Source organism: Arvicanthis niloticus, chromosome X (assembly GCF_011762505.2).
Source record: "Arvicanthis niloticus isolate mArvNil1 chromosome X, mArvNil1.pat.X, whole genome shotgun sequence".
Lineage (NCBI taxonomy): Eukaryota > Metazoa > Chordata > Mammalia > Rodentia > Muridae > Arvicanthis > Arvicanthis niloticus.
Genome location: NC_047679.1, coordinates 46,253,238 through 46,314,185, shown reverse-complemented (window position 1 = coordinate 46,314,185; position 60,948 = coordinate 46,253,238). Strand labels below are relative to the sequence as shown.

Sequence of the window (60,948 nt, the reverse complement as noted above, 5' to 3'; positions counted from 1 at the left end):
CATTTTAATATACTATAGGAAGCATTAACATTCTTGCAGGTAAAGGAATACAAGAAAAAGTCAAAAATAATATTTATATAATAATGGTCTATTTAAAGTGTTTTGTGAAGATGGATAAGGATATCATTAGGCCTCTAGGGATCAAATAGTAATACCTAAAATATTTAATCCTTCAAGAAATCTTTAAATAGAGGGTTTAGGGTTTGAGGGGAATAAAAGAGGACTGGAGCTTTTTAGTTTCTTCACAACATTCTATATAGTTTCATTAGAAAACATATCAGACCTGGAAATAAGGCTCAGTAGTTAAGAGCATTTGCTATTCTTGCAGAGTATAATTCCCAGTACCCAACAGGACAGCTCACAACAATGGTAACTTCAGACCCGGGGGGTTATAATGTCCTCTTTTTTGTCTTCATTGGGTACCCACATGCACAGGCACATATACATGCTCATGTGAACACACACACAATTATATACACACACAAATATTGTGCGTACACTATGTATTACATACATAGTGTATATAAATTTATATATATTACATATACAATATATGTAATACATACATAGCATATATTATATACATATATATTATAGTCTTTATAGTATATTCAAGTGGTTTTTTTTAGATAGTAATCTTTCCTTGGCAATTAAGGCTTTTTTACCTTTAATAATTTATTCATTTCTTTTTCATTAATTTATGTATTTATTTTAGATCCTGACCATAGCTTCCTATCTCTCCTCCCCGTCCAGTTCCTTTCTGTATCTCCATGTTCCCTATCTCCTCCTCCCTCTGTCCTCACAAAAATGGAGTATTCCCATGTATATCAACCCACCTTGGCATATCAAGTTGCAATAAGACTAAGTGTATATTATTCTACTGAGGCTAGACATGCAGCCTGGTTAGGTGAAAGAGATCCAAAGGCAGGCAATGTAGTCAGAGAGAACTCCAGCTTCTGCTCTTAGGGGTCACACATAAAGACCAAGTTATACATATGTGTAAGGGGCCTAGGCCCATTCTTTGCATGGATATGCAAATCAAAATGACTCTGAGATTCCATCTTACATCCATCACAGTAGCTAAGATCAAAACCTCATGTGACAGCTCATGCTGTCAAGGATGTGGAATTGTGGGACTACTCCTGGTTGAAGTGCAAACTTGTACAACCCCTTTGGCAATCAATTTGGCAGTTTCTCATGAAATTGGAGATAGTTCTAACTCAAAACCCAGGTGTACCACTGGTGTGCATATACCAAAAAGATGTTCTACCATACCAAAGGACAATTGCTCAACTGTGTTCATAGCAGCTTTATTCATAACAGCCAGAAACTGGAAGCAACACAGATGTTCCTCAATCTAAAAATGGATAACAGAATGGGTAAACAGAATTCTTAGTGAGGCAACCCAGATCCAGAAAGGCAAACATGGTATGTACTTATTTATAAGTGGATATTAGCCATAGAATAAAGGAAAATCATGCTACAATTCACAGACAGAAGTAACAAAGCAACAAGGAGGACACAAAGGAAGATATTTTAATTTTACTGAGAAGGCAAAATAAATAGTAATTGGGGGTGGATTGGGGGAGGGATCTTGGTGGGAGAGGGACTGGGAGGGGAATAGGAGGGTTCAAGTACAGGGAGGAAAGAGGGAGAAAGAATTATGAAAGAGTATTGGTATCTGTAGGAAGTGCATCTCTGGGATGAGCAAAAAACCTAGGACAATGAAACTCCCAGGAATCTAAAGGGGTAAGCTTAGCTAAGAGTCCAAGCAATAGGAGATAATGAAACCTGGAATGGCTATATTCTGTAACCAGGGAAGATTTCTAATGGAGGGATGAGGACAACAACCTAGCCACAAAACCTTCAACCCACATTTTTTTCTGCCTACAAGTTGTGCAGGGATAAAGATGGAGAGGAGATTGAGGGAGTGGCCAATCAATGAGGGGCCCAACTTGTGACCCATCCCATGGGGAGAGCCAACTTTGACACTATTAATGATACTCTAGTATCCTTGCAGACAGGAGCCTAGCACTACTGTCATCTGAGAGGCTCCACCCAGCACCTGATGAAAACAGATGTAGACACCCACAGCCAAATATTAGTTGCAGCTAAAGAAATTTTGTGGGAGATGAGGAAGGATTGAAGGAGCCAGAATGGTCAAGGACACTATTAAAAAAATTACACAGAATCAACTAATTTGAACCCATAGGTGATCACTGAGATGGAAGCAGCAACTAGAAAGCAAGCCTTTTGGGATGGGGGGGATGAGGACATTCAAGACGGGGATTCTTCATTTAGTCATGGCTGTCCTGGAACTAACTCTCTTTGTTGAACAAGCTGGCCTGAGCTCACAGAGATTAGCCTAATCATCCCCAGTATCCATAGCTTTGGGTAGAGAATAAGAAAAAAGCAAAAACCAAACAAAAATTGCTTTATTCCAAAAGTAGAGAAAATAAAATAATAAACAGAGTCTCTAAATAATTTTGGTTCCAAGTAAATATGGTATCAACATATAAGTCAGAGAGTTGGAGATGGTTCACTTATAGCTCTTGCAGAATATATAGGTTTGATTCCCAGAACCCATATGGCATTTCACAACTCTCTGTTAACTCCAGTTCCAGAACAGCCAAAGATCTCTTCTGGACACCCTGGGTACTGCGTGCATGTGGTATACAGATGTATATGCAGGCATGACACTCACACATAAAACAAAAAATATATACATCTATTTTTATTAAGTTTAGAAAATTTTATCAATGTAAGTAATGAGCTCTATATACTCATAAAATTTAAAAAATAGAGTTAAAAACAAAATATCTATAAAGACAACTTTGTTAAAATAAGATGAAGCTTAAAAAGTAGTGAGTGAGAAAAAAGTTTCTGTACTCTATATAGAATTTTAAGTTTTTCCTGCTATAACTCTGAAATATAAGTTTAAAAACAAGGTAGGATCTGAAGTAAAGCAATCCCATGGGAACGCACCCACAGAAAGACTTATTTTCTATTGATAAGCACACACCACATTTCTTTTTCATCTATTTTATTCTTCCTTTCTCGTTTTGACTACACGGAATGAGTGCTGTCCCCCACCCCCAAATAATGCATACTGCTAGAAACTATGTGTAGAAAATGATTTATTTATTTGCATCAAATGTGTTCACAAAAACTTCTAAAAGACAAATAACTATAAAAATGACTTACCATCTTCTCACAAGAAATTCTGTATCTTAACACTTTAGTATACCTGCTGGTGTCTGTTTGCAGTTTATATTTAGCTGCCCCTCCACCAAGATGCTTTGGATCTGCTAACATTGGTAATTATCTTTAATTATAGGAAGAGTTCTCTGTGTGTATGTCAAACAACACACAATTTTTATTTCTGTTGATAGCATAAATTAACTTGTGCTGTGCTTCCAAGCATCTGCTGGGTTTAAATCATTAACATTTCTACCAATATAGTAATCAACAAGACCACAAGTCACAAGTGTGTCTGCTTGCTGATAGCCATGAGGAAAAATACAAAGGACAACTGAATACAAAAAACTGTTTGTTTTACCATTTTCACTTAGAGGCTTATGGGTGAATCTAAGCTAAATGTCCAGCCACAGAGTATTCAGTTATAAAGCAAATGCAAAAGCAGGTTTCAGGATGAATCCCTGTGTATTCTGGATGTGTTGTTTCAAACTATCCTCCTCTGAACATCACAGAAGAATTATTTGTGTTACAAATTTGTTCATCAGGTGTACATTTTATTGAAACCTGACTGACAGGAGCCTGATATAGCTGTCCCTTGAAAGGCTCTTCCAGAGCCTGACCAATACAGATGTGGATACTCACAGGCAATATATATATATAGGCTGACTACTTCTTATTGAATAACCAATAATTAGCTTATTTTATCTTTAAAAGCACTTTTCAAGTGTTGTGCTAACTTCTTATAATATTGTTTTATACAGACCTACCACATTATAAGCAAGTGAAATTCATGAAACAGATACTAAATTGTGCTTTTTCATTATTTTATTTCATTTCTAGGTATTCTTACCATGTAATTATTGCATTAGTTATTAATTTATTTCATTCCACCATAAGCCTTTGATTAAGTTTATTGTCACATTTTACATAAAAGTAAGCTAGAAACTGTGCTTATTCTAAGACAAAGGAGGTTAATGCAGCTTCTGTCATTAGCTTTAGAATCAAAGGAGTACAAAACTTGGGGCATAGATTCACAAAAAATTTAATGTACTTTTGCTTTATGAAAAACAAATCATTTTTACCTGGGTGACTTACCATTGGCAATACTAAGTCAAGTTCTTTCTGAAATGCACACCATTTAACCTAGAATGTATCAAACACAAATTATTTTATTTGTACATGTATTGTGAGGAAATTGGGAGACTTTCAAAGTATAAACAAGTAGATTAAATAAATCATATATTAAAAATTTACAATAAAAATCCTTCCTATATTAGCTATATTATCTAAAGTCATATTTCTATATTTTCTTATCAAAGTCTTCCAGTACTATTGCTCTGAAGCAAATGCATGTTTTAGGATTATTCTGCCCACATATTTGTGTGATGTACTGAAGAAACTGAGAGGATTTACATTTAATTTTGTAATCAGAATATACAGATGTATACACATGCACACAAATATGTGTGTCATATCTAGAATACCAAAGAAAAAACATTTAAATGAGAAAATAATGTGATCAAATACATAAAAATTTTGTTTATGATTGGTTCCTATTTAACCTTTTAATAATGGTTGTCATTTGTTCATCTGACCAGGACTAGTATATCACTCTTTTTTCTATTTTCTCTTATTTTATTTATTTACAATCCAGCCATTGCCCACCTTCTGGTCTCCTCTCCCACAGTTCATCTTATTCCTACTCCTACCATCCCATCTCTGAGAAGGTGCTTCTCCTTACCAAGCCTTCCCCCTCCTTGAGGCCTCCACTCTTAATATTCACCAAAACTGTAGATTTCTAAAACTTTAACTGTTTGACCATTGCCTACCTTAGCATTTTCCACGATTGCTTTTTCATTTTTTATTTCCAAGTACAAAAAAGCAAAATATGAAGGAAAGATTATTTAAAAATATAAATCATTATTTTGAAAGATAAGGTAATAATTTATTTTCACAATTTTCATGTGCTTAACTTTACAAATGTCCTACATTCTAATGTACTGTAATCAAATCTGTTTGTTTTCATATAATAGTAGGTTTACATTACCAAAAAAAAAAGTTCTGGTACTGATTGTTGCAGGATATTTATTGTATTTTGAACCCCAAGATTGTGTTACTTACTGAGAAGGAAAAAAATAAACTGTTTCTAGTTGTGATGAGACTCAGTCCTTAGCACATACCTTTATATATCTCTTGGTGAAGTATAGACATGCCTGTAGTACCTTTAATCCCAAACAATGAAGGTAAAGGTATTTTATAGAAGGAAGCAGCCCTGTTTAAATATGATGTCTAATTGAGTGGCTGACAAAGTAATGGATCAAAGAAAGGTTTGACAGAATAGGATTTCCCCAACTCTCATGAGAAGAGAGAGGAAAGGGAAGCTACTTCAGGGATCAGTGCAAAGAAAGGGGGAGAGGAAGCAGTTTTATCAGGGCAGTGATATATGGTTTGCAGAGAGAGAACAAGCTAGACACAGGTGAAGTCCGAACAAGCCAGAGAATAAGAAGGCATCAAATTATAAGAGATTGCTAAAGTTATATGAAGCCAAACAAAGCAATTTAGTCAGAAGCAGAGAAAGAAGCCAGATTAAATCTGTTAGCTTGGAGAGGAGTTTGAGCTGGTAGAGCTGAGTTGAACTATTCAGTAAGAGCTCAGAAAGAACCAGGAAGGGTGATCTTATTCATCAGTCTCACAGGCTGAAAAATTCTAAACCTAGATTAGATGGTATGGAATCAGGAAGTTTCCAGGACTAAGCCTAGGTTAGTAAACAGAGGCAGTAAGCTATGGAGAGGACAATAATATAGGGAAATGAAGGTAAAGGCACTTAACAATGCAAAATGTTTCTAGGAACACACTTGGTTTTCCTATCCTACTTTACATTTTTTTTTTTTTGAGCAAAGTATAGGCACTTTCTCCCACAATAAAGTTTCTACATGTTTACAGAGTTCCATGGACTGTAAGTAGTTCCAGAATTCTTATCTTCTATGTCAATTGGAAACAAAAAAAAAAAAAAGCATAATGTGAAAGATGACATTTGTTTTTGATTTTATTATTCAGTCTTTCCCTTAAAAATTTCTCAGTGATAAGTGGTGAATCATCGCCACTGAAAGGTGGGAAATCTTGAATGTATTCTATGGCAGCAGATGGTACATTTTATATTCTGAGTTGGGTAGTTAACTCCCCTACCAACTGTATATCAAATAGTTTAAATCGTGATGGTGTACATAGAGAAAAAATATTTCATTTTCATACCTAAACATGAAGGAGAAACCAGGCAACCATAAGTAGTAAGCAGATTTTAAAGAAAATAAACTTATGAAGTTGAAGTCACTTGCAAATTCTTTTAAGAATATTTCCTGAAATACTGCCTCCCCATTGTAGTTTCATACACCAAGATAGGACAGAAAAAGTGTCAGAAGGGATAAAGAAAAGAGTGTTCAGAATAAAAAAGGGAAATGCTTTGTAAGATATATGAAATATAAGTCATTTCTATCAAATCTTCTAAAACTTGTGTTTAGGACAAGGAATTTTTCGTCTTGCTGTCTTGAAAGAGTTGGAAACATTTTAATTCTTCCCACCCAGTAAAACCTTTGTTTATTCAAATGCTCTCTTTTCTATATTAGAAATTTTATGTCATGGACCAGTTACCATTTTCTTCTGTGAACAGATTTCTTCTCTTTTCTTCCTTAATTTCATTTGACCTAGTTCTTTTTACATTAGCCAACTGGATAAGATTGTAAGGTTGGGCTCTAGCCAATGGGGAAAAGATACAGTCACCACATTTCTTAGTATACAAACTAAATGCAAAAAGTAATTAGTGGGATATTCCAAAGTATTAGTAAAGAAAAACACTGTCAGAGCTGAGATTTACATCAGCTTTTTATGATGCATATTTTTCTAGTCTTGCTTTTTAAAATAAATGCATTTAATTATCATTTACTCACAATTTTAATAAACCATAGCTAACTTTTTATAACTATCCCTTTTATATTAAATTATATACTTCTCAATAGATTCCAAGTTTTGTATCTTTTATTTGGAAATGAAGAACTTCCTCTTGCATTCCATGATTTTAAAATAATCTAACTATAGATTATTTGTGATGAAAGATAGTTTACTGCTATTTGAGCATAATGACTGAAATTTTAATTTCTTGTTCTCTTAGCCTTCAAATACCACTATTGTAGTCTTTATTCTGTAGTTCTTGTTATATTGTAATGGACAGTAAATTCATAAGCATTATGACATTATATATAAGCACAAAGATATCATATTATGATAGATTTTGTTGGAAGTAAAATAGAAAGAATATTATGGACCTGTAGTTCATAAGAGAAATCAATATTGAACAATATGTTTCATTTGCACCCTCAAGGTATTGGCAGCTGCTTAGTTTTATATTTGAAATGTTTATACAGTCTGACACACACACACACACACACACACACACACACACACACATTACAGATGTTAGCAATGAAATGAAGTCAAAAGACCATTTTTCAGAGACAAACAAATATAAATACAAATGTGACAGTTTTTAAAATATGTATTGCAGGAAAATATTTTTCTTTGATATAAATTATCAACAAATACATTTCCAGAATCAATGAAAATGCATCATTTATTGATGAACTGATTATATAAAGTAATTTGTGACAATACAATTTTTGTCAAAATTTGATCATATAAAACAATTTTGTGACAATAGTAGTAGGCCAGAAATAACGTTTATTCAATTGTGATGCCACATATTTAATTTCCATATTTAGTTCAGCATGAGTGTCTTTATAATTAAGGTTATCTTTGGCTAGAGAGATGGCTGAGGAGTTAAGAGCATTGTTCTTGAAGAGGCTTTTGTTTTGGTTCACAGCTGATGTTCAGCAGTAACTCCATCTCTTGTGTACATAGTGCCACCTTCTGGCCCTCACTGGAACTGCATGCACATGAAACAGACATTGGCAGGCAAAACACACATACTCATAAAATAAACATTTTAATTAAGTTTATCTTCGATGTATAATCTCATTCCTATTTTAAAATAGATTTGGAAATTGGCCATAACTACAATTGAACTAAATAAGTAACAAAACAAGCAAAACATAGATTAGACCAGACATACTAGCCTGATTCTTGTTTTCTTTGATGTATATATATGTATAAGAAGTAATAAATAGGTGAAATATGAGATTTTATAATGATATGTTTGAATATTTGTTCTAGTTTATGCCTTGCCTTTAATTTACAAAATGTTTTCCATTAAAAATATTTATTATTTTCCTGACTAGAATCAAGCATTTTATAAAAGCATCATTACCTCTGCATAGTTTCTAACTCCCACAGACACTGAAAATATATAATGAAAAAATAAATCATATGATTATGAAACAAGTAGCTTAATTGAAATACATTTATTTTGTTCTGCCTCCACAAAGAAATGTTATTTCAGTTAACAGATGGAGAAAAGTCTGGAGGTCTTAAACCTAATACTACTCTAATAAACTTAACATAAGGTTCTTATTACTCTAACATAAAGCAACTTAATGCAAATGAGGATATACAGTAACTATTACTTAGCACTCATTATAAAGCATTAAATCTATCACCACAGCATATGGTTCAAGACCTAGAAGTCTCATCTATATAGCATGGGTGTATATGTGGTCCCTCAGAATCTAAAATATATTTCACTTGTTAAAACTGGTCATTTCTAAGTACTCTTTAAGTAGAATTTTATAAATAGATTAAGATTATTTACAATTTTTTGTCATTAAACAGACATATTTCCTTATTCCTAGTAGTAGTAAGACTGAAAGACCACAAGACCACATCAAATTACCAGCCATCAATAGAAAGGAGACTAAAAATTATAACACACATTATCTATCTAAATTTATCTTCATCTTGAAAGCAGCAAATATACTATCAATTTATACATCATTTGCCTATTCTATTTCGACTTTGAAGATATAAGTTTATAAATATTTCTAAATATATTTATTGATAAATAATCAGCATCATGATATATGATTTTGAAGTTGATACTTTCAAAAACATTTGGATGATAATTGCTACTATCATATCTAAATGATCATCTGTGATTTGGGACATTAATCTGATATCAATTAATGAGTATGTGTGGGAGCAGATAAATTATTTAGAACAGACTTGTAAGTAGGCTCAGATATTTTCGTCATCGTGATAAGCCTGTAAAATAGTGATAACAGGAGTGATCATGGGACTCTGTTTATTGCCTTGCTTGTTCTTTGACTGGGCTTATTATCTTGCTTGTTCCTTGACTATTTGCATCTATTGTATTTCTAGTTCCTCAAACTAGCACTGACCTTAATACTTGCAAATAATTTAAATGGTATATATAAAAGCAAAATGGAGGAGGAGGGATGGAATAGGGGGTTTATGGCTGGAAATGGGGAAGGGGGATAACATCTGAAATGTAAATAAATAAAATATCCAATAAAGAAAAATAAAAAAAATAAAAAATGAACAGGCTTGTCACACTCCAACACATATAAAATATTAGAAACAAACACATAGTAGCTTTTCCTCACACAAGCTGCTCACTGAAATAGAAAATATTTCAAATGTGTGTGTGTATATATACACATTATATATAAATATATTATATATATTTGTATATAAATATATATGTATGTATACATTATATATAATGTATAACTATATAATTACTTATATACATACACCTATGAGTATACACCTGTATTAGCCCCAGAAACTTTTCTTAGTGAGAATTTTTTTAGAATAAATTACATTTCTCCTTTGCTTGTATAAGTGAAATTAACCATGCTTTAATGAAGAGTATGAAAAACTGAACTAGGTCCATTTTTCATTTGTAATTTTATAAGAATTGAGAACATTTTGATAATGAAAAAATGAGTAAAATTTCTATTATCTACATATTAACATTAGAAGTTATCCATGATACAAATATTACTTGAATTTGATAAATTCAAATATGCAAATAAGAAACCAATCAAACCAGAGTAAAATAAAACAGAAAAAAGAAAAAGCCTAAGAAACATTCACACACACGCACACGCACAGAGAGAGAGAGAGAGAGAGAGAGAGAGAGAGAGAGAGAGAGAGAGAGAGAGAAATAAAACATAAAATCCCCAAATTAGAAACCATAATATTTAAGCAAAATACTGGTAAGTTTTTTTAATGCCCAAATAAAACATTAAGAAATGAATTAAAATATCCAAAAATACCATTGAGTTTGTTTTGTATTGGCCATCTACTACTGGATATAGGCATGAACGTAATTGTGGTTTGTATACCTAGTAAGACTCTGTTAGAGAAATGATCTTTTCCTTTGAGAGTGGTTGATACTTACATAGTCCCTTTGATAGGGATAGGAGTTTGACCAAGTAAGAGACTGTGTCTTCTTTCCTTCTCAGTTCTGGGACCCCATCTGGCTTAGACTCTGTACATTCTGACACAGCCTCTATGACTTCATATTCTAGTTCTGTTATATCTGGAAGGTGCCATTTCCTGTTTCCTTGGTGTTGTTGATCCCCACTGGGTTTTGCAATTTTTCTACCTCCCTCTTCCACATGGTTCTCTGAAACTTGAGAGAAGGGGTTTTATGAAGACATCTCATTTAGTACTCAATGATCTAAGGTCTCTCAATTTCTTCACATTGTCCATTTGTGGATCACTGTATTAGTTCCTATCTTTTGCAGGAGGAAGCTTTTCTGATACTGACTGGTTAAGACACTGATCTATGGGTATAGCTGAATGTAGTGAAGAGTCATTTTATAGTGCTTCTTTTGCAGAAGAATACATAGTATTTGGTTTTCCCTAGGTTCATGTCCTGTCTAGTCTCGGGTTCTTGGCCACTAGAAGAATGTCAAGCATTTTTCATCTCATGGAACTTAATCCTACTTAAATCTAATCAGCTAATAGTTGGTTATCCTAACAACATTTTTGCCGCTGTTGTACCAGAATACCATGCAGACAGTTTGTATTGTGTATTTAAGGGTTTATACCTGGGTTAGTGTTTACTGTTCCCCTCCAGTAGCATACATAGTAACTTCCAGTACCACAAACAGTAGTTAGTAGCAGTGAAGGCACTAATTCAAATACTGGCACAGTTGCTCTCTGTTCAATGGGATGTGTAGGTGTTGTCTTCAGCGGTAGGACCTTACTTTCATGTTTTTTAAGCCTTTAAAAGAAACGTTAGTTTATTTTTTAATATATGTGCATTACAGGCAAGAACAAAGTTACCCAGGCACAAGCATCTTAACTCAATGTGTCGTTCTAGATCTTGCATGTATACATACACTTAGGTAATTGAGGTCATATAGTATGTATCATGGTACATTCCCCACACTGTGAATATTCACCAACTAAACACCCCACACTACACAGGTATTTTGATAATCAATAATATACCATCTCATCTCAATCTATCAGAAAAATTCTAATCCTGTTTTCCTTGGAAAAAATCCATAGAAGACAAAAATGCCAACAGGCCTCTAGATAAATCTACTGGCAAAATTACAATTAAATTCTGCATTTGCTCAGAGCTTAGCTCACAAGAAAACACAAAGCAACAGACAACACTAAGTATAGCATTCCTAAGCTTGTCATCAGATCTATATACTAGTATATGTAGAAGAAGGGTGTTCTTGCTTGACAAATGTATACCCTTGGAGCCACTGGGAGATGTACCCATGGCAAGAGCGCTTAGGATGTCAGTCTCAACACAGCTGCAGATCTTGCCCTACGAACCTCTCTCTGCCCCTCCAGTTAGCTTAGCAGGATGAATTTTCTCACACTGTCCAGACATGGCTTAACAATTCCATGTTCAAGAGGAACCCTCTTTGTCAATTCTACCATATCCACTTTTAACCATGTGCTCTCCTTAAGGGCATAATGTTCAGATGAGGAGGAATGAACTCTGTGCACAATGAGCACTAGTATTTTACCAAAATGCACATATAGAACCCTGGGTACAGCTGTGAACTGCCTTCTGGATGTAGTGGTACTAGCACATGCTTTCCTTCATCCATACTCTTCCCTGCACAACTCCTAAATCCTGATGATGCTAGTGAGAGGATTAACAAAGGCCACACCCAGAAGACAGTCCTCCCAAAAGACTAGCAGGACCTTTAGTGATGCTTTTGCTAATTTTAACATCCTTTAGGCACTGGGCCTTACCTCTACTACCTGACAACATTAGCTTAAATGTACACCTAATCAATGACTAGAAAACCTGAAACACTATCAGTGTTTCACTGAGTACTAACAGTGCTCACTAACAGTGTCCTTTTCTGAGCACTAATTTTTGTCCTAGCCCACTTCCATCACCTGGGAACAGCATCTGCTCAAAGGCCAAATTTAACCTCCATTTTTCCCAGTGTGATCATTCCTATGAAATAAGAAAACAATCCTAAAAAGTGGTGTCATCCCTCTATTTTTATCATGTTGTACATTTATGCACTAGTCTATGCATGTGCACACATGTGTGCCACTGCATTTGTGTGGAGGCTAAAAGACAAGTTGTGAATTATTTTGCTCCTATCAAGTGGATCCTAGATATCAAAATCAAGTCACCAGCTTGGTGGCAAGCACCTCTACATGCTGAGCCCCCTTACCAGTCCATTATGCACACCTTGTTACTGTTTTGAGATAAAGTCTATATAACTCTGGCTGCCCCAGAACACAGAGGTCCACCTGCCTCAGTCTAGAGTTAAAGGCATGCATTACTATTCTAAAGTCTATCATGTACTTAAAAGTCTAGAGACAAGATGTTCCCAATCAGCACTTCAGTTTCCCCAGCATGTGTGTGTACACTGCAGTGAATACACTGCACACCTAACAAAGGCTGTGGTCAGAAACTGCCTTCTAAACAGCAATGTTCTGGTCTAGACCCTCTTCCAGTTCTCTCTAACCAGGGGCCACATATATGTAACTGTCACATTTTGGAGGGATATTAACAATTTCATGTCATAAGTGTTTTTAAGAAGAGAGTTTTCCTACAAAATTTAACGTAATTTACAAACATGTCTTTTCACTAACTCTACTTTGTCACATACTGGCACCTCTTTATTTTCTAGGAAGACTGGGTGCTGCAAATTTGGACATGTAGCTTCTATACATTTGCAAAATAAGATGCATAGATAAAAGAAACAGTGGCCATTCTTGCATTACCAAACTTACATTATTAGCATTAGGCTCTTCATTCATTTTCATTCTTCTTCCCTCTGAAACCTTCATAAGCAAGGCTGCACTGCTCAGAAGTGGTTTTCTCTTTCTAGTTCCAAAAAAAAAAAAAAAAAAAAAAAAAAAAATAGCATTTCACCATTAGTTTAAACGGAAGAATCTATAACATGTATCATTTACTATGTTTGCTTTTAACAAACTTTTTTCACATCTAAATACCTAGAAGGACTATATATGTTTTAGATGACGAGATAAATTTGTCCCCTATATACACAGTAGTTTTGAAACCACGCATATGTAACACATAACAATGGTTAGATCTCAAAGTATTTTCTGGTGAGAACATTCTGGTCTCTGACCTTTGTTCCCTCCAGCCTCTCTCCTGTATTTGTGACACAGACTCCTGTCACTTTGATGATACACTTTCACAACTCTTCAGAAGACACCCTTGCTATATACACAGAGTATATAGAATGTATGAGTTTACTAACTCTATTTTGTCATACATTGGTAACCTCTTTAATACCTAGAGACTAGATATTATAGGACTCCTTTGTCCAGTATGTACAGTATATACAGTATAGCAAAGTTAAATAAGATGCACACAACATACAGGGAGGTGGGTAAACTAGAAATGTCTATCATGCTAATGGAATCCTTTTGAAGATAAGCTGGTATATTTCCCCTCCCTAAAACTCCCTATTCCATCCCCCCTCGTTCTTTTTTGATTTTATACCATTTTAATTACATGCATGTATTAAGGTCAGTTCTAGGTTGAAGGTCTAACAATACAATAGATGTAAATAGTTAAGGAACAAGCAAGACAATAAACACAATAGTCAAATAAGCAAGGCATTAAAAACTATTTATGCAATATTATTCTACTACTTGTACCTTTAAATTTATCAAACACTTTCAAATATCTACAAAGATTAGATGTTTCATGTAAGAACTTATTTGCTATTCACATGGCATGGGTAAATAAACCTATATGCAAAGTAATGGTTATTATCTGAGGTATCTTCTAAATATAACCATTTGAGTTTAAACCCACTTTCTTCTCCCATCTCTCTGCCTTCAAACCAGTAGACAAATGTAGGCATATGTAATGCTTAGAATCAGCTGAACAAATTCCTATCCTCAAGTCATTTACAGGACAATCTTTTTTTATAAATTTTAACAGTGTACATCACATGCTAATTTTGCTACTTTGACATATATTGGCAAACTCTTTAACATCTAGAGTCTAGATATTGAAAATTATAGTTATACAGAAAAAATGGAAGTATATAGAAATGGTGTCTGAAAAGGTCCCACATAAACACACTACTACATAATCTTTGTTGCTGCTTCCCCACACCTCCTCCAAACTGCTGAACAAGTACAGATAGTATTGTTCACAAAGGGGCTCATCACTCCACCCCTAAAATTCAGCAATTTATGAATTTCAACAAAAAGATATTTACAAAGTGATATTTCATTACCTCTACATTTAGCATACATTTGCTGCTCCCTAGCAGGGAAGGGTGTGTGTGGTGGTGGTGGTTGGGAGGCTGCACTCCATAGCTCACAGTGCTCTCTGTTGGAACTTTACTGTAATATTTTGAAAAGCCACCAATAACCTTGGCAATCATCTGAGATCTTTAGGGGTATTCATAGGACCCCCAAGACAAGATATTAACCTCCTTACATGTCTGAGATTGTGTTTTGATTCTATAACAGAACATCAGTGGCTGAGTAATTTATAAAGGAAAGAATGCCATTTGGGCCCAGGGTTTAATAGATTAGAAAGTTGAAGACAGTGATACTAGCCTATGATAAAGGCTCTGTGCTAATTTCTTCCATTGTCTATTGATTTATCATCCATAGCTTACAATTACCTTCTAATAAATAATTTTATTATATTAAAGAACATTAAGAGATATGTATATGGTTTAACTGCCTTTTGGCACTCATACGGGAACCTCAAAAAATGCTTCTCAAATAAGAAGGCTGAGCAAGGTCTCTCTTTTGATTTTTTTTGTTGTCATTTAAAATGGTGTTACTTGAAAATTTACTTCAATATACACCCCAATTTTCTTTTCACCACATAATACTATGGGTAGTAACTAAACTTGTTGCATCCTATAATGTTTACAGCCTTGAAATATATATTGTTTTGTGTGAATAATATTTCCAAATGCTATAGTTCTCATGTTTCTTCAATGATTTGTTGTCAATGATTCTATGTACAGCTAATTAATTGTTTTTCAATGTCCCATAGCACTTGTAATGGCTCTTAAACTTTAAAATTAATTTATTACTACTCAGGTGCTACTTATCTAACCATACATATTTTCTCACAGAATATTTTCTGCTCTTTTACTAGTTACTTTTAAAGACACATCATAAATTGATGTGGGGTTGTTGTCTTAGCTCAGCCTTCCATCCACATGCCTCAGCACCACATACTAAGGTGCATTTCTGCACCTCCTCCAGGCAGATAGGCCTCAGATGGCAGTTCAGGGGCACTGGCTGTCCTCTCGTGCTGGGATCTAAACACTGTTCAAATGGCAAGCTGAAATCCCTTCCATATTGACTATGATACCATTAGTGAAATGAAGGTCACAACTAATACGTATTATGGTGCCAAGACCATGAGATCTACAATGAACTTTCAGATTGAGGATGGGACAGATGCCAATTTCAGTCATTAAAGCTGTTGGCATCTTAAAGTGAGCTGCTTTTGCAGTAAATCAGGATTGTGTTCTTGATCCAAAGACTGCTAGTGCAATAATGAAGGCAGCACATGAGGTAAGTGAAGGTAAATTGAGTGATTACTTTCCTTTAGTGGTATGGCAGACTGGAACATGAACCTTAACAATAGACCAATTGAAATCTTAACAGGTGAATGTGGAAGCAAGAAGACAGTATGTGTGCTCCAATGATCACGCAGACTAAATCCAGAACTCCATTTATACTTACCCCACAGCCACATATATTTGTTGTTTTGGGGGAAGTTCACAAGGTCATGTTACCAGAACTACAGAAGCTGCATGATGTGCTTCAGTGCAAATTCTAATCATCAAATTTGGATAAACTCTCACACAGGGTGTTATTCCACTTAATCTTTGACCACCATTACTGGTTATGTGCAACACATCCAATATGCAATGCCAAGAATCAAAGCTGCCATGGCAAGAATCTATGAACTCACAGCTGGAGGCACTGCTATTGGGACTGGCTTAAACATTATTTGCTTTGCAGAAAAAAAGCTGTAAAAGTAGCTGTACTCACAAGCTTGTCTTTTTCACTGCTTCAAATAAATTTAAGGCTCTGGCTGCTCATGATACTCTGGCAGGGCTTAGTAGGGCCAGGGACACTTCTGCCTGTAATCTGACGAAGATATAAAATGATACCAATTTTCTCAGTTCTGATCCTTAAGCAGGTCTGAGAGAGCTGATATCACCTAAAAATTATCCAGGAAGCAGCATCATGCCAGACAAGTTTACCCCTACTCAATGTGAATCAATGACTATGGTTGCACCTCACATCATGTGGAATCACATGGCTATTAGTGTTGGAAACAGCCATGGACATTTTGATTTGAATGTTTAATCATTACCCATGGTGATGAAGAATGTTATATTCAGGAAAGATGATAGGTGATGCTTTACTTTCCTTCACATAATATTGTGTGTTGGGGATCCAGGCTAACACAGAAAGGATCTACAAGCCAAGAAACTAGTCTTTAATGTTGGTGACAGCTCTAAATCTTCTCATAGTGTGTGACAAAACATGAAAGATTGCCAGGATGACCCCTCCACACACACACAAAGGATCAACCTTAAGTAAAATGGCTATCGAACTTGGCTGTCTCATGGCAGGGCAGTTTGATGAAGGGATGAAACCCAAGAACATGCTGTGTTCAATGTCATTTAAATAAATTTATATTAAAATAAATTTGCATATTTTTTATTTAAAACATGACATTGAAAGTAGTTATGATACAAAAGCCAGGAAAGTAATGAAACTGAGTCTGCATGGTGATTCCTCACTATTCCTTATGCATTCTTATACAATAAGGCAGAGATCAAATATATTTAAACTCCAAATTGCTTTAACATAAACACTGATATTTCATTAGTTACTTAATTTCTCTAGAACTTGTTTTGTTCTTTACTAGCACAATTTGCAGTTGTACTATATGATAGCAAATATTCCTTTTGATTCTAAAATTCTAAATATTTCTTTTTATTAGCACTTCAAATAGAATAGTCAGAAAATGAAAATATTATGTAATAGCAGTTTGAACCTGTAGGACAGAGGAAGTGAAGTGTGTTGCAGTTGCTGGCATTAACAGCTTTCTTCAGAGAAATAGTCTTAAATTTCAGACATAATCAAATCAGTTCACTGAGTTTCATTAACTATGCTGAAATGTCAAATGGTAATATAGAGAGGCCTAATCTTTGAACAATGTCTGTTAACATTTAATGCCCTTAAAACCTTGAAACAATTATTTCTGAAAACAATTTATGTAATCTCTACTACATGAAAATTTACAACTGGGTGAAGTAAAATTAAATTTAAATCTCCATATTATCACTTAAAATTATTTTACTTTGGACAAGTTAATAAATTCCTCACATTCTGCCATGTGAAGTTAATAGAACCATTTTTATAAGTAAAAGAAAATGAGATGCAAACATTTGTTATTGAGCAATATACTGTGAATTGCTAAAGACCAAGAACTGTCACTTTCTGTCTCATCCTTTGACTTTAGAATAATATATAACATTATTAATCTAAACTTCTTAATCTATGTATTCTGAAAAATGAGTCTTTTAGCAAAGTGAAATGTTTCTTTTTAATTTACTTGTAAAACAGAATTTTTAAAATGTAATAAATATGTCTACAGTATTATTTGATACCCATGTAAGTCATATTTCTGTTTAATTGAAAGATACTGAATTGCATGATAAGCCATGTACAAATCTTGTATATGTGTTCTACATCACTAGTAAAGGCTATAAAAAAGAGTAACATTCCTCATTAGTGCACTTGACTTTTATTGTGTGACTAGTTTGCATGAAAGACTGTACCACTCAAGTTCTAGAGCTACTGTCTGTTGCTACAAATGCTGATAAAGTAGCTTAGCAGTTAAGTATTTTTCAGTTGGATGTCTTGAAAACATGTAGAAATGGTCTGTGTCTTTTTTTCCAAAATACATGTTTTGGAGGGTAATAAACAGCTGGTAATAATGAGGTACTGTTACTTAAGGCAATTTTAAGATTGACACACATAACAAATTTAATGTATTTGCAAAGTTGGAAACAAAAATATAGAGATATTACATTCCTCTCTATTTTCTCATTCTTCTGACCTAAAAGTAAATATATTGGACTAATTAAACTGCTTTCATGTAGTGAGAATTTTGGAAAATTTCTTTCTAAAAAACTGCAAGCATAAGGATGTGGGCCTGCTATAGACTGTCCACAGCAGCCAACCATGGTTTTCCTCATGCTCAAGCAGAAGCACAGTTTTGCCAGCTGCAGATAGTTTCTGTGATTGTAGGAGATTTGTAATTCTGGGCAACTTTTAGAGGGTATAGATTATTGGTCATTATAAAGAGTTGGCTTCAGTTTGTTGATAGTCATTCTCAAAGAAGAAAGAAGAAGTCAGTTTGATTCAAGGATGTGTATCTTTCTCCCGTCCTTCTTTCTCTCCTTAATCTAGTGATAGAGGGTTAAATCAGGAAGATAAAATGTGTGAAGAAAATTCCACAAAGCAGTAAAGAGCAGCTACATTTATCTGGAGAGAGAAGAAAGCAGAGGGTATGATGTTATATGTGTACATATATATCTATAATTCAACATAGTATATGTGAATATACAGCCATTTTTATTTAAAACTTATCAATCTTCAGTTGCAGTAAACATGTGCTAATAATTTAGTTTTAAATTTTTCTATCTACTCTTAGAATCTGCAGCAATATACACAGAGAGAAAGTATGCACATCTACCCATAGCTCATATAACCACTGTGTACATGTTAGAGCCACAACTCATAAGTGATAGGATAGTACTTTATTGTTCATTTCTTGTGTTTCCATTGTTTCAAATACCCTTCTCCTTCTCCACACTGTCTTAAATACCTTTCAACTCATATACACTCCTTTCCCTTCCCTGGACTTTGTTATATTCACTCCTTCTCAACAGACTCTTGATCTATCATTGACTTTAGTTTTTGTTTATAGAAAATTCTTGGGTTAAAGAAATGCAGTAGGGCTGATTCACACACAACTACTTGTTTAGAGAAAGCACTTGGGTTAAAGATATTTGATAGGTCTGAGCCATACCACAATAAGAAACAGGATCCTTTTCAGTTCACAATCTTGGGGTTCACAATGTGATCAAATATCCTGCAACAATAGCCTTTTAAAGCTACATGGAAGCCAGGCAGTGGTGGTGCACTCCTTTAATCCCAGAACTTGGGAGGCAGAAGCAGGAGGATTTCTGAGTTCGAAGCCAGCCTGGTCTACAGAGTGAGTTCCAGGACAGCCAGGGATACACAGAGAAACCCCATCTTGAAAAAAAAAAAAACCAAAAAATCCAAAAAATAAAAAATAAAAAAACAAAGCTACCTGTGCCCCCATTACTAGGAGGCTTAGTTAGGGTCACAGTCATGGATTCCATGATTTCCATTGCAATAGGTCTCTACCTCATCTCCAAAATATGCCCCCATGCACAAATTCCAGTTGCCTTTCTAACTATTCTCTTTCTCCATCTTTCCCAAACACAGTCACTCCTGTTCCCATCTCTCTCCACCCTCAATCTACCCACAATATCTATTCTTTTTCCTCTTCCCAGGAAGATGCATGTGTTTGTTCACACCTTGATCCCTCCTAAACTTGACTTAGGCTCTCTGAGCCTTTGTAACATTAATATCTTTTACTTGACAGTTAATATCAATGTATAAGTGAGTACATGCCATGCTTGTGTTTCTGAGTCTGAGATACCTCACTTGGGATATTTTTTCTAGTTCCATACATTTGCCTGCAAATTTCATGATTTTTTAATTTATTTTTATTGGATATTTTCTTTATGTACATTTCAAATGTTATCCCCTTTCCTGGTTTCCCCCCAGAAGCCTCCTATCCCAAGCCCCCTCCTGCTGCCTCTATGGGGGTGTTTCCCCACCCACCCTCTCCTGCCACCCCACCCTCAAATTCCCCTACACTGGGGTATCGAGCCTTCACAGGATCAAGGGCCTCTCCTCCCATTGATGCCAGACAAGACCATCCTCTGCTACATATGCAGCTGGAGCCATGGGTCGCTTCACGTGTACTCTTTGGTTGGTGGTTTAGTCCCTGGTAGGTCTGGGAGGCCTGGTTGGTTGATATTGTTGTTCTTCCTATGGGTTTGCAAACCCCTTCAGCTCCTTCAGTCCTTTCCCTAACTCCTCCATTGGAGTCCCCAGACACAGTCTGATGGTTGGCTGTAAGCATCCATATCTCTATTGGTCAGGCTCTGGCACAGCCTCTCTGGAGACATACATATCAGGTTTTTGACATTTTTGGCATCAGCAGTAGTTACTGGGTTTAGTGAGATGGATCCCCAGGTAGAGCAGTCTCTGGATGTCCTTTCCTTCAGTCTCTGTCCCACTCTGTCCCTGTATTTCCTTTAGACAGGAGCAATTCTGGGTTAAAATTTTGAGAAGGATGTATGGCCCCATCCCTTAACCGGGGTCTGTGCCTAACCTCTGGATATGGTCCCTACACGTTCTTTCTCCCATTTCTTGGCTATTTCAGCTAATGTCATCCTCTTGAGTACTGGAAGCCTCCTGCTTTCCAGGCATCTGGGTCTTTCTGTTGGCTGTCCCTAATTTCCCATCCCCCTTTACTATAACTTCTGTTTATTTTTCTGACCCTCTGTACATCTCCCCCTCCCCCATCTTCTCCCACACCTGATCCTCTCCCCCTTTTCTCTCCCCCTCTTCTTTTCCTCCCAAGTCCCTCCCACCCTCTATATCCTGTGATTGTTCCTCCTTCTAAGTAGGACTGAAGCATCTGCAATTTGGTCTTCTTTCTTCTTGAGCTTCATATTATCTCTAAGTTTTACCATGTATATTCTAATCTTTTTTTCTAACATCCATTTATCAGTAAGTAAATACCATGTGTGTTCTTTTGTGATTGGGTTACCTCACTCTGGATGATATTTTCTAGTTTCATTCATTTGCCTAAGCATTTCATGAATTCATTGTTTTTAATAGCTGACTAATACTCCATTGTGTAAATGTACCACATTTTCTGTATCCAGTCTTCTGTTGAGGGACATCTGGGTGTTTTGGCCTTCTGGCTATTATAAATAAGGCTGCTATGAACATAGTGGAACATGTGTCCTTGTTATATGTTGGAGGATTTTTTGGGTTTATGCCCAGGAGTGGTATAGCTGGGTCCTCAGGTAATACTAGCTAAAATTTTCTGAGGAACTGCGAGATTGATTTCCAGAGTGGTTATCCTTGCTTGCAATCCCACAAGCAATGGAGGAGTGTTCTTTCTCCACATTCTCACCAGCATCTGCTGTCACCTGAGATTTTGAACTTAGTCATTCTGATGTGAGGTGGACTCCTAGGGTCATTTTGATTTGCATTTTCCTAATAACTAAGAATGTTGAATGTCCTTTTAGGTGTTTCTTGGTCATTTGAGATCCCTCAGTTGAGAATTCTTTGTTTAACTCTGCACCTCATATTTAAATAGGGTTATTTGGTTCTCTGTAGTCTAACTTCTTGAGTTCTTTATATATATATTGTATGTTAGACTTCCATCAGATGTACGATTGGTTAAGATCTTTTCCCAATCTATTGGTTGCCATTTTGTCCTGAAGATGGTGTTCTCCTTTGGAGAAGCTTTTCAATGTTATGAGATCCCATTTGTCTATAGTGGATTGTAGAGCCTGGACCATTGGTATTCTGTTCAGGAAATTTCCCCCTGTGCTGATGTGTTCTAGGCTCATTCCCAATTTCTCTTCTAATAGATTCAGTGTATCTGGTTTTATGTGGAGGTCTCCGATCCACTTGGACTTGAGGTTTGTACACTGAGGTAAAAACGGTTCTATTTGCATTCTTCTACATGCCAACCACTATTTAAGCCAGCACCATATGTTGAATATGAGCTGCCTGTCTTTGTACCAATACAATGCAGTTTATATTACTATTGCTCTGTAGTACAGCTTGAGGTCAGGGATAGTGATTCCCCCAGAAGTTCTTTTATGGATGTGGATTTGTTTTTGCTACATGTTTTTTTTTTTTTTTTTTTTTTAATTTCAGATGAATTTGAGAATTGCTTTATCTGTCACAAATTGCATTAGAATTTTGATGGTGATTGCATTGAATCTGTAGATTGCTTTTGGTAAGTTGGAGGACATTTTTACTTTGTTAATCCTACGGATCCATGAGCACAGATCTTTGAATCTTCTGAGGTATTCTTTGATTTCTTTCTTCAGAGACTTGAAGTTTCTTCACACAGACTTTTCACTTGTTTGGTTAGAGTTACACTAAGATATTTTATATTATTGGTGACTGATGTGAAGTGTATTGTTTCTCTAATTTTTTTCTCAGCCCAGTTATCCTTTGTGAAGAAGAAGGCTACTGATTTATTTGAGTTAATTTTATATCCAGTCACTTTGCTGAAGTTGTTTGTCAGGTGTAGGAGTTTCCTGGAAGAATTTTTGGGGTCACTTATGTATACTGTCATATCATTCGCAAGTAGTGATAACTTTACTTTCTTTTCCATCTGTATCCGTTTGATCTCCTTTTCTTGTCTAATCGTTCTAGCTACAACTTCTAGTACTGTATTGAATAAAGAGGGAGAAAGTGGGCAGACTTGTCTTGTCCCTGATTTTAGTGGGATTACTTCAAATTTCTCTTTATTTAATTTGATATTGGCTGTTGGTTTCTGGTACATTGCTTTTACATAAGCACCTTGAATTCCTGATCTTTCCAAGACTTTTAACATGAAGAGGTGTTATATTTTGTCAATGGCTTTTTCAGCATCTAATGAGATGATCATGTCATTTTCTTTGAGTTTGTTTACATAATAAATCACATTGATAGATTTCCATATATTGAACCATCTTTGCATCCCTGGGATGAATTCTACCTGATAGTGGTGAATAATCATGTTGATGTGTTCTTGGATTCAGTTTGGGATAATTTAATTGAGTACTTTTGCATTGATGTTCTTAAGTAAAATTGTTCTGAAGTTCTTTTTCTTGGTTGGCTCTTTGTGTGGTTTTGGTAACAGTGTAACTGTGGCTTCATAGAATGAATTAGGCTATGTTCCTTCTGTTTCTAGTTTCTAGTTTGTGGAATACTTTGAGAAGTATCGGTTTTAGGTCTTCTTGCAAAGTCTGATAGAATTCTGCACTAAAGCCATCTGGCCCTGGCCTTTTTTGGTGGGGGAGGGGTTGGGAGACTATTAATGACTGCTGCAATTTATTTAGAGGTTATGGTACTATTTAGATGGCTTATCTGGTCCTAATTTAGCTTTAGTACCTGGTATCTGTCTAGAGAATCATCTATTTCTTCTAGATTTTCCAGGTTCTTTTGAATATGAGCTTTTGTAGTAGGATCTGATGTTTTTTTTTTAAAGTTTTCTCAGTTTCTATTGCTATGTCATAGTTTTCATTTCTGATTTTAATTTGGATACACATTCTGTGGCCTTTACTTAGTTTGGCTAAGGGTTTATCTATCTTGTTGATTTTCACAATGAACCAGCTTCTGGTTTTGTTGATCTTTGTATAGTTCCCTTTGTTTCCAAGTGGTAGGTTTCAACCCTGAGTGTAGTTATTTCCTACTGTCAACTCCTCTTGCCTGTCTTTGCTTCTTTTTGTTTTAGAGCTTTCAGATGTTCTGTTAAGTTGATAGTGAAAGGCTCTCACCAATTTATTTTAAAAGGCATCAATGGTATGAATTATCCTTTAAGCACTGCTTTCATTGTTTCCCATAAGTTTGTGTTGCTGTTTCTTCATTTTCACTACATTCTAGAAAGTCTTTAATTTCTTCATTTCTTCCCTGACCAAGTTACTATTTTTTCTTTCTTTTTCCCCCTTTTATTGGATATTTTATTTATTTACATTTCAGATGTCATACCATTTCCCCATTTCCCCATTTCCCCATTTCCCCTCCCTAGCATCCCCTAGCCCATCTTCCCTCCTCCGTTTTGCTTTTATACCACTTTAATTACATGCAAGTATTAAGGTCAGTTCTAGGTTGAGGAACTAGCAATACAATGGATGCAAATAGTTAAGGAACAAGCAAGACAATAAACACAAATATTCAAAGAACAAGCAAGGCAATGAACAAAATTCCATGAATACTCTCGTGATCACTGTTTCTAAGGGCTTATCAGGATGACCAAAATATCCAAGTTATCATTAAGTTGAAAGTTGTTCAGTTTCCATGAGAAAGTGGGCTTTCTGTTGTTTTTGTTGATATAAAAGACTAGCCTTAGTCCCTGATGATCTGGTAGGATGCATGGGGTTATTTCAAACTTCCTGTGTCTGTTGAGGCTTGTTTTGTGTCCAATTGTATGGTCAATTTTGGAGAAGGTACCATGATGTGCTGAGAAGAAGGTATATTATCTTGTTTTAGGGTGAAATGTTCTATAGACATCTGTTAAAACCATTATCATTAGTTTCACTGTGTTTCTGTTTAGCTAGTCTTTCTATCATCTGTGTATGAGTGAGAGTAGGGTGTTGAAGTCTCCTACTATTATTGTGTGAGTTTCAATGTGTGTTTTGAGATTTAGTAATGTTTCTTTTACAAATATGGGTGTCCTGGCATTTGAGTCATACAATTTCAGCATTGAGAGATCATCTTTTTGGATTTTTCCTTTGATGAATGTGAAGTGATTTTTCCCATCTCTTTCAATAACTTTTGTTTGAAAGTCTATTTTATTGGATATTGGAATGGTTATTTCAGCCTTTTCTTGGGACAGTTTGCTTGGAAATTTGTTTTCTAGCCTTTTATTCTAGGGCATTTTCTGTCTTTGTCACGGAGGCATGTTTCCTGCATGCAAAAATGCTAGGTCCTATTTAGATATCCAGCCTGTTAGCCTGTGTTATTTTTTATTAGGGAATTGAGTTAATTGATATTGAGAGATCTTAAAGACCAATGATAGTTGGTTCTTGTCATTTTTGTTGTTAGAGGTGGTATTATGTTTGTGTGGTTCTCTTCTTTTGGGTTGTTGTGAGATGATTTTTTTGTTTGTTTTTCTTGTGTGTAGTTTCCCTCCTTGTGTTGGAATTTTCTTCTATTATCCTCTGTTAAACTGGTTTAGTGGAATTTTTTGTTTAAATTTGGTTTTGTCTTGGAATGTCTTGGTTTCTACATTTATGGTGATGAGTGTTTTGCTGGGTATAGTAGCCTGGGCTGGCATTTGTGTTCTCTTAGGGTCTGCATGGCATCTGTCCAAGATCTTCTCATTTTAGGGTCTCTGTTGAGAAGTCTAGTTTAATTCTGATAGGTCTGCCTTAATATTTTTCTTGGCCTTTTCCCCTTACCATTTTTAATATTCTTTGTTCTGTGCATTTTGGTGTTTTGATTATTATGTGATGTGAGGAGTTTCTTTTCTGGTCCAACCAATTTTTTGTTCTGGAGGTTTCTTGTACATTTATTCCCACCTCTTTTTCTAGGTTAGGGAAGTTTTCTTTTATAATTTTGTTGAAGATGTTTGTTGTCCCTTTGAATTGGGAATTTTCCCTCTCTTCTGTTCCTATAATTGTTAGGTTTGGTTTTTTCATTGTTTCCTGAATTTTCTGGACATTTTAGGTTAGGAACTTTATGTTCTTTTTAATATATATATATATATATATATATATATATATATATATATATATAAAGATATGTCTATATCTTCTTGGTGATGCTTGTGTCTGTACTTCCTGATCTTTTTCCTAGGTTTACCATCTCTAGGATTGCCTCAATTTGTGTTTTCTTTATTTGTTTCTGTATCCATTTTTAGATCCTGGATGGTTTTGTTCAATTCCTTCACTTGTTTGATTGGGTTTTCCTATATTTTTAAAAAGGATTTATGTGTTTACTCTTTAAGGGCATTTTATCTGTTTACCTGTATCATCCTGTGTTGTTTTAAGGGAGTTATTTATATCCTTCTTAAGGTCCTCTATCATCTTTACTAGATGGGATTTTAGATCAGAATCTTTCTTTTCAGATATGTTAGGGTATCTAGGGCTTGCTGTAGTGGAAGAACTGGATTCTTTTGGTGCCAAATGCCATTGTTTTCTGTTGCTTATGTTCTTTGCCTTGCTTCTTACCATCTAGTTATCTCTGGTGTTAACAGGTCTTGCCATCTCTGACTGGATCTTTTATCTCCTGTGAACTTGGTTATGATGGACTTCCTTGTGTCAGGCTGTCTTTTCTTTGGGTGTGGGATGAGGTCTGTAGTGACTGATGTGTGAGACTATGAGCCTTGTTGTGATGGAACTCCTGGGAGTCAAGCTGTCTCTGATTGTGGGAGGCGATCTGGTTGCTGGATCTGCCCCTTGCAGAGTTTTGGGCCCAGAAGGAAGATGTGTTTCTGGCAGGGAAGGATAGTTCCCATGTCTTCTGTGCCCCATGTGCATCACAGTCCAGGTATTTTGGCTAGGTTGTGGGATGTCTTTCCTGTGAGCCTTGTTGTGGTGGACCTCTTGGACTTCAAGCTGTCTCTGGGTGTCTGCTGTGAAATTTTTTGTGAGATTTGAAGTGTCTTACATGCAATTTTTTTATATCAAACTCATTATCAAAACAAATGACTGAAATTGTGTCTAAAGATAGTAGTTATTTATCTTAATGCTGTTGAAGATGTAGTTATACATGAATTTGAAAATAAATTTTTAATAGTTGTTTTGTTAAACAATAGTTTGTTAAACTATGAGAAAATATAAAAAGCCCACAAAATGTGTGTTTGTTTTCAAATCAATAAAATTTGTTTTCATCTTATAAACATAATATGAGATATCTGCTTTGAGATTTGCGAGAGATATATGTAATTGGAAAATAGCAGTAAGTATTAAATGATTATGTATTTTTACTTCACAATGATTTTAAAAATTTAGGTTCAGTATACCTTGATGCATAGTTTGAATATTTCCTTCCAAAAATATTATGCAACATAATATCAAAGCATAACCCATCAGAAGTAGACATATTTAAATTTTGTTTATATAATTAAAGCACAAACATTTTAGTATAGCTACAAGAAATGATACTCATGTAATCATCAACACTCAATATTTATACAATCCATTAAATACAGTAAGGCTTTGTAGCTATTATTTCATTAAATGCTCACAAATATTGATATAGATTATACTATTACCTACAACTTTATTGATGAGAAAATTAAAGTTTATGGAACTTTCATAACTTCATTAAAATATATTCAGCTTGAAAACCAATGAGACAATCATGGTAATCTGTTGTGTGACACTGTGATATATATTCCTATAACTCCATATATATTCGTATATATACATACATATATATGCATATATACATATATGTGTGTATGAATAAATATTTATCATATATGTATATACATTTGGGATATGGCAATGAATACATATGCAGTAACATACATAATAACGCCTTCTACTAATGTCACTAATAGTGCTATTAACTGGTAAATGCCATCTGAGGTAACCATAGGAATGAATCCACAAAATTGTCCATATCTTAATTCCAAGAAGCTATTTAAAGTTAGGTTTTAGTATAGAAGGGTGATAAAGTTGGAAATGCAATTAAGATTGCTTATCAATTAACTGTGTTGTGGGGTGAAAACCTTGGATTAGTTTTGTAGTTTCAGTTTAATTATCATAGTCCTTATAATAAAAGAGGGAAGCAGAAGAAGGAGAATAGGCAAGATCATAGCATAAAATGGAACTGTACAAATGCTCATAGCTTCATAAATGAAGGAAATAAGTCATTAGTTAAGAAACTCAGGTGGCCTTCAAGAGCTTAAAAACCAAGGAAATTAATTTTCCACATATCTCTAAAGGGAAATATGTCTAAGATCATACTGATTATATCCTGGCAACACTCATTGAAGCTTTCTGAACTGCATAAATGCAGTTCACAGATATAAGTGGTGAAGTGTATTTTAACAAATTATTGAAGATTTTTTAATTCAAAACACACATTTTATTAAATTTTTTTGCATTGTTTTATGGGAATTTTATAGAAGAAATAAGAAACTGAAATGATTTTCTGGACCTAGTGCCATAAGCTTATAATTCTATAGCTTTGGACATGGAGATGGGGAGATTAGGAATTTGAGGAATGACATAAATGAGACCCTGTCTCAATTTATTCTGCCCATTTCAAAGGAAACCTAATACACTGGAAATAACAGGGTTTGACTCATTTGGCTAAATGAACAATAGTCCATGGTAACATGCATGACTTTTAAGTACATTCATTCTTTGAACACTGATGTTGATTGTATTTGTGGGCTCTTATGAATAGTGACACATATAGAAAGAAAAATATCAAATAACTTAATTAAATGTAAGGTCTAAAAAAATTGTTTAATAGATGTTGAGAGTAGAGTAGCCAGATTAGATTAGAATACACTCTCTAAATGGAAATGATAACATTTTAGGTAACAGAAAAGATAATTACTCATATTTGATCAAAATATGATTTTGATATATGAATTGAAAAAACACATGAAGTCTATAAAAAGAAAAATAATATATGTCACAAACAAAAGAGCTGGATATGATGATATACATTTTAATGCAAATATTTGAAAGACTGAACAGGATATCAGGAGCTCATGGGTATGTATACAAGGTTCCAATAATGAGACACAATCTAAAATAATAAATGAAAAAAAGAAATACTTTAGAAAGTTTAGTACTTAAAGCAAACTTTTATATTCATTTTCATTATTGTCTTAAAAATAGTGTACTCTGTGTTATGGAACATCTGCTTTTATTTTTTCATAGCTGGCATAGTATTTAGATATTCAGACAATGCTATCATACTTTGACACAATTATATAAGAGATAAGACATGCTCTACTGTTCACATGGTATCGAGCACTTGAGTGACACACAACTGACAGGGTGATTTTTCAGATAGCCTCCTTGTCATCCTTCTCCTCCACCTCTTTTTCTTCCTTTTCCTTCTTTACCTCCTCTTCTTCCTCCTCTTCCTCCTTTACCTCCTCTTCTTTCTTTTCCTCTTACCTGAATATATACAATATCATTAAGTTTTGGTGTTCTGTAAATAACAATTTTAAACTATGTATACCCATTGTTTCAATCAGCAATTACTGTAATGCTACAAAATGATAGGACATCCCAATTTCTTTGTTATTTCAGTACTGCAGATTGAACCCAGGAACTCATTCATACTAGCTAAGTACTCTGTCTTTTGATTATATCCCAGTCCTTATTTTACCTTTTATTTTCCAATAGGTCTCATTAAATGGACAAGACTGTCCTTAAACTTATTTTGTGGGTGAAGCTGGCTTTAATTCTGTTATAGTTAGCTTTTGTCAGTTTCCCAAACATCTGGTGATTACAGGCCTGCATTTATTCCCTTTCTTATACCATACTGGTGCTGTAATTTCATTTGTGTTTCTGTGACTTTTAAAAATACCTTGACAGTAATGAATTAAGGGAAGAAATAGTTTATTTGGTTTAAAAGTGTAGGTGCATTGCTCCAAGAAGTCAAAGTGTGAATTTAAAACTTATCCACAGCTAAATCAGAGACTAAGGCATAGTTTCTTCTTGGTTGCTTGAATCCTTTTTTTACTCTGCTAATTTTCTTCTCTTTTGTACAGGTCATGAAGAGTCCATCCCATGAAATAGTGCTGTTCACATGCACTTTTATCACAATTAACTCAATTAAGACAACTTCTGACAGCCATTCTTACAGTCCTATGCAATGTAGAGAGTCCCCAGGTGTTTTTAGGTTATATAAAATTGACAAGTAATTAGTGACAGCCTACTCATTGTTAACTTGACACATAAATATATCTTTTAAAAACTATAACCTTCTATCCTTTTCTCCCAATTTCAAAATTCAAACACTTAAGTAGATAAAAGTTTCTTAACAATGAGGACCTTTAAAATAAAAACCAGGTCACATACTTTGGCATTCTTATTCCAAAAGAGAAGAACTGGGGCAAAAAACAAACAAACAAACAAACAAACAAACAAAAAACCAACCACATCAAACCAAACCCCAAATCCAGTAGTGTAAATCCAAATATAATCAGTGTCTGGCATCTGGGACTCATTTATAATGTCATCTTCTGGACTCCAAAGGATGTCAGGACTCCACCTTTCAAATTCTGCCATCCAGTTTCATTCTATACCTACAGCCATCTTTGGTGTATTCACCATGGTCCTGACATCTATAATGTTCTATAGTCTCCATTACACCTGAGGCTTCAGCTTCACAGATGGACTCTTGGAGCTTATCAATAGGAACTCCAAGTGTGAATAAAGTGCAAAGCTTAAGTTTTCCTCCATGGCTCACACAATCTTATATTTTTAACACCTTCAAAAATGCTACCATATGGATGATCCACAATTTCTATAGAAGATCAATACATATCTTAGGCCCCTTGAATCATAGGTTTTATATATTAATTATGAGGCAACTCTTTTTTATCATCTCATGATGCACACAATGTTTCAGTTCAGTAGTGCTAATATCTTTGACAATAATAGCTAATTATTCAGGTTCAGACTAATGAGCCAACAGATTCAGACCCGAAACCCTAGGTGGTTTGAACCAGAACGGCCCCCATAGGCTCACACGTTTGAATACTTGGTCCCAAGTTATTAGAACTCTGTGGCAAAGATTAGGTATGTTCTTGTTGAAGATATGCTACTGAGGGTGGGATTTGAGATTTCAAAAGCTCATTACATGCCCAGTCTCTGACTCTTGTCTATGACTCTGCTTCTGTCTACTTATGTCTCCCTGCCCCCTTCTTGTTTCCTTCCAATCAGAATGTAAAGTTCTTTGCTACTCTTATAACAACATGCCTGTCTATTTCTTGCTATGATGACCACAGACTAACTCTCTTAAACTTAAAAAGGCCTCAATTAAATGATTTATTTTATAAGAGTTGTCTTGGTCTTGGTGTCTCTTCATAGCAATGAAACAGTACTTAAAATATTTCTTTATTCTCTATCTGAAACATGATCTGGGTCCCCATTCTCCATGTTATTCTCAATATGTTTGCTTTCCAACACCCCCAAAACAGGCCATTAACTGTGTACTCAATACTTTTTTCAAGCTCAAGCTCTAAAGCTTTCTACATTTCTCCCCAAGAGCAATAGCCATCACAATATCATGAAAGGCCTATCACAATAATGTAACTTCTGGTACAAATTTCTATTGTTTCATTTCTGTGGCTGTGATAAAATACCCTAGCAAAAATCACTTTGGGGAAGAAAGGGTTTCTTTTGCTTACAAGTCCAGGTTATGTTCCATCATTTCAAGAATGTCAAGGTAGGAACTTAAAACATCACATTTACACCAAGAACACAGAGAGAATAAATGCATGAATCCTTGTTTACTTGACTGTTTACTTGCTGGCTCATTTAGTTTTTATATAGTTCAGGAGGGCACAGTTCATCAGTCAGTGCTGTGTACATTCAGGTCACATCTTCTCATGACAATTAACTCATTAAGTCCATCTTCCACACATATACCTGCAGTCCTATATAACATAACCAATCCATCATTGACTGTTTTCCCAGACAATTTGAGTTTGTGTCAAATTGGCAATTAAAGCTATCATAATCAATATGTGTAATTTTATTTCTGGCCACAAGTCAGTGGCTCATCTGGAAGAGTCCATGTCTAGATCTCAGTGGAATTAAAATTTTCACCATGATCATCCCATTTTAAGCTCAAAGTAAATGTATTCTGATTACTGGAGGATTAATCATTTCATAGTATATATTTAATGTCCTTAATAGTTATCAGAAACTTGAGAAGCTCCTTTAGAACAGTATTAAAAACGTACTGTACAGTTCTTCCTATTTTCTGTTTTTGAAAACAAGTGATCTAGCCATGTCATAAATCAATGGGCAATTTGTTCCTTGGAAACAGGTACATAAAAAGGAATTAATATTAGAGGAACAATATTATGATTTATAAGCATTCAAACCCAGTAAATATGGATCAATTAAACCATGAAGTATTTTTGTATTTCTCTAAATATTGGTATTAATTACATTATCACTTAGTTACCTAGTACCAAATATTCGTTCAGTCATAAAGAGGTTGAATGTTATATTGAGTTAAATTGAATTGTTACAATGCATGATTCATATTAAGAATTACTCATAAAGCCCTCAAAAGTATTCCACATGCCTGATTTCCTTAAGGAAATCTTTACAAAAAATTAGTTAAAGCCATATATATTTGTATTATAAGATAGACATTCCTACTTTAAAAGGCAAACAAAAATCACAACCAAAATTAAAGTTGGAAATTCAAAAATGAGAAACTACTCTTGGAAATCTGAAATGATTTTTAAGAAACCACTTTAGAACATAACTTCTTGAGAATTCAACATAATGGCCAGTTACAGTCTTTGAAGGAAGAGGAAGTATTTAATTGTACCTTTGAATTGTCTAGTGTTTTGTTGAAATGTAGCGAATAGTCTCTTTTCTATATAGGTAACAGATCTATTTTAAGAAGTAATGTTTAGTGCTTTAGAATATGTCTTAACTTGGTCAGAAATGTTCTCTGTAGTCTAAAATTGTCTGGTCTGCTGTTTCATAATGCTATCAAGTTAATTAGAAAAAAAACAAGTGTTGCTCATCAGTAATAATAAGTACTAAGTACCATCCTCTGGGATCTTATCCAGTAACTCTCAGTATATAACAATATTCATCTCTTTAAATTGTTGGTGTTCAAGAGTTTTTGTCACAAGAGCTGTAACACTTGGGGAGAGCTCTGCTCTCCTGGAACCTTCCAGGGACACCAAGCTGCCTCTTTGCCAGCTGGCCAGCTTCTTATTGGCCCAGCCCGGGCCTGAACCAGCTCAGCGTGGAGAGACAGGTGCAGCACTTGGGAGTGACCGGTCAGTGACAGAGGCAGTTGAGCAAGCAAGCAGAGGCAGCAGCAGGGGCAGGCAATCTCCCCTCCCTACTCACACTCTGTGTCCTTTGGCCTGGACCTCCTTCCTGCATCGGGCTGGGCTGGAGACCTACAGACAGTGGAGATGCAGGCCAGAGGCAGTGTAGAGACAGTAGCAAGCCCTTCCTGCTCTCACCCTGTCCCCAGCCGGGAGACCATCGTGGGACACCCTCCAGAACAAGGGACCTACATCCAGGCTCCTAACATGTGGCATGGAACTCCATTGACCTACACTGTTCAGTCAAGTTCAGGGCAATGCAGCCCCACCCAAAGAGCACAGGTAGAGGATATGTGACTACAGGCATCAGGCCCTAGAGAGATTTACATACTAATGAGATGCCTAAAGGCCAGAGGGTGGAGCCAATTACGCACTCTTCCCCAGACCCTTCCCTCTTTCTCCCTCCCTGTTTAACTCAGGTCTGCCCTGAGTTTCACTGGGTTGCACATCCAGATTCAATCATCACCCATCATGACAATCAAGCCGTTTTGGAAATCCAAGGACTTTCTAGTGTCATTGGGGCTGTGCCATGAGGAACCATGGAGAAGGCCTTTAATGAGCCACTGTAGCCACAGCTGCCATGCCTAACTTCCCACCTGGAGGATCTTTCTGCTTTTCCAGCTACCTCTACCCACAATTATAGTTTCTCCTCCCTCTACTTTCACTGCTTCCCCTTTTCATCTCTATATTCCCTCACTCTCTCTTATTAGAATAGAACAGACTTGTAAGTGATAATAACCAAACATTACAAAATAAAATATAATAATGTGAAGTAAAATCTTTTATATTAAAGTTGGACTTGGCAACCACCTGGAGGAAAAGATTCTGAAGAAGATGCATAAGATTGAGTTCCACTCACTCAGTCAGTGTGCCCATAAAAATAGTAAGCTAATAGTGATGACATGTATTTAGAAGACCTGGTGTAGACCTGTGTAGACCCTATGCTTGTTGCTTCCATCTCTGTGAGCACATTTGTTTCTTCCTTAGTTAATTCAAAGGGCTTTGTTGTCCTTGTTCTATCTGATGCCAGAGGAAGCCTCTATTATGATGACTGGATAAGACATTGATATATAAACATAGAAGACTATCATTAGGAATCATTTTATATATTTTGTAGACCATTTGTACTTGGTTTTATCCTAAGCCTCTAGCCTATCTGGTCTCTGGTTCTTGGTTTCCACAACAATGTCAGGTATGGGTTCTTTCTCATGGAGTGGGACTTAAGTCAAGTCAGACACTTGTTGGCTACACCCACAAGTTGTGTGCCACCATGACCCTATCATATTTAGTATGTAGGACAGATTGATAGTCAAAGCTTTTTGGCTGGATTGATGTTTCTCTCTTGGTAGCCTAAAGAGTACCTTCCTGCACCATATGGGTGAGGGATCCAAATAGGCAGCAACTCAACTTCTCCAAGTTTGGTGAGTTGTATAGGTATTGTCCTTGCCAATGAGATTCTGTTGTCAGCTTGGGGAGAGACATCTTTTGTTTTAGCATCAGCCTGTGTTGTTGGGGGAATTTCCATGGGAACAGTTTGTCCAATAGTTAAAATCAGTGCAACCTAGGTAGTCTTTCCTGGTGACAAGAGATGACAAGTTGAGAATCTATATCCCCAATTATTAGGAATACTCATTAGGCTAACCTTCATACAATAGGTTTATTCATCTACCTATAGACATTTTACATGTTTTACAATTATAAAAACAAAATAATATTCATTAACTCTTTTCTCTACCAACCTTGAATATTATATTTACTTATATATAAAATCTAAGATATAAGTAATGTGATTCCATTCACTAATTCTAAAATCAGACCTAAGACAGTACTGGGCCCTCAGGGAATACTTATCAGACATAGAAAAGAATTGTTGAATAAGAAATAATTAAAGGTATTTGGACCCATAATACAGAAATTCTAACATTAAATATTTAGTGGTTTCTATTACATTGAAAAAATTGAAACAAAATAATTTGAGATCCATGTCCTTCCTTTTAATTTCCTTGTGTGTATTCTAAACTTTTATATTTTTAAAATTTTAATTAACTAACTAGTTAATTAATTAAAGTTTCACCTAAGCAGTATAATTTTTCATAAATCATCTTTTAGTCAAATAATATTTCTTTTATCATTACTTTCTATAATAAGATAATAAGGTGGCTATGAAAGTTTTTCCTTCTTCTCTTAGATAATGCCTTTTTATCCTTTAAGTTCAATTCCTGCTAGTGTTAATGAATCCCTCTTGTCTGATTTAAACTAGTCTCATCTTTGTGATTTTTGTGATATGCTATATATTTTAAGTCTTATCAAAATACATTCATTACTTTGTTTATACATATAGTTTATTCATTACTCAAGTTCCATAAAGATAAGGATCAATATTTTGTCAATGAGCCTTTGTGACATCATGTATTGGTGCACCATATATAATAATGCAGTCAATGTGAGAATATTTTCAAGGCTTCAGTTATGTGCTTATAGTTAACCATAGGCTTAAAACTAGTTTTCTCCTGCATGGGAGACAGATTTGCCCAATCATGAACTCTATCTTATTCTCTTATCATATCAATATAAAATTGCTTATTTTATGTAAACAATAAGCAAAGTTGGCTGGAGAGTAAAGACAGTCAACTGAGCATTTTTATTTGTGGAATTAATGGTATATAAAATGGAGGAACCAAAAAGCTCTAAATAGCTGTTATCTCGAGCAAATTTAAGATAGCTTGTGACCCTTCCTGTTAAAAGGAAACTTTTCTCTCAAAATACAATTAGAGCATAATTATGCCTATTTGTACCAGTGAGGTACAAGATAGTCCTAATACCCAGTCCATCCTTTTGTTGACTAACCAGCACCTCTGTTATCTATCCTAACTAAAACACTTAGTTCTGAACCTGGCTTTTTCCTTGGCTTTAGGATGAATGTCAGCTGATGACCATACACTCAGATCTTTTCTCTCAAAGTAAATAGCTATAAGTTTTCAACCCCATCAGAAATCCAGAATGACTGAGTTGACTATAATTGTGGGAAGCACAAAGCATAGCTTCTAAAACTTAGCCAATTTATAGAGACCTCTGAACACCTGGACACTCGCTCTACTTCAAAACGTTGGAGCATCTGTTCTTCTGCCTTCTGGCCTAGGATCATCTGACAGACCTTAGTGCTGCAGAATTATTAAGGGCTGATTACTCTGTCTAGGCAGATATAATCAGTCGACTATTCTGCAAGTGTGTCCTTTTCTGGACAGTAATTTGTCTGTAGAAGGAAAGTGGCAATTCTTGCCTAGTGGCTGTCTCACCACAACTGGAGTAACTCCAAGGATGCTCAATTTCTTCTTAGAATTTAACATAGGAAGCTGTCTGGAGCAGACAGGTCTCTTATGAAAATGAACATTAATACTGAAATGTTTGTCATGTCAATTCTAAGGATTTCTGATGTTTTGAAAACCAGCTATCCATGTAAGGTAATCTGGACTGTTGCCTGTTAACTCCACTCAGCTATTTCTAAATAAAACATAGAGAACACCCTTATAATAAACTCCAAGTCATGAATTTGCTATAGTCCCTTAACTCACAGGCTGACCATCTCAAAACAGTTAAAAAAGTTAAAGAAGGACTGGGTCTAAGCTTTGTATTCCTAAGTGTGTTATACTGGTACAATGCCTATGAGAGTAACAATATTCATCTCACTCTTATATCACTAAGAAGCTCATGCCAATGAAAACCTTAAAATTTGTAAACAAAGTAAATTGGTGCCATTTAAGAATTTATATCTTCATCTTGATGTTAATTATACAGATTTCTACTAATAGGTTATGGCTATGCAATAAACCCTAGCTAATCCTCTCTATTCCGACAAAACCACTACTTTTCCCTAGGGAGACAGCTGTAGGAGGAGCTAAGGTGGGAGGAGTACTGAGAGGAAGAAAAGGAGTAAGAAGAGGAGAAGAAGAAGGAGAGGAGAAGCTAGGTGATGAAAAGAGAGATAGAAGGGGGAGACAGGGAAGCAGATCTTCATGTATCTCCACCAGTCAAAGATAGTTGATATATCTAGGTTGGGTAGTGGGTTACACCTCTGATTGAACAATACCAAACTTATAAAGCCTATGATTAACATTTCTTAAAAAAAATGTATAAATGCAAAAAGGAAAAGGGGGCATGGGATAGGGGTTTTCTAATGGGGGGGAATGGGGAAACGGGATGGTATCTGAAGTGTAAATGAAAGATCTAATAAAATAAAAAAAAAGATAGCTTGTGACTATGACAGTGCTATTGTATTCATGAATTCAATATAGATATATTTTCTGCACAAGAGAAGTATAATATTGAGCCACTTCCAATTTCAGCACATCCCTCCCTAAGAGATTATCTTCAGTTAATGGTTGTTGGATGACTGTTGTCCCATTCATCATTGGTGTACCAACTAATAAACTGTCCATACTAAGGCAAGTAACCTAATAGCTATGCTTTAGTAAAAAGAGATAATTAAATTCAATAGAGTATGCACAAAAGACATAAAAAATTGAGCTGGTTGAGAAGAGTTCCAGTAGGTGAGGAGGAGGGATAAAGGAGAGTATAACAATGATGAGATTTTATTATATAAATAAGTGAATCTGTCTACTAATGGAGAATTTTATAACAAGCAATTTTATCATAATTCACATGGAAAAAATGGGCACCTAACCTAGGTTGCTTCAGAAAAAGATCATTCTACATCTTCTTATTATATACCTGTGGGAATGACTTTTATAGAGATGACTCTTATAAGCTTACCTTCAGAAACTGAATTTTGTGGTTAGATTAATCATATACTTTAAGATCATTTAACACTATGCATTCAATCTGTTTTCTTATTGTGTACTGAGCTTGTTTAAATTTAGCTTGACTTTAAGAAATCAAAGTAATCAATCTTACTATACCATGTATACCTTGGGCTCTCTGTGCAATCAACATTTAGAAGCTAAGCTTAATACATAACTTTAATCTTAAACTATGTTACATATTTCTTCCTTGTGGACTTTCCACAACCCTAGCTCAGAATAATGTTTGTATGTTTTGATAATTAAGTCTAACCTCATTCATTGAAAGCAGAATTGAAAACAGCAGATCCTCACAACAAATGTTAAAAGCAATGTTTGAATACAGATTGATAACATCCATTTGTGGACCTGTATGCTCTTCTGAGTCAGTAGGACTAAGGATAGCAATTTCTTCCCTCATAAAATTCTGCTTACAGATTCTTTAAGCAAAACATTCCTAATTCTTTGCTCACGTGATGTTTGCTTGTGATGCTCTCAATAAATACTATGAATGACCTCTGAGGAAGAACGCTTCAAAACAAGCTTTGGACTACTCTTGCTTTCAAGGACCCCAAGAGTTTCTATAATGAGACATCACCTCACTTAAACTATTCTTTGAAACATTCACATAGTTTGCTATTGGATAAGAGTTATTATTATCATGAGTCTAATTTAAAAATTAAACCATTTAGGCTGACACAAAATGCTACACCTAAAAGGGGAACTATAGATGAGAGTATTAGCATGTCAGTATCCTTTGAAACCTAACCCTAACCCTAACCCTTATTCAAGGTCCTAGTTATAAAATAAGATTAAAAGAGTAATAAGACTGAAAAAATTCAGCCACATATGTGATACATAGGAAAGATAAAAGAGCTTGAAAGAGAAAAGGGTTTGCATCTATGGAACAGGTATATTAAAAAGAGATGTTCATCTTCATCAGTTTGTAGGTAGAAAGAGAAATAAGTATGGATATATTATAGCCATAGGAAGAACAATTTTGGCTGGCCAGACCACCCAGTGCTCCCAGGGACTGAACCACCAACCAAAAAGTATGTATGAGTCAGCCCATGACTCTAGCTAGATATGTAGCAGAGGATGGATTGTCTGGCATCAATGGGAGGGAGTGCTTAGTACTGTGGAGGCTTGTTGCCCCAGTGAAAGGGAGTGCCAGATGGGTGGGCAGGAGTGGGTGGGTGTGGGTTCCTTGTTCTGGAGGGTGTCCCACGATGGTCTCCCAGCTGGGGACAGGGTGAGAGCAGGGAGGGCTCGCTACTGTCTCTGCACTACCTCTGGCCTGCATCTCCACTGTCTGTAGGTCTCCAGCCCAGCCCGATGCAGGAGGGAGGTCCAGGCCAAAAGACACAGAGTACGAGCAAGGAGGGGAGATTGCCTGCCCCTGCTGCTGCCTCTGCATGCTTGCTCACTGCCTCTGTCACTGACTGGTCACTCCCAAGTGCTGCACCTGTCTCTCCACGCTGAGCTGGTTCAGGCCTGGGTTGGGCCAATAAGAAGCTGGCCAGCTGGCAAAGAGGCAGCTTGGTGTCCCAGGCAGGTTCCGGGAGAGCAGAGCTCTCCCCAAGTGTTACAGCTCTTGTGACAAAAACTCTTGGACACCAGGATGATTCTTGAGCACGCGCTTTACTTCCTCTAAATAGAGCCCTTATATACAGTTTTGGGTGGGTTAGGGTCTGGGAGCAGATAATGTCTATTGGCTTGACCTGAGAGCTTGGAGATACCTCATCTGCATGTGGGAGAGCCTGAGACACTGTTCCTCATGACTGATGGTCATAAACCTCTCGGTGGGAGGGGTTGTTGGAGGACTGAAGCTAAATGACAAGAACCAGGGCCTAGAAGCATAGGTGAATTCCTGCCATCCAATAAGGTTCCAGGGTTCCAAGCTCATGCTTGAGCAAGCACCCAGCTGCTTTTCAGAGCCCACTGCTGTACAGGTGGGTAGATATGGGAGCACCTTCATAGAGGCAAAGGGAGAGGGGAAAGGACATATGTGGAATGGGGGTTTGTTAGGGGGTAACCAGGAAGGGAGCTATCATTTGAGATGTAAACAACTGGAATTATTAATAAAAAATTAAAAACAAATCAATGCCTCTTTTCTCTTTTGATAGTATAGTTAAGCATATAAATTAAGGGTTGCTACTTTTTCAATTTTAATTAGTTAAGAAAAAAATTAAATCTTCTTTTTTTTATGTTCCTTCACCATTTTGATTCATTTTTGTTCCTTACTAAGATCATTCAACCAAATCTTTCAAAGTGGAACTAAAGAAAATTAAAAGGTGACAATTTCCACCACCATGTGAGTTAAATAAGTAATTTAAAACTCAGAGAAATTCCACCAGAATTATCCATCTATACTGTCTTGTATTCAAGGTTGATTTTCAAAGTGTTTCCATCTTCTGGCTATTATAAATAAAGCTGCTATGAACATAATGTAACATGTGTCCTTGTTATATGTTGGAGCATCTTTTGGGTATATGCCCTGGAGTGGCATAGCTCAGTCTTTAGTTAGAACTATTTCTAATTTTCTGAGGAAACACCAGATTGATTTCCAGAGTGGTTTTTCCAGCTTGCTGTCTCACCAGCAATGAAGGACTGTTCTTCTTTCTTACATCCTCGCTGGCATCTGCTGTCACCTGCATTTTTTGATCTTAGACATTCTGAATGGTGTGAGTGATATTATTCTTACCACAAGACAAATCAGAGAAATTAACTAATAGGTGTATGGTTAAGAATGTATGTAACAGGACTGGAAAGATCGATAAGCAATTAAGAGTACGGGATTCTCTTCCAGTGGACCTGAGTGGGCCAGAGAAGAGAAATAAAGTTATTGGTTGCATGGTTTGACTTGGAGGCTCTACCACATCCCATCCATCCATTCTTCCATTCATTCATTTATCCATCCATCCATCCATCCATCCAAATATACACGTTTGTCTACATGTATTGTGTAGTCATATGTGAGTATATAAGGATACATTAGTATTTATGGAATATATGCAACAGTCTGTTGGGCCCAACAAAACTGTGAATGTGTCAATATATAAATGAGAATGTGAGTGAAAAGGTAAATGTATGTATTAATGTATATGTGTCTGTTCATATTTACCTGTAAAGCATCTTGATTCTTTCCCTTTCCTTCCTCTCTGTTTCACAAAGTGTTAACCAGTCTATCCAGAGAGGCTTCTGGCTGCCTAGACAGGAAAGGGAACGATAGCAAGAAATTTTTACTTAATTCCTTGTTGCTGGGCAACAGGTGTTGTTAGCTCAAGCCAGTATTTTTTTTTTTTAACTACAGAATAAGCTAGAAAGTTTTTAGGATTTTCTGGGACCCAACAGGGATAACATTAACTGAAATACCTAACGAAGTGGACCATATCCAGAGGTTAGACATGACCTCCAGTTGAGGAATGGGGCTACCCACCCATCTCAAAAATATTAACCCAGAATTACTCCTGTATAAAGAAAATACAGGGACAAAGAGACTGAAGGAAAGGCCACCCAGAGACTGCCTCACCTAAGGATCCATCCCATATACAGACACCAACCCCAGACACTGTTGTGGATGCCAAGTGCTTGCTGTCAGGAGCCTGGTATAGCTGTCTTCTGAGAGACTCTGCCAGAGTGTAACAAATACAGATGTGGATGCTCACAGCAAACATCAGATTGACCAAGAGGTCCCCAATGGAGGAGTTAGGGTAAGAACTGAAGGAGATGAAGGAGTAAAATCAGCAAAATAACATAAATGGAATATAGTTATAAATATAGGTATAAATAAATATATAAATATTCAACTTGGTAAGTATAAAAAGCATGGGGAAACATTACAAATAATTTTTTATAAACTTCTTTTAAATATTTTTTTTGGAAAAAGACAAAAATAATGCTACTTGAAGAGGACATAAAAGTCTTTTTTAAAAGAGTGTGCCTGTTGAGTAGTCTCTGAAAAGGGAATTATTTTAAAACAATGAAAGAAATAACTAATACTAAAGTTAAGCAGTCAGACTGTTATACACCATCCAACAATAGTCAATGGTTCCTCTAACTCTGGAGGAATTTCTCACATTGTTCTGTTTCTATGCAAGCATAAACCTTAATTTGCTAGGCTAAATCTTATAATTGTATACATTCTCGTGTTGTTGAAACATGATCAGGTTTTTATTGCATCATTTTTATTTGTTAATACTTCCTTCACGTTTTTTTTTCTTAAATAAATAGTGGTAATTGTGATAATGTTTAAGGACATCTGGAGAAGGACATATAATATCCTGGGTAAATGACAGAATAGATTGGCTTATTTAGACCTGGATGCATCAGTTATAAAGGTTATTGATTATAGTGGTAAATGGAAGTGTCTTACACTTCAGAAGTACAAAAACGACTTTGAGTAAGACAGCCATCTACTTCTTAGAGCCCACATTGATTAATCTCTGTCAACATCTATAGATTTTGCCTTAAACCCTGCCAGTGTTCCTGGGTTGTTTGGCACCAGGTCTTAAGCAGATAGAGCAAGACTGGTAAAACTTTGACATTGTCATTAAATTACAGTGACTCAGTTTGGAGCTGAAAGTCTATGTAGGGATATAAAAAAAAGAAGGGTGAAAAATAAAAGCTAGGAAGCATAGAGAATATTAGACAATTGTATGAAGTAGAATTTTTGGCATTGTCATCTATAAAGTAGAAAGTAAATGATACACCTTCACACAAAATGTGTTAGTGGCCTAGCGGTTTATAGATTTCTGTATATTTCACATGCTATTCACTTCTGGGAAAACTAAATAATGGGCAGGTATTTTATAATCTGCTTTTAATGACTCATTACTATATTTTTTTAACTTTAAAGTTTAGTTTCATCTGTGGAATTTTCTTCCCTCCAGTAAACAAAAATCACCTCATTAAAAATAAATTACCTGATACTTCTAGATACAAAATATTACTGGAAAAAATTTACTTATATTTTGGTATATAATACATTATCTTCTGGGTGCAGGTGACATGACTTTCCATTCAGTGACATGGACATGTTAGTCACTTTTGGTCAGAGGATGTGCAGTCTATCTCCCAGTCCAGGAAGGTAGATGTTAAGGAACACTTCTGGGCCCCAACAATTTCAGAGTGTATATGTGCTCCTCTGGCAAATATTTCATACTCAGAGCTATTAGATGAAGAAACACAGCTTTTATGTAAACCTAAATAAGAAAGCTGCTCCTGATTATGTGTGTCCATGGAGGCTTATCTGTGAAGGAAATAGATTTATAAATATCAGGTATAAGCATAGGCCAAGCAAAGATGAATTACAAAGGAAACTGAGGGAAACATGGAATACTATGAGAATCCCAGAAAATAGTGAGATAGTAGAAACTCAACAAACACTTCATATATTCTCAGTCCTTCTTGTGTTTTACTTGACATCTGAAATTTTGATAGAGAATTTTGATAGATTTTATTTATGTCATGTGAAAGAGAGGATGAAAAGGGATACTCTACTATTGATGTTGTAATCTTCATTATCATTTATAATCCTAATTTGTAAAATGTGATTCAACACACAATTACAAACAAGCAATTAATGCATTTCTCTGAGAAATTTAGTCATCGAATTACTCTTGGAAGAAGTGAAGATATGGTTAATCACATCAGTTAAATTTGCTTCAGATGTCAATAATAAAAATAAAAATAAAAATAAAATAAAAATATTTTAGCTAGAGAGACATCTCAGTGGTTAAGAACACATACTGGCCTTGTAGGGGATGCAAGATTCATTCCAAATATCCAAGTTAGTCAGTACAAATCCACCTGTAAGTCCATCTTCAGGGATATCCTAGGTCTCTTGGCTCTGCAGGCACCTACATTTGTGCATACATACACAGACACACTGGGAAAAATTGTATATTGCATGCTATTTATCGCTAATACTGACTATAGAATTTACATGAGTTTCTGATTGAGACCTCCTAAGTACACAAGGTAGGTATTATGGACATTTTACAAGTTAGGAGACCACTTGCTAAAGTAAAAACAAACAAAAACAGTAGAAGCAAAACCAGTCAGAGCTCACAATACATCCCCCTCTTGCCCCAATTTTTATGTGTATGCTGCCCATATGCTCTTTCTAAAGAAAAGTCAAACAAAATGCCGAGATTGCATGAAGTCATATGTTCTTGACTCGTAAAATGGTCTCCTGGTATTTCTGGTCAGATATGAAGCAGTCTTTCCGATTCCACTATTACTCCTTCTCCAAATGTTTTATGATTAGTTTTTTGATTATTTTACTAAATATCTTCTTATACTTATATATTACCCTCAGTGCATTATTGCCCGTGCCCTGGACAGCTCTCCACCCAATCCTACCTGCTCTTGGGGGTTGAGGTTGAGTTGGTGCAGAGTCAACAATACAGACTCCACTCTGGGAGGAGGTGAGAAATACAAGTTCATCTTAGCACTGCTGCAAGCTCCTTTAATTCCTTCCACTCTTGCCTCCATTGGTCCCCCAAAAGCATTTATTCTAAGCAGAAGTTCCCAATTGTTTGGCATTGTTTACACCAGCAATCCTTGTTGTTTCAGGCAGTTCTCACTATGATCCTCCTGCAGGAATACTGGTGTCACAGACAGTCTTCAATTAGGTCTTCCTGCAGGAGATGCTTTTGCAGCTGCACAATCCCCAGTATTTACATAGAGGTGGCCCCGTTGTTCTTGCTACAGTGCATCATTAAATGGAAAGGAACATTGAACAACAGATATTTTGTCCTAGTGAAAAGCATAAATGCTCAATGTGAAATAAACAAAATCCATTTCTTGTTCAAAATGTCTTTGAAAATAGTAATAATAATGGACACAAATAGCAGCAACAACAAAAGTACTCTTAACTTTTGTAATCTGTAAAAACAGTGATTAGTAATTAGTAATCACAATGTTGTTGCCTCATAATTATAATGGGCATATTATAATTGTATCTTACAATAAAACCATTGCCTTGCTTATAAGTTTCTAACCAACCATATTCATATTCAATCACTATCTTAGTTCATTCCAACATGAGTTTCTTAGCTCATATTCTGTGTGCCATAAATGTAACTTAGGTTTTACTCTTATTAATTCCTTTAGAATTCCATACTTTGTGCTTTCATAATATTCACCCTTCTCCCAACTCCTCCAAGACTCACACTTTCTTCCATACCATTTGTGTCCTTATTTTTTAAACCCAATGATTTCAGTTTGTGTTACCCATATACTCTTGGGTGTGTAGAAGTATTGTAAACCTGCCTGAGTCCACATCTTTAAAGAAAGCTAACTCTCCCTCTTTCAATACCTATTAATTACTATTATCTCCTTATGTGGGGTAGAACTTTTGGCTACCTTCTCCTTCCATTTTGTCTGTCTTAGGTTTGTACAGGTCTTGTGTATGGAGTCTGAACTACTGTAAATTCGTATATGCAAATGACCTTCTATGTCTGGAAAACAAAGTTTTGTTGTGTAATTTACCCCCTCTGGGATTTTTAGTCATTCTACCTCATAGTCCACAATGATTGATGATCTTTTGGAAGAGAGTGGATATGGTATATAAGTCCTATTTAGAGCAGAGAATTCCAAAGTCATGCTTGTCTTAACTAGTTTAGGATCTTTGTGCTAATCCTGTTATAAAACGAAGCTTTTTGGGTAAGGTTTTGAGAGATATACTAATGCATGAGTATAGAAATTAGGAGTCAGTTTAATGCTATATTCATTTTTTAAAATAATAATAATACAAGGTTCTACTCTAGGACCAATGTTATAACTAGTCATAGGTTCTTATATAAAAGATGTTAATGGAGTGACCTTAAAATGGGGGTGACAGTGCCTTGACCAGATACCACAGACTACAACAATAAGCCTAGTGCCATGAATGAATTCACTCCCTTGAACTAGATGTACAGTGAGGTCCTATAGATATCACCCAAAGCATAATGGGCTATTGGTATTGCTCTTAGATACACTCTGCTAGAAAATAGTAAGTCCATATTGCTGAAGGAATCACATACTTGAGTCATAGAACAGAAAAAAAACCCTGATTCTCATCTAGAAGCTTTATCTCTTTTAGCTAGTTTTCACTGGCATTGGAAGTTCCCATGCATGGTACTTAGAGAGAAAAATAATAAACAGTCTTATTCATCTTGGAATATTGGAGGTATAATAATGACTAATCCAGTAAGACATCCCTACTAGTGCAATAGGAGCAGAAATATCATGCTAGTAATCAAGCACTTTCAAATTCAATTTAGGCCTACTCCACAAGAAGAAATCCATATCTGGAACTGTTATTCATGTCAACTTAGGCTTACTGGACCAAAATAAAATTATTAGGAGGCTGTGCCCCTTAGGAAGGCTTTAAGTGATAATCCATTTTACTTTCTTTTTCTAACCTTCTAAGGTCACCTTTAGTCTCTCTGTGTGGCTCCACAGATGGTGTTCAATCAAAACAATGAGCATAATGTTTCTTTGGCCCTTATTCCATTATCATTTCTCTCTCTCTCTGACTTCTTATACTTTTAAGGATCCTTGTGATTACATTGGATTCAGTTGAGTAATCCAAATTTATTTCTGTGTTTATGGTAAACTGAATAACAATTTTGCATCTGCCTGAAAATTTAATTTCCCTTGGCTACTCAGCCACAACTTTGGAAATGAGTTCATGTGTATTTTGAGGGGACATCAGTGTAACTATCACATTTTTGTGTATGTGTGTATGTAACAAATTCCAACCTGATCCTATCAAAAATAGGATTAATAGGGACTGAGTAAATATAAATCAACCATGAGGTTTTTCTTATCTGATCAAATGAATAATCTATGGAGTGTAGAAGCATGTGACCCAAATGAAAATTCTTATGTGAGAGATCAAAATTTCCTTTGGACTTTCATTGTGAAGACTGCTTATGAGCCACTAGAATATGACTTAGGAAGTGTTGACTTTTGTCAAGTTTTTGCATGGCTGATTTTTAACCTCTTTCAAAATAGTTTTTTTTTTTTGTTGTTGTTGGTTTTTTTTTTGACTTTTTTGTTTTGTTTTGTTTTTTTGCAATTGAATACTCCTTTGTATTTATTGACTAACTGTACTCAATATTACTTCAGAGGAAGGAAGAATAATCTTCTATTGGAACATGAAGCTTTTAGAGTGGTACTAGTTGAGAAGTGGCATGAACAGCGATCGATTTCTAATTTAATTTATTTTGTAAGAAAAGTGGTGTGTAAAACCAACTAACAAATAGTCATAATCTCATTTCTTGACTGGAACCTTATAAGAGTTAGGAGCAGTGGCAGTGGCTGGAAAAGGTAATAAATCAGTTTAATAAGGTATTGACTAATGGTTTTGTAATTTTCAAAATGCCTGTATTGTCCTAAGTCTCATTGGACTTTTATACTATATTGATAGGTTTTCTTTTTTTGTAAAAGGAAATACTTTTAAAACTTATTGGTAACCTTCCACTGTCATTTTTTAATTAAACTGAAACCATGGCAACTTGTAGATGGTATACTTCATTTGTCCTATGTTAAGATGATTTCCATCTCCCTAGACTAGTCTCCTTTCATGTTTAAAAAAATCACTTTACTGCAAATATGGGAAAGGCACAGTATCATAAACCTTGAAACAAATGTGAACTACATTATTTTTCAATAAGGTCTAAGCTTACTGGTTTTGTACACACATACACACACAGACACACACACAGACACACACACAAAACACACACATACACACACACACACAAACTTAATTTTTTCAGCTCATTTAACAGTTTCCAGAATGTCTTACCAAACAAAATTGTAATTTCTTTAACACACATTTTCTTTTTCCTATTAAACCATGAGAAAAGAATGCATCTGATTAACTTCTACACATTGGGTCATGATCCAGTTTAACTATATTCTGAGCCAAAGTATATCTTATGTAGCTATGACAAACCCTAGGTGCTAATTTCAGAATATTCTATATAATACAAATGATAAACCAATTGAAAAAACAGTATTATGACATTCAAGATGGAACCTGTGACCAGCAATTAAAGGAACATAGTTTTGGGTATTCTTTTTATGCCTAAGGAAAGAAATGTATTGGTTTAAGACATTGAACGTCTAGACATGTCCTCCAGTGAAAATAGGAAAATACTACCACCAAGAATCTTTACTGTAGCAAAAGTTTGCATTAGCTAAATAACATATGTCTGTGAAACTTGAAATATATGGGAATAAATTGATTTAAAAATAGGTCATGAATTTGAAGGAGAGCAGGAAGAGGTATATGGTGGGTTTGGAGGAAGGAAAGGGGAGAATTTTGTAATTATACTATAATCTCAATAGTAAACAAATAAAAAACCTAAATATCAACAATGTTAATATTTTTTCCTAGAAAACTTCTGCTTGGAAAACTTTTTCCAGCCTTTTACTCTGAGGTAGCATCTATCATTTTTGTTGCTGAGGTGTGTTTCTTGTATGCAGCAGAATGGTGGACCCTGTTTTCACATCCATTTTGTTAGCCTGTGACTTTTTATTGAGTCCATTGTTTTTGAGAGATATTAATGACCAAATATTTTTTGTTTGTATCATTTTAATTATTATTTTTTAATCTTTGTTTTTGACTGTCCAGTAGTTATTCTCCTTCTGGTCCTCCCTCTGATTGTTGCTTATCCCATTTCTCCTTCCTTGTTCTAAGAGGATATTCTCACTCCCCATCCCTACCCCACCAGACCTCCCCAGTCATTGGGACCTCAAGTGTCTCAAGGGTTAGGTGCATTTTCTCTCACTGAAGAAAGCAATGATAAAATATTGTTAATTCTTGTTATTTTGGTGATAGTAGTTGTGGTGGTGGTGGTAGTGGTGGTGGGGGTGGTGATGGTGGTGGTGGTGGTGGTTTGTGTGTGTGTGTGTGTGTTTGTGTGTGTGTGTGTGTGTATGTGTGTGTGTGTGTGTGTGTGTTTGTACCTCCCTTGTTTTTATTGGTATCTAATTACTTATTTCCTGTCCTCCTTGATTGGAATTTTACTTCTAGTATTTTCTGTATGGCTGGATTTATGGATATATATTTTTCAAATATGGATTTCTTGAAATACCTTGTTTTCTCCATCTATGGTAATTGAGAGTTTTGCTGGGTATATTAGTCTAGGTTGGCATCTGTAGGTTTCTTTTTTTTCTTTTTCTTGTTTTTTTCTCTTTCTTCTTTCTTTCTTTCTTTCTTTCTTTCTTTCTTTCTTTCTTTCTTTCTTTCTTTTGTTCTTTTTTTTCTTTCTTTTTGAGGCTGCCAGACAGGCCCTTCTGACTTTTAGAGATTTTTGAGAAATTGGGTATAATTCTGATAGGTCTGATTTTGTATGTCATCAGGCCTTTCCCCCTGGCTGCGTTTGATATTCTTTCTTTGTTCTGTACACTTAGTGTTTTGATTACCATGTGGCAAGAATACTTTCTTTTCTGGTCTAGTATGATTGGTGTTCTGCAATCTTCTTGTATGTTTATAGGCATCTCTATCTCTAGGTTGTGAAGTTTTGTTGAAAATATTTTCTGGTCCTTGGAGCTGGTATTATTTACCTTTGTCTATTCCTATTATTTTTAGGTTAGGTCTTTTGATGGTATCCCAGATGTTTTGTGTCAGAAATATTTTAGCTTTAACATTTTGTTTGACTGATGCATCAATTTCTTCTATTGTATCTTCTATGCCTGAGATCCTGTCTTCCATCTCCTGTATTCTGTTGGTAATATTTGTGCCTGCTGTTCCTGTTCTCTTCTCTATGTTTTCCATCTCCAGAATTCTCCTTCAGTTTGTGTTTTCTTTATTGCTTCTATTTCCATTTTCAGGCCTTGAACAGTTTTATTTACTTCTTTCATCAATTTAATTGTATTTTCCTGTATTTCTTTAGAAATTTATTTGCTTCCACTTTAATGGCCTCTACCTGTTTGATTGTATTTCCCTGTATTTATTTAAGAAATTTAGTCATGTTCTCTTTATGATCTCTATTATCTAATAAGATTGGATTTTAGGTCATTTTGTTGTGCTTTGCTTATGTTAGGGTATCCATGATTTGCTGTAGTAGGATAGAACTGAAGGTATCTTATTGCCTTGACTTGTGTTTATTGTGTTCTTATACTGACTTTTAGGCATCCATTTGTCCCTGGATATTCCTGTCATATCAGGTATTGGGACAGTGCCTAACTGCAATGATCCTGATGTGGCAGTCTTATCGTAGGTATCCTTAGGTAGACAATGGAATTCAGTGGGCAGTGCATGTCTCCCAACAGGGCATACCCCAGTAGATACTGTAGGTAGGAGATTGGATGGGGAGAAGGCAGGCAGAGAGGTATTACAATGTATGTTCTGGGGTATATTAACCTACTCTGGGAAGCTGGGTGTGCTCCAGAGAACTTGGTGGTGCAAGGGAGATAGGTGCAGTGAATAAATCTAACTTGCATGCTTCTGGATCTGCAGGTCTGATGGAGATGGGATGAGATGATGATGGGCAGAGATGTGGTTGAACATTGGAAGTCAAGGGGGAACAGCAGGTTAATCATGGCAGTTGAGTATGCCCCGGAACACTTGGAAAATGAGGAAATGGGTGCAGGGAAAGAATCTTACTTGTATGCTTCAGAATCTCCAGTTCTGATGAAGGTGGGCATAGAGGTGACAGTACAATGGAGGTTTAGGGTATTAACATTTTCCTACAGCAACATTACCAGCTAGAGAAAGACTAAAGTACTTATAGAAAACAATGTCCTGAACTTTTTCAGTATTAGTTTTATATAGTGCCTTAGAGTTTCAATTGTACTCTACACATGAACATCTTATGATTTTTTATGTATTTATGTAAGATCTAATATTGATAGCACTTAAAAGATTTCTTAACATGTCTGATTTAGCTTGTTCCCTGTGTTTCTTTTATCATAAATCTATAAAAATGTATATGTATTACATACTCCTTAATATAGGTATTTTGGAATTCCTCAGTCTAAAAATTATAGTAAGATTCCTTAATATTATCTCTAGAAGTACCTGTATTTTTTGCTGGATCTAAAACATAATTTTTATTTTTGTTCCTTTGTATCAGTGATTTTAATTCAAGAATCAGAAAGACATATATTCTTAGTGAAATGTTAGCATTACACAAAAACATAAAAATATTATATATAATATTTAAGCATAGTATATCTGAATGTAATAAATATTATTCCAAAATTACTGTCTATAAGGACAATACACTAAATACTGGACTTCTTAATTGTAATTCTTAGGAAATTGTCTTGCTTCTTACATTTTTAAAAATGTTCTATGTAGTCAGGGCCAACAAGATTTCTTAGGAAGTAAACATATTCTCCACCAAGCCTGATGAGTCTAGTTTAATCCCTAGGCCCTACATGGTAAAAGAACATAACAAATTTCATCACGTTATCCTTTGACTTTAATATGTGTGCTGTGGCATATGTGTGTCAAAATATAAACACATAAAAATAATTAAATTGTATTATTCCACTTAATCATATAATCTGTAAATCTCTTGAATAGACAATGTTTCTAAATTGCATGTGCTCATTATCTAAAGCTAAAAATTTCTTTAAATTATTCCAACCATTGAGGCCAATGTAGAAAAACTTAAAACTCTTGATACTTGTTCTTCAGTATATGCTAATTCATATGTGTGAGACAGAAATTTAAAGCAATCATTTCTCCACGATGCAACTTGTTAGCATGTTTTGTATGTCATTCAAATCTTAAATTGTCAAGGAATTTTAATCCAACAGTATGGCTACTCTAGCTGTAATACATATAGGACATTAGTCCACACCTTTAATCCCAAATTTAGCTAAATAAATTTAGCTTTTGGAGGGAAGCATCCATGTTTGACAGTGACATGTAATTGAGAAGCAAACTGATTAATCAGGCAAAGATCTGACAGAATGAATCTGAGAGAGGATACATACAACTTTTATGAGAGCAGCACCAGAAAAGAAAAGCTGTTTAAGAGCAGTTCAAGAAGAGAAAGACTTGTTAGTTCTGTTCAGCTCGTTGGGTTCAGTTCAATGAGTCGGTACAGGTGGCAGTGCAGTAGAGTTGAGTTCAGTTCCTGCAGCAGAGGCAACTGAAGCCAGATAATAAGAAGGAATCAAAAGATTAGAACAAATTGCCAGTTACTTTGTTTGAGACTGAGCAGAGCATTGATAAGTCAGATTGGTTCAATCAGTTTGGAGAGAAGTTTGAGTAGGAATAACTGAATTGAACCAGCCAGCTAGAGTTTAGAAAGAGCTGGAAAGGGAGAGTTTATTCAGCAGTAAGCCTCAGAGATGACAATTATATCATGCAAATAAAAGTAACCTTTATATTAAATGTTTTAGAGAAATTCCCTTCACACATCCTGTAGTGACTCACTCAAAGAATTTCTTTAATACACATGGATTATTATGTGTATGTCTGTGTATAACTGTGTGTGTGTGTGTGTGTGTGTGTGTGTGTGTGTGTGTGGTAGTGGACTTAACGAAGGTGTCAGAGTCTGTGCCCTTCAACAAGTCAAGTTTCAAGGAGCCGAATTGTACAAAGCAGGAAAATGGGGGAAGAGGAAAAAGAAGATCCAAGGATTTCCTAAAGTTTGTTTTCAAAAATCCTAGCTGAGATAAACATAACTAAGCAGTCTGTCAGGGTGTGGTCTCCCACCCTTATTATAGCTCTGAGTTTATACTAAAAGTCAAGTTTAAAACCTTTCTTCTGAAGGTATGTCTCTTCTCTAGACATTCCCAGAGCTTTATTCATTTCTCCTAGCAGGTGATTACTGCAGAAATGTTAATGATTTAGGTTGCATTCTTTCAAGAGTCTGATAGACAAAGAGGGGTGCACAATTAGCTGTTTGGAGTATCCTGTAAGTTGGTTACAGTGTAGATTAAGAAGCTTGATTGTGTGTTCTTTAAATTAATGTCACCAAGTAATCAGAATTGACTAATCTTCTAACTTAATTTCATGATAATAAAACTTGCAATTTTCTCTTTAAAGTTGAGGGAAAAGTCAAACTTAGTGATTTTAAAAAAACAATATCTTGAAGGCCTTATGAATCTTTACACTTTCTCTTTTTCTTGTTGACTAATCTTTTCTAACAGTCTAAAAACCTGAAGGCAATAATAATTGGCACATTAAAGGTATGGGAAGACATGTTTTATATTTAAAATACACACCACTCCTTACCTATATTAAAACCTGCTAATTTGAAATGCTAAATTAAACCCTTGGTATAGATATATTATAATTATCTGGATAAATTTAAAAACAATGATGAAAATAATTACTTTTACTCTTTGAGATAATAAAGGGTTGATTGACAATTAATTTGTTTAAAAAGGGTGTGTATTCTGAACAACTGACATTTAGTCTCTTTTTATTTTAAGAGTCTATTACACAGGGTTGGAGAGGTGGTTCAGTGGTTAAGAATTCTTGGCATTCTTGCAGAGAACCTAGATTTGGTCTGAAGCACCAAATCCAGATGTTTCATAATAACTTATTACTCCAGCTCCAGGGTATTTGGCACTCTGTTTGTTAATCCTAGGTCACTTACACACAAGGGACACATATAAGCAGATACTCACAGAAAGATTCACATTTTCTATTGTTCAAAAACCAAAACCAAAGCAAAACAAAATAAAAACAAAACAATTGTTACAATCATTTTTAAGACAAAAACGCTTATTTGAAAAATTTGGTTTGTTGAAAATATTTCTGAATACATGGAGAAATTAAATGACTACAATTTTGTTTTCTTTTGTTTTATAAGTTGTGTTTTAAAATGAAGTTAAAGCATTAAAAATATTTTTTAAGAAGGCGGCTCTGTTTTTATGTGGTAGAATATAAAGAATTAATTAGAAAATATATACAATGTTCTGTTGCTTTAGAAACAGCATTGAGAAATATTAGATTAACAAATAGAGTAAGATCCTGTGATTTATGACTAATTTTTGTACCATTAGCTGACATATCCTGCAAAATATTAAGAATATTGTAAGCACTCTGCAAAACTATTTCTTCAAATGTTGATGTGTGGTTGTTTCTTAATAAGCCAATTCTTAACTGGAATGTCACTTTCTATTTTTTTTTAAATCTAATACAAATATTTTTGCTTTGCCTCTGTCTTTTACTGGCAAGAATTCCAGTTTATACTGATTTTTGGCATATTTTCTCTCTCAAGTACTGTTCTGAATTATACCCCATTACTATTCAATGAATTCAAATAAAAGTCAATGGTAATTAAACACTTCATTCTCCTGGGAAAGGATATTTCAAACCCTTTCTGAAACAGAAGCAATAGTTGTGACCTCTTTGAAAATATATTTAAAAAGTAATTTACTCTTAAACATATAAGAAGAAATTTATGTTTAGCATTTATAGTTGCAGATTTCCTTAACTCAAATCAATTATTGACTCATTTCTGTAAACATTTGCCTTTGAAACATAGATTGTATGTATTAACTATACTTAATTTCTAAAACATTAACAAAATAGGGCCAGTGAGATGGCTCAGTGGGCCTATTCAGTACTTACTATGAAAGCTGATGATCTGACTTTGATTCCAGAATTCACATGGTGGAAGATCTCTTCTCTCTCTTCTCTTCTCTTCTCTTCTCTTCTCTTCTCTTCTCTTCTCTTCTCTTCTCTTCTCTTCTCTTCTCTTCTCTTCTCTCTCTCTCTCTCTCTCTCTCTCTCTCTCTCTCTCTCTCTCTTTTTCACATACACATATATACACACAGACACACACATAGACACACACACACAGACACACACATAGACACACACACAGAGACACACACAATTAAGCATGCCCATGGACACAAACATGTGCATACATGCTCCTCACTATGCATACAAATATATGGATTAAACAAAACATCAACATAGTAAAGGCATGTTTTTTTCTGAAATTTATAATATATAAATTCTGCCATCTTTTCAAATACTTTTGATTTTCCATACTACCTATTTGAGGTTTTAGTTGTTCTTGGTTTAGAAAGACGAATAACAACCCTTAGCTTATTCATGCTCTCAAAAAACTTACAGTACAGAAATGAAGGTCAATGTTTAGAAAAAAATTGGCAAATCACATTTATGTTATGGAACAAGAAATACAAAAGAAGATGATGGTTTCCCAGCCTAGTTCATGTGTTATAGATTTAAATTTATTGTTGGCTATGTGCTTACTGACAAATATATAAATCAATTAAGGCAGAATCAGAGGGACAATATAATTTTTTAAGATTAAAAGATAGATTAAATGTTTTAAAGATACTGTAGTTAGAGAAAGACATCTATACTCTTGGCAGTCTGTTGGCTCTTATTGATACCACAAAGTGTAGGTTTCGAGTTTGAAAGCTTTATAATGATGAAGTAGCTACATCATCTTTCTGAATTAGCCTTATTATGAACTTGGCAAAATAAATTGTTAAATATACCAAATTATTTTTATCATTACCACTATCCATATCTGCCTGTTTCCATAAAGTTTTTCTATTCAGCATGAAAAATCTTAATTTTACTCTCTCTCTCTTTCTCTCTCTCTCTTTCTTTCCCTCAAATTTTTATGCTCTTTATTATTTCTCTTTCTCTCTCCATTTTTAGGCATGGTCTCACTATGTAACTCTGGCTATCTTGGAACTCACTGTGTAGTTCAGGCTGGCCTTAGTCTCAGAGATCTGCCTGTTTTTTTTTTCTCCAGAATTCTCTTCTTAAACAGATGTACCACCACATCTAGCCTTTTCTTTGAGGCAATTTTTTAGTTCCCACATCTAAGTAAGACTGGTATTTACTTACCTGTGTTTAATTTATTTCACTTATAATAAACAAAACAACCCTGAGATACCACCTCACACCAGTCAGAATGGCTAAGATAAAAAACTCAGGTGAAAGTAGATGCTGGCAAGGATGTGGAGAAAGAGGAACACTCCTCCATTATTGGTGAGAATGCAAGCTGGTACAACCACTGGAAATCAGTCTGGTGGTTCCCCAGAAAATTGGACATACCATGACCTGAGGATCCAGCTATACCACTCCTGGGCATATACCCAGAAGATTCTCCAACATATAACAAGGACACATGCTCCACCATGTTCATAGCAGCTTTATTTATAATAGCCAGAAGCTGGAAAGAACCCATATGTCCCTCAACAGAGGAATGGATACAAAAAATGTGGTACATTTACACAATGGAGTATTACTCAGCTATTAAAACTAATGAATTCAAGAAATTCTTAGGTAAATGGATGGAACTAAAAATTATCATCCTGAGTGAGTTAACCTAATCAACAAAATAATACACATGGCATTTACTCACTGATAAGCGGATATTAGCACAAAAGCTTGAAATAGCCAAGATTCAACTCACAGACCACATGAAGCTCATGAAGAAGAAAGACCAAGTGTGGATACCTTGGTCCTACTTAGAAAGAGTAACAAAAATACTCAAGGGAGCAAATATGGAGACAAAGTGTGGGACAGAAACTGAAGTAGGGGCCATCTGGAAACCATTCCACCTGGGTATCCATCCCATGTACACTCACCAAAGGTAGACACTGATGTGGATGCCAGGAAGTGGATGCTGACAAGAGCCTTATATAGTTGTCTCCTTAGATGTCTGCCAGAGGCTGACATATCCAGAGGCTGATGCTCACAGCTTACCATTGATCTGATCAAGGGTTTCCCAATGGAGAAGTTAGAGAGAAGACTGAAGGCTATGAAAGGGTTTGTGGCCCCATGAGGAGAGCAACAATTCCAACCAACCCAACCAGTGCTCCCCAGGTTCTAAACCACCAGCCTGGGAGCACATAGGAAGGGACCCATGACTCTATCTGTACATGAAGTGGAGGATGGCCTTGTTGGGCATACGTGGGAGAGGAGATTCTTCGTCCCATGAAGGATGAACACCTAGTGGGGGGAATTCAAGGATGAGGAGGTGAGAGTGGGGGGGTAGGTGGGGTCACATCCTCATAGAAGCATGAGGAAGGGGATGGGATAGGAGGTTCCTGGGTGGTGGGGGGTAAGGGGGTAAGGGGATAAAATCTGAAATGTAAATATATATAAAATAAATTTAAATAAAAAATAATGGTGTCTTCCAGAACAATCTGTGTTGCTTCAAGTGTTGGGATATCATTCATTTTAAATTCTGATTAGTATTGTGTTTATGTGCTACATTATTTATCTATTAATTTGCCACTGGACACCTATATTTATTTATTATCTTGACTTTTATAAATCATATGACAATAAACATGTAGGTTTATATGACTCTTTGACATGTGTGTACATGTGTGTTTATATACCATGCTATATTCTCTAAAAATGATTCAAATATATACACCTGTGCTCACAGGTGAATCATATATATGTGTGTGTTCCAGTACACATCCTTCTTATTTTCTTCAAATACTTTAATAGTTTTGGGTCTTATTTTAAGTCTTTGATCTGTTTTGAGACTAATTTTTATATAAAAGTAGATAGGGTCTTGTTTCTTCAATCTGTATATGAACATTCAGTTCTCCAAACAATTCAGTGAAAATTCCTTTCCAGTATTCCTTTTATGTTGTTACTGCACTTAGTACAAATTGGTTGGTTAGAAAAAGGTGGAAGGAGGTGGTGGCATCATTAGATCCTTATGAGATATCACTTACAGACATACCAAGGTGAACAGGTATCCATTTGTCATCATAAGATCTAAAGCTAGATACAAGAGTTCTGGATTTAGTGTAACAAAATAAAAGGTGTACTGATAAAGGCAATAAGGTTAGTTTTACTTAAACCACATGTGTCTAACTCAAGCAGCCAAACATAGAGAGAAATGCCTTCATCTATAGAGAAGGGAAAGGGGTTAAACCTACATTTTAAGCTTGAAATCCAGGATTAGACCTATCATGGTTAAAAAACAAAACAAAAGAAACAAAAACAAACAAAACCCAGCATGGACAAACACTGAAGACTCTTACAGAGAATATAGGTTGGATTGAGTATCTGGAACTGGATATAATAGGTGGCTGAAGGATTGTACTACTCTTTGTCTAACCTAGGAGGCAACATTTAAGCCACTAAAAGATGGGACAGGAAAGCTAGCACTGGTAATCACCTTGGAGGTAGTGCCTTGTCAGTTCTGCTCTTGTGAGAACAAGAACCAGATAGAAACCAATGGTCTTGACACCTAGGGACCAGGATAGATTTTCAGATGAATCCCATGGCACTCATCATTAGGTAAAATGTAAGAACTAGTAAGTCAAACTATAATTATGACCTATGTCAATATCTGTTTTGAGGTAACTCTGAGTACACTCATTCCCTACAGTGTAAAGAAACCCAGACTTGTGCTGTTACACTTAAATATGCCACTCAGGTCAACATCAACAATATTAGTCAAAGGACATGTTCCGCATTCTCCAAAAATTATTCAAGTACACCTACCTATGCTCACAGATGAATTCTGGGACACAATTGCATCATGTTGGATGAACTTTTGTTTGAGTGTGCATCATTGCCAATTGTTCTGTATGTCTCATGTATCACTGTCACCACCCAGAGCTTTATTGCTGTAATATTATGATAAGTAGAGCTATCTTAGTGCCAGTTTGTAGGCATAATGTTATTGTGCATTGTCTAAAGATTATTCTTCTATTATTTAAATGCTGATTTCTCTGCCCCCATACATGGTGGCAATCAGTACATGGGATTGTAATGCTTACACTAAGTATGTCCTGCCTCCATGTTGTGTAAACATTGCTCCCAAGTTATTATCTGATTTTTTAATATAAGCTGATCAACCAATGGCTGAGCAGAGCAGAGAATAGGGGTAGACTTCCAATCCCATACAGTGGAGGAGAGGCAGGGATAGGACTTGTCTTGAGGAAAGAGTCTAAGAGACACTATGAAGAACACACCTGGAGAAGAGAAAGCCAGATAAATACTAAAATGCTAATATCTTAGGAATTTTGGCTGGGAGGTAGCCATGTTAGTTTAGATGATTAAAATCTAATAATACTTATTAGATTTTATGCCATAATGATTGATTGAATAAGTGTTACAGTGGATCTAATTTATTTGGTTGCCTTTAAAATTGCACTAACACTGGTTAGCAATGATGGTCAAGGAACTGCCTTTACCTATATTACCCCTACCTTAATTAGCATATTATAGAACAGGAATCCTACTGAGGGTAGGACAGAGTAGACAGATAAAATTTTAGTACTTTAAAGCACCAGCTAGAGATCTGTGCCATAGCGGGGTGTACTTGGGTTCAAATTAGCATTGCCACTGAGTATAAGGTCTGATCTTGCTATCCCTTAACTTTGAGTGCTACAGAAAAAATCATGCAAATATGAATATGATATTTATTTTCATTATTAAACAGGTCAAAGTTCTCCATATTTTCAGTACAATTAAAATCTTTTTCAATCACCTTTACAGCCTAATGTTTCATAGACAGACATGTTTTCTAAGCAGAAAATTAGTGTTAAATATGGTAACATTTGTTCTTTGACACTATTCCTTGGGAGATATGAACAAATATTTGCTTTCTCTGGTAAAGAATTGATCACAGAACAAAGTACACATACCAGTTAAGTCTAACTTGATAAACAAATGAGTTTTATTGGGGTCATTTATATAAAAATGAGTCAGGGGTTACTTTTGGTAGTAGAAATGACTCAAAGACAGCTGCATTACTGAAAGTCCATCCCATCATTGGTGACAGCTCATGGAAAACGAAAACTTGGAGCACACTGCAGGCAGTTTGACCTAATGGAGAATTATTTTTGGATAGTTTTCCTGTTTCTTCTAGACAACTTGGTTAGTCTGAGCATCTGTTAGGCAGCTCAGTTTGTCTGAAGGTATCTCAGCAGTCCTACCACTTATATATGCTTGGGGAAGGTGGAGCCTAGTGAATGTGATCATTTTCAGGGACTTTCTTGAGTCTTTCAGGTATTTAGTTCCTGAGTTAATGAGGTTCCCTACAAGGTGGAATATTTTACCTGTCTTATCTTATGCCTTATTGATCTTCCTTGAAATATGGACTGTTTCACCTTTATTTTAAGCTTCAAGTGCTTTAATAAGGTCTCCTCCCAAATGGACAGTTTTGTTTTAAATGAAACTGCTACACAACAACTTCTCTGTATACCACACAACCATATTGAGTACTAATTTGCTTAGACAGAAATTTTGGCTATAATTTTCCACTTGTAAATCAGCATCAAGATTGGTGGGTGTAATAGGGCTAGGTGTATGGAAACCATTGAAGGTGGGATTAGTACTCTTCCCAAGTTGTAGCTGATTATACCTGGCTGGTAATTTTGAGACTTAGATGATAAAAAGAAAGAAAAAATAAAACTAGATCAGCAAAATCACAAAGTGTTTTTCAAATATTAGGCTGTTCTGACAGAGTTTGTCTGATTCTGTGATGAGCTGTAGTTGAGTTACAAAGGAGTAAACATTACAACAAATATTATCTCAGGCAGATGTCCCAGAGACTATACATTGACTGCAGAAGTCTATTTTTGTGTGCTTTCTTTCTCACAGTAACTTTCTCATTGTGGCCAGGTGGCTACTCTAACACCAACCATCAT

The 60,948-nt window shown here is 35.4% G+C and overlaps 1 pseudogene; it reads left to right on the top strand.

Annotated features, from left to right (window-relative positions):
• Positions 1–15,953: 15,953 nt before the first annotated feature.
• LOC117694934 (fumarate hydratase, mitochondrial pseudogene) lies at positions 15,954–17,329 on the top strand (annotated as a pseudogene).
• The last annotated feature ends 43,619 nt before the right edge of the window (positions 17,330–60,948 follow it).